General features: G+C 32.8%; 8 protein-coding genes across 10 annotated transcripts; 4 read left to right on the top strand and 4 right to left on the bottom strand.

The window, feature by feature from the left end:
- Nucleotides 1–3551: 3551 nt before the first annotated feature.
- On the bottom strand, nucleotides 3552–7132 carry LOC118041630 (bifunctional L-3-cyanoalanine synthase/cysteine synthase 1, mitochondrial). The gene is made up of 10 exons (XM_035049081.2): nucleotides 6823–7132; nucleotides 6188–6297; nucleotides 6050–6107; nucleotides 5684–5947; nucleotides 5394–5531; nucleotides 5227–5278; nucleotides 4673–4752; nucleotides 4499–4558; nucleotides 4159–4239; nucleotides 3552–3896 (listed from the first exon to the last, which is right to left on the bottom strand). The coding sequence occupies exons 1-10, from the start codon at nucleotides 7003–7005 to the stop codon at nucleotides 3798–3800; spliced, it is 1125 nt and encodes a 374-aa protein (XP_034904972.1). The 5' UTR covers nucleotides 7006–7132; the 3' UTR covers nucleotides 3552–3797.
- A 13714-nt stretch (nucleotides 7133–20846) lies between these two features.
- LOC118041632 (uncharacterized) lies at nucleotides 20847–22377 on the top strand. The gene is made up of 3 exons (XM_035049083.2): nucleotides 20847–21320; nucleotides 21409–21537; nucleotides 21806–22377. The coding sequence occupies exons 1-3, from the start codon at nucleotides 20997–20999 to the stop codon at nucleotides 21989–21991; spliced, it is 639 nt and encodes a 212-aa protein (XP_034904974.1). The 5' UTR covers nucleotides 20847–20996; the 3' UTR covers nucleotides 21992–22377.
- A 266-nt stretch (nucleotides 22378–22643) lies between these two features.
- On the bottom strand, nucleotides 22644–25530 carry LOC118041631 (uncharacterized). Its single transcript, XM_035049082.2, has 9 exons — nucleotides 25371–25530; nucleotides 25146–25226; nucleotides 24655–24744; nucleotides 24328–24494; nucleotides 23793–23862; nucleotides 23518–23597; nucleotides 23321–23383; nucleotides 23105–23181; nucleotides 22644–22988 (listed from the first exon to the last, which is right to left on the bottom strand). The coding sequence occupies exons 1-9, from the start codon at nucleotides 25446–25448 to the stop codon at nucleotides 22888–22890; spliced, it is 807 nt and encodes a 268-aa protein (XP_034904973.1). The 5' UTR covers nucleotides 25449–25530; the 3' UTR covers nucleotides 22644–22887.
- A 6645-nt stretch (nucleotides 25531–32175) lies between these two features.
- Nucleotides 32176–35410, top strand: LOC118041633 (ATG8-interacting protein 2). The gene is made up of 3 exons (XM_035049084.2): nucleotides 32176–32360; nucleotides 32985–33820; nucleotides 35000–35410. The coding sequence occupies exons 2-3, from the start codon at nucleotides 33005–33007 to the stop codon at nucleotides 35102–35104; spliced, it is 921 nt and encodes a 306-aa protein (XP_034904975.1). The 5' UTR covers nucleotides 32176–32360; nucleotides 32985–33004; the 3' UTR covers nucleotides 35105–35410.
- Nucleotides 35411–38650: 3240 nt separating this feature from the next.
- LOC118041635 (origin of replication complex subunit 5) lies at nucleotides 38651–41975 on the top strand. 2 transcript variants are annotated; one of them, XM_035049085.2, is made up of 5 exons: nucleotides 38651–38809; nucleotides 39167–40028; nucleotides 40126–40545; nucleotides 41217–41526; nucleotides 41653–41975. In XM_035049085.2, exons 2-5 carry the CDS (start codon nucleotides 39199–39201, stop codon nucleotides 41701–41703), a joined length of 1611 nt encoding a protein of 536 aa, XP_034904976.1. In that variant the 5' UTR covers nucleotides 38651–38809; nucleotides 39167–39198; the 3' UTR covers nucleotides 41704–41975. The 2 variants fall into 2 exon arrangements, with proteins under 2 accessions (XP_034904976.1, XP_073260478.1); XM_073404377.1 differs by having other exon boundaries at nucleotides 38674–38809; nucleotides 39077–40028.
- Nucleotides 41976–47643: 5668 nt separating this feature from the next.
- Nucleotides 47644–50682, top strand: LOC118041636 (cytochrome P450 86A8). The gene has a single exon (XM_035049086.2). The coding sequence runs from the start codon at nucleotides 48527–48529 to the stop codon at nucleotides 50219–50221; it is 1695 nt and encodes a 564-aa protein (XP_034904977.1). The 5' UTR covers nucleotides 47644–48526; the 3' UTR covers nucleotides 50222–50682.
- Nucleotides 50683–52064: 1382 nt separating this feature from the next.
- LOC118041637 (ascorbate transporter, chloroplastic) lies at nucleotides 52065–58379 on the bottom strand. Of its 2 annotated transcripts, none has more exons than XM_035049087.2 (11): nucleotides 58134–58379; nucleotides 56871–57379; nucleotides 56462–56569; nucleotides 56106–56261; nucleotides 55536–55751; nucleotides 54874–55083; nucleotides 54504–54641; nucleotides 53842–53943; nucleotides 52937–53002; nucleotides 52609–52693; nucleotides 52065–52492 (listed from the first exon to the last, which is right to left on the bottom strand). In XM_035049087.2, the coding sequence occupies exons 1-11, from the start codon at nucleotides 58186–58188 to the stop codon at nucleotides 52395–52397; spliced, it is 1743 nt and encodes a 580-aa protein (XP_034904978.1). In that variant the 5' UTR covers nucleotides 58189–58379; the 3' UTR covers nucleotides 52065–52394. The 2 variants fall into 2 exon arrangements, with proteins under 2 accessions (XP_034904978.1, XP_034904980.1); XM_035049089.2 differs by having other exon boundaries at nucleotides 56871–57361.
- Nucleotides 58380–60970: 2591 nt separating this feature from the next.
- Nucleotides 60971–64542, bottom strand: LOC118041638 (probable glycerol-3-phosphate acyltransferase 8). Its single transcript, XM_035049090.2, has 3 exons — nucleotides 64108–64542; nucleotides 63439–63751; nucleotides 60971–62095 (listed from the first exon to the last, which is right to left on the bottom strand). The coding sequence occupies exons 1-3, from the start codon at nucleotides 64416–64418 to the stop codon at nucleotides 61217–61219; spliced, it is 1503 nt and encodes a 500-aa protein (XP_034904981.1). The 5' UTR covers nucleotides 64419–64542; the 3' UTR covers nucleotides 60971–61216.
- Nucleotides 64543–70448: the final 5906 nt, after the last annotated feature.

The raw sequence follows: 70448 nt of genomic DNA, 5'->3' as shown, positions 1-70448 counted from the left end.
TGTAAATTCGAAGGTATAGCTTAATTTAAATTTACTCTTTAAAATTTACTAATTCAAATTCTACAAAAACGTAGAAAACTTAAATAATTATTATCTCCAACATTTTATTTATTTATTTCAGTCTACAGTTTGCATTTACTGGCTTTAAATTTATCTCAAACAAGTACTACAGGTGGCAATGCAAGAAGTGAAATGGGACAAAGGAGGCCACGTGTAGAATTTATCTTCTTCTGTAGGAATATATCTTACAAGTTAGGCCCGAGAACAAAAACAAAAGTAATCGAAAGTTTTAAAGAGCATCCCATCCCGAATGCGGGGGTAAGATTGTCCAATCCGGGCATCAATAAGAGGATCAGATTTCAAAGAGTCCCTTCATGGCCCACTATAGAATCACTTCCTGGTATAATATTGACCTTTTTTTTTCCTTTCTTTCCGAAGGAGCACCGGTAAATTAAAAAAAAAAAAAAAAAAAAAAACTAACACAATTCAAAATTTATTTTTTAAAAAAAACATAGCTTGGCAAGTCGCATACAATATATACGATTCCAGTCGATTAAAACCCAGCCCCCTTTTTTCTTTTCTTGTTTTTGCTAGACTCGCCCCCCCCCTCTCTCTCTCCAAACCATGAAATAGCCATCTCACCAACACGTGATATTATTTTGCAGTGATGAATTGTTTTTCAATGCATGTCTTTTATGTCTTGATAGATTAAATGAATACTTTACATCGAGTACTATTAGCAACTTTACCAATATGTCGAGAGGGAAATGATTTATAACTAGAATGAGTTACCATGCATTATTTTAATATTGCTGAGATATATTTCCCAAATGTAATGAAATTATGAATTTGGTTTAAATTAAATTAAAATGTTAAATGAATTATAATTATGTTTGATTGTGAATTGTAAAATTATTAAATATTGACTTGATTGCTTTTATGGCATGAAGTTAAAAAACATCCCAGTTCGAATAATATTTTGGACTAGAATTATAAATATCTCACATGAATAGTTAAACTAAATTATGTTATTTTTCTAAATAAATCTTACAATGTTATTCTCTTTATTTTTATTACCGTGCTATTTTTTAAAAAAAAGTTTGACCATTAACTAAAAAGGTAGAGTATAAAATATACTAGCGGCATGTTTTAGCAAAAGACCTAACTGATCATTAATATATATGATCATTACTTTTCAAAATTTTATAGGATTAGTTGGGATACATGTAACTTGATTCGGATATCTACATTAATAATAAAATAAAATAAAAAAAAAACCTAACTAATATGAAAGAGGTTCCTTAAAATAACATGTTTACCATGCTGCCTCTAAAGATAATTTAAGTTGGGGTAAATGACATGGTTCAAAGAGTTCCAAACGCATATTATGGCCTTTGACTTTGCCTAGAGTAAGATTGTTTTTTCATTTCAAAAATAGAAAATAATTTTTTTTATTTTACTTTTATTTAAAATTATTTTTAGATCTTGATATTAAAAAATAAAAAATATTATTTTAATATATTTATATAAAAAAAAAACATTTTTTACTATGATTTTCAGCGTTTATTAATATAACAATCGTCTATCCACAAAATGTCCTCGCGTAGCTTTACTGCCAGCCACCTAAAATCTAACCAAGATGGTCAACTGTCTACTTCTTATCCACATACGTTCTGCAGACGAGCATAATCCACTACTGAAAGAACCATTTGGCAACTGGAAGTACTAGTACCTACACACCATGACCGTAGAGTGAAAACGACGACTCCAAGATCATTAAAGTGCTCGAACAGGGCTGTGCATGCACCGCAATTTTAATAAATTTTGATTTTTCGATTTTAAATTATTTTGTCTGCCAAACTATTCAAACGGACGAGTAAAACCCAGAACGGTAATTTTAACTTAAGGTTCCCCTCAATATGGTTAAAATCACGTTTTCACTCGTAAAATCATACACTCGTAAAATTGTACGATTTTATGAGTCAAAACATGCATTATATGTTGAATCGCTTGAAAAAATCGAAAATGGATAAAATCGGGTAAAATTGCAAAAATCGGATGAAATCACGTAAAATCGCGAGTTCATGACCAATTTTGTGATTTTGGCCAAAATGAGGTGCTGAAAACAAAACCCCCCTCATGTCCAGCTGTCAGACACCTATTGGATTTTTCTTGCACAGTCACGGACTCACGTGACTGTCTTCACTTCAGGCGAAAAATACGCACAATTCAATTTCACAAATCAATCTTCACAAATCACAACGCACAAAATACTGTTTCCAACCGAACAAATCCCTAATCAGCAACCACAAAAGCGGCGACAACAATCTCCATCTTCCACAAAAGCGGCCAGCGACAGTGTTCACGGTCCGGTGACTCCAGTCTCCACTTCTTCTCTTTCCTCAGTGCTCATGGTCGCGGCTTCCTTTTCTGTTTATCGTGATTTTAACCACGACGAGCCGACAACGATCTCTTCAACAGCTCACGACTTCGAGCTTCCTCTACAATCTTCATTAACAGCGGCATGCCGACAATGATCTCCTTTCTTTTCCATCTTCAACAACAGCAAGTGACATCGGGCGGTCGGGCCTCTTCACCAGTAGCCGTTCAGCTCATCATCATCATCTTCAACAGTAGCCGTTCAGCTCATCATCATCATCTTCAACAGCAGCAGGTGACACCGTAAGTTCATTTTGCCTTCATCATCATCGCTGCAATAGTTTATTTTACCCCTGTAATAGATTTGTATTTTGCCTAGTTAATTGTTAGTTAGTCTGTTACCCTGTAAATCATTTTGCCGGTCTTGTAATTTGTATATGTATAATGTTGAATTGAATGGAATTGATCGGGTGAGAAAATTATTGAATTAAATGCCACAGTATATATTATATATCTTGACTGAATTAGACTAAATATTACTCGGTGAAAATTGGACTGAAAACTGTTGAATTGGACTAAATTGAATGCCATTTCAGTATTATAGGACTGAATTAATTGAACTGAATTGAATTGAATTAATGGGGTGAAAATTGGACTGAAAAATATTAAATTGGACTGAATTTAATGCCATTTCAGTATTAATGAATTTTTATTTGGAGCATGATTTTTTTTTTAATGTATTTTAAAATTTCCATTACAATTTTAAGATCCGTTTTTACAATGAGTTTATTTAGTACTTTTCATATCCGTGTTAAAATTTAAAAACTTGGTTCCAGTACAGTTTTCCTCTCTACCACCTAAGCAAAGGCCGGTTTTAAGAGGGGGGTCAATTAATATCAACGTGGAGAAAGGTTGCGCTAGGCAAGATTTTGAAAATGTTGCATCCATAACGCAGAAATTAGCGTGGAAATTCTAAATTCCTATATCCCATTCCTGCTCTACGGTCTTCGGCAGTTTAGAGGTAGCGATGCTTCATCCTAGCCATGAAAGTATTAAAATCTTAGAGAACCATAGAAAAAAACTTATGGCTTCTCACTGGAAAATTCATTGATCAGCAAATATTAATTCAACTGACGCTGGTTAAAATCAACTGCAAGATGTTCAAGCGGGCATCAAGGAAAGATAATTTCCATTGCTCAACTAAATTCTGCAATACAGAGGATACTTTTCAAGTGAAATTGGAAACTAAAGCCAGACTTTAAGAGACAACCAAGCTCTAACACCACAAATGTTACGGAGACAAGCCGCCTGCACGGACACAGAGTACATATTTTGCTGCACATCGTTCAACAACCACATTGAGAGACATGGTTGCGCAAGAGGCCTTTGACATTCATCGAGTAAGATGTTTGAATGAATTAGTCCACAGGAACTGGCTGCATGTTCTCGGCTTCTTTCCTCAGATCTTGAAAGAGAACAGATGACAAGTATCGCTCCCCAAAACTTGCATGAATTGTCTGAAAGTCAACCAGCAACAACTCTTACTGAGCATTCATACTTGAATTAATTTACTCGGGTGAAAAAAGAATTCCCAACTAAATGATGAGGAAGTTTGCTTAAATTGATGAAATCCCCATAACAATCAAACATGTAGGCTAACAACTTCAGGAATAGAAAAGTCATTATTAACAGCGTGCCCCCATCCCGCAAACAGTGTAAATTGTCAGTAGAAAATTTAAATTCTGTGTTTTTGAGAATTGAAATATAAGCTGTTCTTACCACTATAAGTTTGCCTTTATTCTCTGGCATTCTCGCAAGTCTGAGTGCAGCAACTGTGTTGGCTCCGGATGATATTCCCACCTTCACAAACCAAAAATAATTGAATAAAATTTAAACAACAAACAGTACTCTGCCACTGCTCATTTCTTGAAAGCAGATGCGTGTCTTGAAAACTACAAATCCAAGAACCCAAAAATTGCAGCCAAAGCTCAATGAAAACCGATTCATATACAAAAATTAAAGCATTGCGCTTTGCATTAGCATATGTGTGCAAGAGGCTGTCAAAGATAGAAAATCAACCAAATTGTCAACGATAACAGACTTTGTTAAGAGTAAATACCATAAGACCTTCTTCCAGTGCCAACCTCCTAGCCATATTCACAGAATCTTCGCTACTAACCTGCCATTTAATTTTTTCGCTGTCAGTTTGGCATTTCAGAATCTGAAATTGAAAATGCCTCATCTTTTAGTTACATTTATTCTCTACCCTTTCCTTCAATTCAGCGGTACTTACCTCAAGGACCTTTTCCATTACATCCATGTCCAATATATCTGGTTTGAATCCAACCCCATTGCCGGTAATGTCATGAGGACCTATTTCAATTGACATAATAATAGAGATTCAACTTCTTTGTCCATAGCAAGGGATTTAGCATGGTAATCAAACTCGTCCCAGCCCCGCAGGTCAACCTGATGACCTACAAACCCCGAGCCTTACTTGAGCCGGGTTTGCTTTTGAGCCACTTGAGAGGTTGACCCAGTCAAACCCCAATGACCTGTCTTGGGCTGGGTCATGGGCTGGGATGGGTCTTATAAGTATGGAATTTAGTACAGACTTGACATCAGTTTTCAAAATTACAAAGACCAAAATCATAACCTCCATCATGTTATATTCCTCCATTCCACCTCTATAGGTTATTATACCTTAAGCTTAAAAATATTGGAAACAACATTCTACTTCTAAGAAGCAGAGAAGATTCTAGCTTTACTCTTTATAATTCCTTTCTTCCTATTAACAAGAGGAGAAAAGTAAAAACGAAAAGAACTAGAGCAGAGCGAGGCTCTTACCTGGTTTACCACCATTAAGTACATTACTCTCCGCAGGCTCTACTCCATAAATCTACAATCATATAAAAATGAAGACAAAACATTATGGGAGAAATAAAAGCTAACATTTATGACAGCACGTGGCACTGAGGCTGTGAAAGCACCAGCAAGAATTTAAAATTAGATACCTTAACGTTAGGATTTTGGGATTTGAGATACTTCCCGACGCCAGAGACAGTCCCTCCACTGCCTATTCCCATTACAAAGATGTCAACTTTTCCAAGTGAATCCTCCCATATTTCCGGGCCTGTAGTTTCGAAATGGATCTGTTTTTCCATTTGATTTCAGAAATCAATCCAATAGTTACAAAATAAGAGAGTTAAAATCCCAAATCATCAAAATAATAACAACTCGAGCACATTGCTCTCGATAAGCCCTTTAAGCTATGCAATGTCACTGCTATTGTGAGATTAAGTACCTGAGTATTGGCAGGATTTGAGAACTGTTGAAGCATGAAAGCACCTGGAGTGGATTCCAAAAGTTCATAAGCCTTCTTAACTGTTCCTCCCATTCCCTTAGCGGGGTCGGTCAGAATTAACTCAGCTCCAAAAGCTCTCATGGTCACCCTTCTCTCCAAACTAGTATAAGAAGGCATGGTTAGAATCATCTTATACCCTTTCATGGCTGCCATAAATGCCATGCTGATCCCCATATTACCAGATGTGGGCTCTATCAAAGTCGTCTAGTATAACATGAATAAACAAGTTAGAGAAATTCAAAAAATTCAAGCATCTGATTGAAACTATAATATCTAAAAGTTTTAGAGCTATGACTATGAGCAAACCTTCCCAGGAGCAATCAAGTTCTTCCTTTCTGCATCTTCTATCATTGCCAATGCCGGTCTGTAGCATAAACATTATGGTTTTTATTTGACCTTAAGGTTTATGATAACATAGGAAAATAGTTTTGAGTTCTGTGATACCTGTCTTTGATGCTAGAAGTGGGCTGAAACATCTCTTGCTTGGCGGCTATATAAGCTCCACATCCTTCAGTCACTTTGCTCAGATACACAATTGGAGTTTTCCCAATGAGCTAAATATTTTGAATTATAAAAAAAGAGTGAGTTAGTTTGGAAACAAAATTTGGTCCAAGATTAGAAAATCCACGACACTGAAAATCCACTCTCTTTTTCGTATGAACAACTTGGTTGAACTAGCTGAAACCTATGTCGACGATTAGTCTTCCCAAACATGAAGACGACTTGTCGTTTCAGAGCTGAATAGGCAACGGTACAGTTAGTTCGTGGCTCGACATTACTGTCGGAAAGAAGAAAAAAGGGACAGCGCAGTGATCACTCCGGTGGGCACAGAAAGATGTTTCTATTCATTCTTTATATGAGGATTCTTATTGGACCGAATTATATATATATATAACCGGATTGAGGAGAAAAACATTGAAATCATAAATAAAAACCCAATGAAAAGAGTACCACTGTACTTGAAGAAAATGGTTAATAGCAAAGCAGAAAACTATCGTCATTAATGCGACAGGAATTAAGCAAAGAGATTTTTTTGGTTAAAATTAATGATCAATAGATATGGAGGGAGATGGACATACTTGGGAAACTTGCGTCTTGATTTTAGTGCCAGGAAGATCTTTAGGCAAATCTCTGAGTCTTTGAGCAAAAGAAGAGGAAGCAGCAGCACCTTCCGAAGAGAAGAATCTTCTAATCATCACCAGCTCGTTACATGTTGGGATTGATGAGGAGTTTTTCTTCAATAAGCTCCTTAAGGCAGCCATTTATGGAGGTTTTAACACGGTAGACACTAGCTAGTAACAACACACCCAGAAGGTTACTGGAGCGAAAGCCACTTGCTGAAGAAGATAACAGAGTCGAGTGTGAATGGTGGGCGTGTTAGGAGTCATGGGAGACACCTTTTTATAATGTTTCTGAGAATTCTACTCTCTGGCTTCTACAATAAAAGACGGTCACATTGACTGTGTGGCACAGTCCTATCATATAAATTTTTAATAATTTTAAAATAACTTAAATTTATAATTATTAATTAATTAACAATTATATAAGTTCTAAAAAACCTTAAAATTATAATTAAAAATCAAACTCAGAACTGACCAAATTTATTTTAATTTCTTAAAAAATAAAATTTGACTACAAAAACAAATTCTAGATGATCTCCATTTTTTTAAATCACCGTAAACAATGACATCAAAACAGTGCATATTCCCCGGTGGATATTTTGGATTTAATTAGCATGTGATGTAAAATGTTTTTTTTTAAATGATTTTTAATTTCATAAAAATATTTTTTTATATTATTTAACATCAAGAAGAAAAAAAAAAGCATGGCATAGAAGAAGCCAATAATTGCCGCCGCGATTAATAGAAGAAAAATCCACGTAATATATAAAATGAAAATATTTATAGATGATTAATAATAATAATAAAAAAAACATTTATAAGAAGCATGCATATCTCTAAATGCATGAAGTGCATGGACTTATCCAATAATATTTGCAAAGAGAGACCGATCGTGTTGAAAATAATTATTCCACGTGGCGGGCTTGAATCTCGAGTTAATTCATTTAAAATGTGGAACTGCGGACCTCTGGGGCCTGGTCGATGCTCATGCACTGGATGTGGCCAGGCGGCATCGTCATGGCTGGTTCAAAGATGCTGACTTTTTGTTCTTACATGAGCTAAAAAGAAAGCAGAAACGTGAGTGGATTACCAAACCTTCTGCACTTTCGGAAACCTACATTTCCTTTTATAATATGAAGAATTAAATTTACCGTAACATAGGGATTTAATATGTAATATTTAAATTGACCACAGCGCAGTTTAATAAGTAAAATTTACTATCTAAAAGGTGGCATAGTATTAAAAAGTTTAGAATCAAGAAATTATTTTTTTTTTATAATTTTAAATTCGAGTTATGTAACTGTTAATATTAATAGTAACTGAAAATTTATATAATCATTAATTTTAAAGTTTGTAAGAGGATTAGTCGAGGTACGTATAAACTAGTCCGGACACCCCAAGTGAATAAAAAAAAAGTAAAATTTAAATTAACTTTAAAAGGATGTAATTTAATTAGTCAGGTTATAAATTTACTCTCTAAAAATTATCAGTTCGAGTCTCATAAATCTTAAAATTACTAAAAATTTACTTGGTTATTAATTTTATAACCTATAAATTACTCAAGGAAGTGGTTGCAAATGATTCTCTATAACTTATACAAGTTAGCTTAAATACTTATATTAATAATAATAAAAATATAAAATTTAAATTGGCTGCAACGATGATTCTCTATGTAAAAACATTTGAATGTGATATAAATGACCATAATGAGAACTTTTCCACGTGTCCCCTGCAAACATAACACATGAGAATTGAGAGGTGCTCGTGCCCTTGCCTTTTCAGCTTCAGCGAAAGCACCAATCCAGCGTTCCGTTCATGGCTTTTCAGCAAACAAAGGATCTCTTTGGGTGTGTCTTTTGAATTGTAACTTGGTTATTTTTTAAAGTAATTTTTATATTAAAATAATTATTTTTATTTTAAAAAAATTATTTTAAGAATAATAAGTATTCAAAACAATTTAAAATATAAAAAAAATAGTTTTTTTAAAATAAAATTAAATTTTTAAAAAAATATAAATTGACCCGCAATTCTAAAAACTACATTAGAAAACCATTGGCGATACTTTAACAGTGCTCAATTACTTTTATATTTTTTTACATTGGATGGATACATGTGAGTGTGGATAGGAAATATGTCTTATCTGTAGGTCCTACCGGAAAGAAACGTAGTCAATTCATCCTCAATGTTGGTAGGTGGGCCTTCAGCATTTAGCGGGGGAAGGCCTCATTCTGTTTTTCGCATCGACCAAACACATCTGTTGCCTGTCGGAAAGGGCAGCGAAATTAAGGCTGCCTTAGAATTTATTTTAGTTTTGAAATCCAACCTGATCATTAAATTGATCTGGTTATTGAGTTATAAATTAAATGAGTTGACTTGAGTTAACCCAGATCAACTAAAACAAAAAAATTACTATATAAAACCATCTAATTTAGTTATGAACCTTGCACAACCTCGATTATATATACTGGTAAAGCAACAGCAAGGCAGAAAGTCGCAACAGTACCCCTCTCTACCATGTATGCTGCCCTTGGACTCCAAGGCTTGGAGGCTATCTACTCTGAAAGATTTTACATACATGTCTTCTTTCAAATTTGAGGATTTCTAGCTAGCATCTTCAATTGAATGTTTCAAATTACTATATATATTACTATATATAAATATATATACAGGGCTAGTACCAAGTTGTGTATCTTAAAGGGATAACTAGATCAGAGAAATAAAGAATTCAAGAGAGAGAGGAACTTTCAAAGATTCCATAATAGACTAAAAATAAGTGAATTAGCTAAATTATGATTACTAACTGACTAACTGACTTGCATCAGCAATGGTGACCGGGCAATTGCAGCAATTCTACATCAATGCATCAGTGCATCGTTCATCTCGTTTTGATCTTTTAGCCAAAATAACGTCGTGTGACCTTTATATATATAAATATATATAAAAGGATGAAACTTGATAGTTTAACGATCTATCTATTTTTATTTTTTAATTTAGATATAAGGGTTTAAAATATTTTTTAATATTAATACATCAAAATAATATGAATTATATAAAAAAAAATCATTTTAAATATAAAAAAATCTAAAATTTAAGAGAACACAATTTTATACTGTGTTCTCAATCACAATCTTGATCATGTCCTTATTCAAAGAATGAGCCAAAACAAGGGTAAAGCTATAAAAAAAAATCCGACTTGAACCCTGCAGTGGTGGTAGTGCTGTTAAACCACACTTCTAAATAATTTTGATTTTTTTAAGTATTATTTTTAAATATTTAAAATAGTTTTTAATATGATGATATAAAAATAAATCTTAAAAAATAAAAAAATATATTTTAAATAAAATTACTTTAAAATATAATTTCTACCTCATCAACTTATAAGCAGCCACGACGAACCAAAACAAAACAACGTTCCTGGGCAACGCATCTCCCCTCGAGGTGGTTTCAGCTCATGTTTTTGTTTTTGACAACGTATAAATTTCAACCTACTTACTGGTAATTTCATCATAACACGATAAAAAAAATGTTAAGATCATACTAGATTCGTTTCCACTAGAAGCAATGACCATGATCCAGGGGACACGTGGAAAAGTTATATAGTAAATGTACGGGTCATTCTCGGGGCTCTGTTTTTCTTCTTCTTCTTCTTCTAGTTTTTCTAATATATTCATGACAGAGTAGACTTGCCCTATCTATAGACGAATCAACTGTCTAGATTCATCTTGCAAGTTTTGTGTTATCAAGGATTCCAATCCAAATTTCAAGCTGATGCGTTGCGTGTAAGGACAGATAAATCCCAGTAGTTGATTCGTCCAAGATAGAGCTGAAAGCAATCTTATTAGTTTCTTTTTTTTCTTTCTTTTTTTTCCCATTAATTGAGGCATTGATCAAAATGCTACCAGGGCTTTGCGCACGACATACACTAGTTACGTGACCCGCACGTGTTGTGCAGGTTATTTTTTCGTAAAAAAATAAAAATTTAAAAAAATTTTAGATTTTTTCTGCAAAGCTATACCCAAGAATTTTGGATTTGGCTGTAACGCTTAACTTGAAAGTAATATTTATAATATTAATAATAACATTAAACTTGCATGAACCAAGTTTAAGTGAGTCTAACTGCAACACCGGACCCAAAAATATTGGATTTGGCTGCAACGCATGACCTGAAAGTAATATTTATAATATTAATAATAACATTAAACTTGCATGAACCAAGTTTAAGTGAGTCTAACTGCAACACCGGACCCATGAATATTGGATGTGGATCTGGCTATAAGGTCGTGTCATAAAAGTGTGATAATTAAATAGATTAATTAAAAAAAAAATAAAGAAAAAAAAATCAACATGAAGAAAAAACCTAATGAAGAAAAAGAAAAAAAAATTGAATTAATTGGTTAACCCTTTAAACCAGGTTAATCCTGTAAAACTGGATTCGCGTCATGAAAGTTTGATAATTAAATAGAAAAAAAAAATAACGGTTTACCCAGAATTAACTGGGTTAACCCATCAAACCAAGTTAATCCATCAAACCAGGGATACGTGTCATAAAAGTCTGATAATTAAATAGAAAGAAAAATAACTTTAACAAGCTAAACTAAATGAAAAAAATAATTAAAAAAAATCCGGGTTAACTCGTCAAATTAGGTTAGCCCATCAAATCCGGGATCCATATCATGAAAATCTAATAATTAAAAAAAAAATAACATTAACAAACTAAATCAAACAAAAAAATTCATTAAAAAAAACAAAAAAAAATAGTTATATAATATAATAATTATAATTATAAATTATAATAATATAATATATTAATTAGTAAATATATTAATAAAAGGCGTGCGAAATCTACAATAGTTTCCCACACCTTTTAAAGTATTATTTAATATATAGATTTCTATCCATTTCCCAAATGATGTATGCTTAATTAGTCATCATCATGTTCCGAAGCTACGGCAGATACTCTTGCTTTCCAGTCTCAGGTCTTATTTTAGACTATGTTTGTTTTATGAAAAGTAGTTTCTGAAAATTATTTTTCAAATTTTTCTGTATTATTTGCCACTAGAAAAGTTGGTCAACGAAAAAACACTTTTAAGTGAAATAAAAATTTAACTTAAATCCAGGAAAGTGTTTTTCTATAAAAATTGAGGTGAAAAAAACTTTATGGAAATTGTGAAAATTTTTAAAATGTCATATTATTTGTTGATTATATCAAATTTGGTCCTCAAATTTTTAATTGCTATATATTTTTGTTTTGAATATTTATTTTTTTCAATTTCATCTCTTAAAATTTATTTTTTTATATTAACTCTGGTCTTATTTTTATAATTGTTATTTGCTTTTCCCTTATTATTTTTTTTATTGAAAATTTTTTATCTATCAAATTTTGATCCTTATTTTTTTTATTGCTACTTATTTTATTTGAAATAATTTATGAAATGTTAATTATTATTATTTTAATTTCTTCATCTTTTATTTATTTTATTTTTTAGATTTGATTTTCTATTATTTTACTTATTATTTATCTTATTTGAGATAATTTATGAAATTATATTTTTTTTTCAATTTCATTCTCATTCAAATTTTTAATTTATAAGATTTGTTTTCTTTTTTGTTTTAATAAAACTTAAAAAAAATAAAACATTAATAAATTATTTTACAACTCATTTTTCCATAACATAACTAAACACTGAAATATTTTTTCAATTTATTTTTTATTATAATATTAAATATCATAAAATAATTTATTTTTTAAAAAATAATTAATTTTCAGTAAATAAACGGAGCTTAGAATCTGGGAATGGCATCTGTAAGAGCAAAATGCTGAGCATAAAACTGCTAGTACAGTTCTGTGACAAGTCAACGGAACAGGCCATGAAAGAATATGGTCGGGCAGCTTTTAATGGAGTTCTTTGAGATTTGAATGTGAGTAAAATAATGTTTGGAAGTGCATGCTCGCCTGATCTGCAGCACATATTTTTTAAATTATACACCGTATGACCCTGTACGGTCTTGCTGCACAATAATGCAAACAGGTCTGATAGAATGGATTCAAACATGAAACCTTGAGGTGACATTTTGACCAGTTTTCAACTATACTAGTTACATGGCCCGCGCTACGCTGCGGGTCAATTTTTTATATAAAAAATATTAAAAAAAGTTAAAATTCAGAGTATTATGTTTTTCTACAAAGTTATACCTAAGAGTATTAGGTTTGTCTGTCACTCCTGACCCCAAAAGTTATATTTATAATATTAATAATAATATTAAACTTGCATGATCCAAGTTTAAGTGAGTTTGATTGCAACATCAAACTCGAAGCTTTTAATATGAGTCTGGTTGCAAGGTTTTGTTATAAAAGTATGATAATTAAAAAGAAAAAATATTTAATATTACAGAAAAAACTTAAAAAAAAATTAATTGAAATAAAAAAACAATAAAGCAACCATTATTCCGATGAATAGTGCTTTGAAAGGAAGGGTATAGTAAAATCCCCTCATGAGATCACAATAATTTAATGACCAGTAAACAAAACAAATCATAAAGTTGAATTCTTAAATCAATCGATATTAAAAGATGAAATTGAAAGAAAAAAATTACTTAAGAAAAAGAAAAAAAATCTTAATCAACTGGTTTAACCGTCAAACCTGGGATTCATGTCATAAAATTGAAAGAAAAAAAAATTGATGTCTTTAGTTATAGTTAATTATAAATATTTAAAGATGAAATTGGAAGAAAAAAGTAATAAAGAAAAGAAAAAAAAAAATATGAATCAACTGGGTTAACCCACCAAATCAGGTTAACCCGTCAAACCTGAGATTCGTGTCATGAGAGTGAGATAACTAAAATAGAAAAAAAATTAACATTAATAAACTAAAAATGAACAAAAAAAAGATTAATTAAAAAGAACAAAAATAAAGGAAAAACCTACATGAAGGAAAAAAAAACTAACGAAAAAAAAAAAACTGAATTAACTGGGTTAACCCGTCAAACCAGGTTAATCCGTCAAACCTGGTATTCGTGTCATGAAAGTTTGATAACTAAACATAAAAAAAAACTTAATATTAACAAACTAAATTTAAAAATAATAATTATAAATAGCAAAAAAAAAAAGCAAAAAGAAACAAAACAACTAAACAAAAAAATATTATTAAAAAAAAAGCCTACATGAAGAAAAAAACGCAATGAAGAAAAAGAAAAAACAACCTGAATTAACTGGGTTAATCCTTCAAACCAGGTTAACCCATCAAATTGGGTTTCTGTCATGAAAAGTTTGATAACTGAATAAAAAAAAAAATTTACGGGTTAACGCGGAATTAGCTGGGTTAATCCATCAAACCCGGAATCCATGTTATGAAAAATTTTATAACTAAATATAAAAATTTTGACATTAACAAACTAAATTAAATGAAAAATTAATTAAAAAGAAAAATCAGAAAAAAATTCGAGTTAATGCGTCAAACCCGTAACCCATGTAATGAAAGTTTGATAACTAAACAGAAAAAAATTTAGCATTAACAAAAAAATTTAAACAAAAAAAATATTAATTAAAAAAAACAAAGAAAACAAAACAGGTTAAAAAAACAGAAAAAAGAAAAAAAAAAAGCTCAAAAAAACAAAGCAAAAAAAAAAAAGGCAGCTAAGCGTTTCAATATGGACTGCAACCGAAAAAACTAATTAAAAAGAAAAATCAGTAAAAAAAAATCCGAGTTAACCATCAAAGCCCAAAACTTGTATCATAAAAATTTGATAAATTAAATAGAAAAAAATTTAACATTAACAAAAAAAACATTCATTAAAAAAAACATCTTATAAAAAAAAAAAGAAAAAAAACAGCCTTAAAAAAAAACAAAAAACAGAAAAAGTAAACAGCTCAGGGTTTCACTATGGACTTGCACAGTGAAAACACTGAGCTGTTTTAGCTATTGTTATAATAATACGTGGCCCGCGCGTACGCTGCGGGTCAATTTTTTTTATATAAAAAATATTTTAAAAAATTAAAATTTAAGAGTGTTAGGTTTTTCTACAAAAGTTATACCTAAAAGCATTGGGTCTATTTGTTACTCATGATCCAAAAATTTTATGTATAAATATTAATAATAATATTAAACTTGCATGACCCAAGTTTAAGTGTGTTTCTGTGCAACATCAAACCCGGAGCCTTTGTATATGAGTCTGGTTGCAAGGTTTTGTTATAAAAAGTGTGATAATTAAAAAGAAAAAAAAATAATATTACAGAATGAAATAAAAAGAAAAAAGATTAATTGGAATGAAAAAAAACCACAAAACAAAACATTATTCCGATGAATAATGCTTTGCAAGGAGGGGTACAATAAAATCTCCTCATGAGATCACATAATTTAATGACCAGTATACAAAACAAATCTTAAAGTTTAATTCTTAATCAAATCGATATTAAAAAGATCAATTTCAAAGAAAAAAGCTATTTAAGAAAAAGAAAAAAAATCTTAATCAACTGGTTTAACCCGTCAAACTTGGGATTCATGTCAATAAAAATTGAAAGAAAAAAAAATTGATGTCTTTAGTTATAGTTAATTATAATATTTAAAGATGAAATTGGAAGAAAAAACTAATAAAGAAAAAAAAAATATATGAATCAACTGGGTTAACCCATCAAATCAGTGTTAACTCGTCAAACCTGAGATTCGTGTCATGAGAGTGGGATAACTAAATAGAAAAAAATTAATATTAATAAATAAAATGAACAAAAAAAAAGATTAAATTAAAAAGAAAAAAAAATAAAGGGAAAAAAAACTACATGAAGAAAAAAAAACTAACGAAAAAAAAATTTGAATTAACTGGGTTAACCCGTCAAACCAGGTTAATCCGTCAAACCGGTATTCGTGTCATGAAAGTTTGATAACTAAACATAAAAAAACTTAGTATTAACAAACTAAATTTTAAAAAAATAATTAAAAAGCAAAAAAAAAACAAAAATACTAAACAAAAAAACATATTAATTAAAAAAAAAAAAAGCCTTCACGAAAAAAAAAACTAATGAAAAAAAAGAAAAAAAAATCTGAATTAACTGGGTTAACCCTTCAAACCAGGTCAACCCGTCAAATCTGGGATTTCGTGTCATGAAAGTTTGATAACTGAATAGGAAAAAAAAAATTTACGGGTTAACCCAGAAATAGCTGGGTTAACCCATCAAACCCGGAATCCGTGTCATGAAAGTTTGATAACTAAATAGAAAAAAAATTGAACGAAAAAATTAATTAAAAAGAAAAAAAAAAACTAACGAAAAAAAAAATTGAATTAACTGGGTTAACCCGTCAAACCAGGTTATTAAAAAAATAAAGAAAATAAAACAGCTTAAAAAAACAAAAAAAAAAACAGCTTAAAAAAAAACAAAGATAGCTAAGCGTTTCACTGTGGATTGCATTCGAAAAAAATTAATTAAAAAGAAAAAAAATCCGCGTTAACCCATCAAACCCAAAATCTGTATCATGAAAATTTAATAAATAAATTGAAAAAAATTTAATATTAACAATTTTTTTTTAAAAAAAACATTAATTAAAAAAAAAAAGCTTAAAAAAGACAAAGAAGAAGAAAAAAAGCCTGGAAAAAAAAGTCAAAATGTAAAAAAAAAAAAAAAAAAAAAAAAAAAAAAAAAAAAAAAAACGGAAAAAAAAAAAAAAAAAAACGGAAAAAGAAGACAGCTCAGCGTTTCACTGTGGATTGCTACAGTGAAACACTGAGCAGTTTTAGCTATTGTTATAATGTTAACCTAATATATGGATGTGTTCAGCATATAACCGGCGAAGAACATTGTTAGCGCTGAAGCTACAGTAAAAATAAATGGGACCCACTATGAAATTAAAATAAGATATAAGGATGGATATAGAATTAAACTAAGAGCATGTTTGTTTGCAGTTCCTGCTTTTTTCATGTTTGGTAACATTTGGAAAAGGAGTCAACGGAATTTAAATTCCGGTCAAAGTTAAAAAAACAACACTGTGGAAGGAAAGTGTTTTCCTTCTGTTAAAGAAAGGAAAACACTTTCCTCTTTTTTTTCTCCGTTCATTTGCTCAAATACTACTGTCTCTCTTTCTCTTTTATTTCATCAAAATCAATTGGAATTGGAAGCTGAGCAGGAGAGCATTTTTCTGGAGCAAATGAGATTACTGTGACATAGAGGCAGAAAAGAAAATTAATCAAGCAACCCACATATTTTTTCTTCATCAATCACGGAGAGACAAAACCGGTGGGGGGGGGGAGATTACTGTGACATAGAGGCAAAACAAAAAATTAATCAAGCAACCCACATATTTTTTCTTCATCAATCACAGAGAGACAAAACCGATGGGGGGGGGAGATTACTGTGACAGAGATGCAAAACAGAAAATTAATCAAGCAACCCATAAACAACACATTTTTTCTTCATCAATCACAGAGAGACAAAACCGGTGGGGGGGAGATTACTGTGACAGAGAGGCAAAACAGGGGGGCGCCATTTTTGTGAACAGAGGGGGGGGCGCCATTTCTGTGAGCAGAGATATGCCAAAACGGGGGGGGGGGGAGGATTTCTGTGAACTTTACTGTGAAGCAGCCCCTCCCTGTCCCCGATATCCTTAGCAACGATACCATAGCAAGTAGCCTGGGGAGAGATGGAGGTGAAACCAGGAGTGGGAGGGAACAAGGGAATGAGAGACCGAGAGGGTGAGGGAACATGGGAATTGGGGAAAACGAGAGGGTGAGGGAACAAGGGAATTGGGGAACCCGAGAGGGTGAGGGAACAAGGGAATTGGGGAACCCGAGAGGGTGAGGGAAATGATAACAGAGGAATTGGGGGAACCGAGAGAGGGGAATGAGAACTGACCCGAGAGGGAGAGGGGAATGGGGAGAGGGGAACTGAACCGAGAGAGGGAGGAGAGGGGAATGGGAACATTGCATTTCGGTAATGTTACTGGGGAATAATAAAGAGGGGAAATGGGGAATGGAAATGGGGAATTAATTATATAAGAGTGGAAATGGGATGTGAATTATAACAGAACCCTCTAATAAACATAAATTTGTGTTTTATTTTTCTTTGATTAATTTATGATTAGTGTTTGATTATATTTGTTATATATGGATAAATTTGTGGGACTATACCGGTAATTATATGGATTTCATTGCGTAATGTCTATTGATCGTTGTGAACCAACACTGCTACAGGCCTGCTTGCTAAGATAGTTTGACTATGTTTAAAAATTTAGGTTCAGACTATGTTTGTTATTTAACGAGTATGTTTACTTGTTTAATTCGGTCTAGCATGTTTATGTTTGTAATTTGAACTAATATGTATGTATATGACATCGAAACTTAATATTTATGCATGCCTATGTTTGATGTTAGATATTTATATTTATATTTTGATGTTTATTTGATATATATTAAAGGGATATTAAAGAGATAATTGCCTTTACCCGTACAAAAAAAAATATTTATCCAAAAAACCCATAAATATATTTTTGCATGTATTTATCTTTTAAAAAATTCTTTTATACAAAAAAAAAACCCAAATAATAAAACAATTCATCATTATACTTTTTTAGATTTCATTTTTTTTTATTGTAAGTGATTAAATATTTTATATATATTAGATAAACTTGAAAAAAAAAATTAATCCATTAATACATTATTTTCCAGTTCATTTTCCATAACACAACCAAACACTGGAAAATGTTTTCCAGTTCATTTTCCATAACACTACCAAACATCGGAAAATACTTTCTTGGAATTCACTTTCCCCGAAATTCACTTTCTAAAGGAAACACTTTCCTGCAAACAAACGGAGCCTAAAAAAAAAATGGTATCATAAATAAAATAAGCGAATTTTTAGAAGGGATAATTGAAAGAACCTTAAATATATAAGGTCTAAAATGAACTTTTAAAGAATTAGGAGAGCTTCAGCCGCTCATCCCAAGTTTAGAAGGTATTTGAAAATATTGTAATGGTTAGTATCAATATATCAAAATAATTTAAAATTTTTAAAAAACATAATAATTAAATTTTTATTCTTTTGTAATGCAATATGAAACTGCGCTGTAGTGACAACACTGAACGTTACCCTTGCATATCCTACACCAAGTCATTGTTCTCTTTAACAAAATTAATGAGTTTTCCTTCCATAAATCCTCAGCCTTTGGTTAACTTATTTCCCTTTCTTTTGTGTCCTTTTATTTCAGCAAACTACACTTCTTAATTATAATGCAGCCATTTTGTCACCATCGTGTAATTCTAGCCATGAATCGCAGATTTTATTTTTATTATTTACGTGGATGTCCGGGTCAGCTTGTGCGTACCATGACTAATTCCACGGCTCACTGAATATCCTACAATCCAGTAAGCATGTAAGCACCGTGAAGGTGACAAGGCGTGCACGGTGAGGTTTGAACCCAAGATGCAGAGGAAGGGAACAAGTCCCTTCAACCGATGGGCCAAGACCTCAAGTACATGAATCGCAAATTTTTGAACTGCCTCGTAGCTACTGATCGTTACATGTCGATATCGGATGGCAGGCAAGCTAGCAGCTATCTGACCATGACCGAAGCAATGAAATATTAAGCTTTGGCAATTTTAATTATGAAGGAAGATGCTCTGCCTGTCGCTTTGCCTTCCTTGACAGGGAAGAAGCTCCAGATTGGGATTTACCAAATCCAACATACAAGCCGATGCCAGGCCAAGTCAATATGCTTTTGGAAATGCTTTTCAAAAGTGCTACTAAAAAAAATTTAATTTAATTTTTTTTTAATTAATATGTTTTTGATATTTTCAAATCATTGTTGATCTCAGAAATAATTTTTAAAAATAAAAATTATTATTAACATATTTTTCTAAATAAAAAACATTTTAAAAAATAATAATAATTATACTCCCAAACATTGCTTGTGTATATAAATGTTCCACACAAAGAACACTTAGTATGTTTTGTTAATGGAGGCATGCAGCTGCTCTTTGTCATGGGGCTCAACGGGGAGGTTTATTTGAGCCCATCACAATTTTCCCTTCTTGTTTTCAATCTGTCCCTTGGGCTTGGCATAGGCGACGGGCTAATTCCAGGGCCTTTCTCTTTGTTGTTTTTAACAAAAAAGCAGAGAAATCCATTAACTCCAAACACTTCTCCAGACATTCATGTCAAACGAACCCTAGCTGTGTGAAGAAGATTGAAAGGGATTGATCAGTGAAAGGATAAGAGGATTTGAATGCTGTGAAAGCTTGCTCATGTAGTCGCTTGATGAATTAATCGGGGAGTTTAGAAATAGGCTGGAATTGCATCAACACTGAAATTAAGAAACAGTTCACCCTCAATTATAAAAATGATTTTTGACATTTTGCAGATATGGTTCCTTGTGTACAACTCCAGTGATATCTAGAGAGACTCTTCGACAAATGCAGCCCAGATTGCAATTCAACATTGTGGATGATGCATGGCATAAGATCGAATAGTTGAGTTTTTGCGTTGATAATCTTCAAATTTTCTGCATTTGGACCTGACCTGTGAGATGAAGGTTTTATTCGTCATGACTGTTGCGAAAACTTATTTAAATCATCGTTTATTTTCAAACTAAAGAAAAATTATGATCACATTTAATTATAAGTTACTCTTTAGAATCAAATAGAACTAATTTTTTATTAATTTATGTAATCCTCAACTAACTTTGATCAAACATTTCTAAGATCCTAAACGCATACAAATATAGTTTTTTAAAAAATAATTTTTCATCGTTAAAATAAGCTTAGATTAAAAAATCATTTAAAAAATAACATAAATCTTGACTAATCAAAATGCAATTTTAACTTCAAATTATTTTCATCATAATAAACATTTGTTTATGACATAATTTTGGAGCTATTGAAGTAAAATTAAAAGTTTTTATTCCTAAATCATGCCTAAACGCACTCAACAAATCAAACACCAAAGGAGAACTACAACTAATTGAAATCGACGAGCTAGCACTGAGAAGAATATGGCTGCACAAACTCAACTGATTAGCACCTAAACCCATATAATGATGCACACTAACCGTGCCCAAATCCAACGCACCCCCCTGTGCGCACGTTAACAGTTACCCTCCATTTTCAAAACCCATAAATAAACAAAAAAACCCAATTTTTCCGATATCACAAAAATGCCAAAGCCCAACATCCTTCTTATCCTAATTCTATTTCTATCCCTAATCTTCTCCCCAGATTACGATTTCATCCGCGTGGCCAATGCAGGGAAGCGAAGCATCCACATAACGGATGATCTTGACGACGTTATCGACGATGAGGAAGACGAGGCGTGGAAAAATTGGGGAAAGACCACAAAACGATCTGAAGACGAGTTCGATCCACCACCGTCTGATTTGAACAACATGAATGTGCAGGAGATCCAGGACATGATGATGAAACGAAATTTCGGGCCAGTTTTTGGGTTTGTTAAGCTCCGATTAGGCGCACGGCGGACTCCGGTAATTTGATTTAAGTTTTCATTTTCTGTGAATTGGGGCTTTTGGATTGTTAGTTAAGGATTGAATTTTTATGGTCTTGATTTTTCAGGACGTGGTTGCTGAGATTGCTATGAAATGGACAAAGATTATGAAAACGGGAGGAATTCGAGTGCAGTTTTCAGGGGTTGATTTGAGTACAATTATGTTTAGCATGGATCAAGGCAGAGACACAATGGAGGTAAGCGGTGAAGTTCATTGACTCCTGAGTTGTTTTGATCATGCCTAATTGAAGTGATTGCACATTGGTACTTTTGACTCTTGACTAGCCAAATCTACATGCGAAACTCGTCAGTGTGATAGCCATTTTGCTTAACGAGTCTTTTAAATGATGTTCGCATTTTATTGAAGATTACTGGTTCAGTGTTTTAAGTTTGAAGTAAATGCACTGTTGATCTCTGTTTTCGTGTTCTCCTTTTACCTCAATTTCGCCTTCTTTTGGTGCCCAGTTGAAGGAGTTCATTTTGAATGAACCGGAGGCTTATGAAATCAAGATTGGGGATCAAGTTTTCCGTAGACATGGAGATCCTCCTTTAGAAGCAGTCATTGAGAAGCTCCAGCGCGAGAAGGACAAAGCAGACGATACTCCCGCAGCTGCTACAAAGGACGATGGGCATCAGAAAGAAGAATTGTAGCCAAGTGGGAATCCTCCTTTTCACTTGTAATTAGTCAATGAATTAATCACATCATCATTTCACTGCAAGTTTAATTTCTGGGTCTGTAGTTGTAACTCTTGCAACTCGTCCCCACCCACCATCCTTCCTTTTTGTTCCTTTTCTTTTAACATGCTGCTGCTGCTACCATCTAGAATCTGGATCCGTTTTTACACACCAATCACAAATAGAAGTCTTATTTTGCCAGCAAATTTAGCATATAAACAATGTGTGATCATTTGTTTTCGTGTAATAACTGGTATGTGTATGATGTGTGATTGAGAGCGGATTTTGCAGAATTTACTGATTCATCTGGGTCATATTCATTTTGAATATCTTTTATTTTAATTATTTGATATACAAGCTCAGCCAGTGCAAGATTTGACTATGTACCCTGTCGGCAGTGGTTCTCTTCCCGAGTCTTGAGCAATATTGTGGCTGGTATTCGAATTTCGCTTCCACTTTTTTCTTTTCTTTGTTCTTTTTTTGTCAAGCAGGGCAATATTATGTTCCCTTTCCTGGATGATGAAATTAGAAAAGAAATACAGCCTGTGTTTTCCATTCAGTGTTGTTTGGAAGTGGTAGAATCTGTGAAGTACATTGGATAATTTTTTGTTTGGTCAACCCAGACAAGTTGCATGGAATGGAAGCGTTCAATTCCTTAATTTCTACCATTTTACAAGTGGCAACTTGATCATCGAAAACAACTCAGTTATGACCTGAATAATTGAATAAAGGCTTACAAATCACAAGTTTGATCGTGCTTTATTCATGAAGATTCAAACTGGTATGAAATGAGAGATTTCCTGGTTTTGTCGTGGTAATCAAACTCAAGCATGACAAAAACAAGTCTTACTGATTTGGCTAAGTCCATATGATTACTTGAGCTTTTTACTGAAGTCGGTGAGCTGAAGAAGGGTAATCCTGGGAATGCTTGCTGCTTCCCCTCTCTCTTTATGAGTGTTGTATCCCCAATCCCCTGTACAAGTTAATCAACATTATTGCCAAACGAATATTAATCATACGATAACAGTGTTGCATCAAAAACAAAAGGAGAGACGGCAAAGAACAAGAAAAGCTGAGGGAGATGATTACCCAAGTACAAGTTCCACCCATCCAATTCAGGATCTTTAATTACATTCTTCAGGGTTGCAAGTCGATCTTCCACAAAGCTGTCCATGATTTAGAAAAATCAAATCCGATTCAAATTAAGTTAACTGGAGAAGAAAATTAACGGGAGACCACAAAGTCTGCAGAGGTTTATAGATGTGGCGACTGGATGAAAAATCGGTGAAGAAAAATGGATCTTACTGTAGCTTCAACCCCTGGTGCTCCGGTTTCCTTTGAAGTTGCTTCAGCACTTCCACCTTGGGACTGAAAGCAGCAATTGAAATTAACGGTGGGACAAGGGGAAAAAAAATCATTATGGAAAGCAAACCGTGCAAAAGAATCAAGGAAACTATCAATGGTTTTGCTTTCCCCACAACACTCAATTAATATGTACTAACCCAGTTCCGAGACCATATATTCTCTCTGGTGGGATTTTCAGTCCCGCGAGCTCTTGTAGTAAAGCATCTGCAAACCGGCTCTGAATTGAAAAGCAAGAAAAAAAGGGGGCACAAATTTGAATATCAGTAAAAGAAAAGAAAAAACACTCAAGTCCTCTCCAAATTTCATCTCCTTTGATTTTCACTTCAAAACCTGATGGGGATTGAATTATAATGCCCTTACTCCAATGTCACAATCATTTGAGAGCAAAAGATAAAAGAATAACAGGCCACACCTGTTTTGTGGTGACTATATATATACTTGAGCTTGCAAATTTCAAAGCATCAGGAACACCGGGATAGAATCTGCAGGGGAGGATCAATAATAAGGTCCAAAGGCTTGTTCAGCAAAATCGAAGTTTTTTTTTTAAAAAAAAAAACAATATTCGATAGACATGCCTGGTGGAGGTCATTGAGATTCAAAGATAACAGCGATTAATCATTTTTCAGCGCAAAATGTAGCCGCAGAATTATGTAGAAATGGTCAGCCCAATTGTTATAGGCAGTGAGTGAAGGAGGAGGCAGATTATTGAACAAATACGTATCCCAAACTTCCAAGGATGGCAAGTACGTTTATTCTCTAGAGATATTCTCATTCTTGAGGGATATCCTCTGAATATAAATTTCAATTGGTTAAATTTAAGTTATTGACAAGAATCCTGATAATTCTGATCGAGTAATTTAACCATAACTTTGGGTTTACTTTCTTATCATGATTAATACTGAAGTTCTACATATTGGGGCACATCTCTAAAAACTTAATTGAAATACCTGTTCGCTCCAATCCATGTTGCCAAGTCGTTATCCATCCATTCATCCCTGACCTTTCCAAAGAGTTCTATCAGAGCATCTCTATTCTCAGCCCATTCTTCCATAATGACAGGCTTTATCTTTGACCAGTTCTCCAATATCCCATCAACCGTGAGTCCCTCTGCGACCTTGCAAGTTGAACCACGGTTATCAGATCCAGACCAGTATTTGAAAGTAAACAGGATAATTTCGCAATTCTTGAGGATAATAAACGTGACATAAAATGTTCTTAGTTTTTTCATATAATAGAGAAAGCTTTAAGTCAGGGTTGTGGCGCTGTATGCCCACCGAGGATTTCCGAATAGAAGGGATTCTCATCTCCAGCAGCAGCCTTACAAGCAACAGATTTTCATATCCAGTTTCCACCACAGGTCGCACCTGCCACAGTACAAGTCAGTAATTAGCCCCAAACATATACCATTCCCTTCGTTTTTCTGTTCATAGAAAAAGAAAACGACGATAATTATCAAGAAGAAGTGCGTTGGCATTTATATACGGCATCAATCCGAGGACTTTCCACATCAAGTCAGACTCTAGTCTTACAGATTAATCCAACCGATGTCTCCAAATGGACCCATAACAAGTCACCAATATTTCAATTGTAAGACCCCGACAGCAAATTCACAATGTTGAAATCATGGGTTCAAATTTTGAATTTTGCAGAATAAACATGATGAAATAGATATGAATCAATTATAACAGGTATATCCTTTCAAAAGGTGCAAGAAATTTAATACACTTATTCGTTATCTAGCTAAGACACAAAAGGACGGACTTACAATGTGCATCTGATCAACAATCCAGTCCTGCAAAGTTGAATCCACCGTATCGAATAAAACAGGCCATCTCACTTTAGCAGCCTATTCGATCACCAAAACAACCAGTAAAGAAACAGCATCATCATCCTATTACTCGCTATTTGAACAAAATTGACTTGAATTAGTGCTTCCAAAAGCTGTATTCCATTTCATGGCAGCTAAAAAGGAGGAGAGAGAGAAGAGAACCTTGACAGCGGAGAGAGAGCTTTCACCGCAGCTATCACAGAGAACTCCGTCGAAATCCAAGGCATATAGATCTCCCATTTCATCCAAAGATGATATCCTCTTTGCATCAATCTTCGCTTCCTGCCACTCGACCTCTTATATATTGCTACTACTGTCGTGACCTTGCTTGAGTTTTGTTTTGACTCTTAAATGTTTATTTATTTAAAAATATATTAAAATAATATTTTTTATATCAATGCAAAATTATAAAAAAAAATAAAAAATTCCAACAATATTTTTTAAATAAAAAAATACTCATGAAAAAAAATTAGAGGCAAGTTAGCGTATAGAATTATGATATAATTTGTTTAAAAGTAATTTTTATTTGAAAATATATTAAAATAATATTTTTAAATTTTTTTAATTATAAAAAAAATAATTTAAAATAAAAACAGAATAAACACAGTCTAATTCCGTCTCGTATTTATTGAATCCTGTCCGCTCCCATCTCGTCGTCATCACCTTATCAACCGCCCACTCACTTTATTTTCTACCCAATCAAAATATTGCCTGTTTGGTTTGATCTCTTTTCCCTGATTGGTTGTTTGGGCTCCTATAGCCCAACTCCTAATAGCCCAGTCAGGCTTATCTTCCATAACTTTTTTTTTTCCCTTCTTTGTAAGAATTAATTAAGAAAAAGTACAAACTACTTCAATTTTGAAAGATAAATTTTCAATTAATTTTCGTGATACTTTTTGAAGATTAATAGGCTCGATTTTATATTACTCTCTTATACATTTTAAGAATTATCATTTATGTGATTTTCTTTTCTTTTTTTTTCTTTTCTTTTCAATTTGCTTGAAAGCATTTCCGTTGTAATTTTGTATCTCTCTAATGTTTTTAACTTGTAAAATGTTTTATGACTGTAATACTTTTTTTCTTGTGTTATTCCATGATTAAAAATTTGATAAAGTACATTCAGATAAAATTATGGATATAAAAGTGAAAAATATAATTATTAATGCATGTAATCTTGAATTCAATATTTTTATAATAATTAGTATATATTATTTTTAATAATCATAGTTAAGAAGAATAATATTACATTATAAACACTTTTAATATGTTAAACAAGGATTTTTTTTTTTAAAAAAAAAACATTATTCTAAAAAAGACAGCAAAAAATGTATAAGTGAAAAAAAAAAGATCACATATTGAAACTTTCCTGTAAGGATTTTCTTTTTAACAAGCAGGATAAATAAATAAAAATCAAATATTTTGTTCTTTTAGATATAAAAAAAATCTAGAGAGTAAAGGGAATACAATGTGGCTATAAATTCATCATTTTGTTGTTTGTTGTAATAATAAAAATGGTATTTATAGCCTTTTAAAAATAATCATTTGCATTCCAATTAGAAGTATTTTTATCTTTTTATAAAATGCATTAATTATTATAAATTTTTTATGGTTTTTTTTATCTTTTTTATATTTTAATGAATATTAAAATGACCATAATACCTCGGGATAAAAAAAACTAACACTATTAGGCAAGTGCATGCAAGTCTTTTCCTTTTTTATGCACAATTAAGTTCCACTTATGCTTTTTTCAGGCCAAAAGATTTAATCCATTTAATCAAGGATATCAAGGCCTTTTTACCTATAGTTTTTAGTAATTATCGCTTGATCAAGGTAATATCATCATTTCATATTTAAATAATATTATTTTAACTGGAAAAACTGCACACACCTACACGTGTGATGCTCCTTGATGGTGAAAGATATGTTTATGCCGTGTAATTTGATTCTTATTGTGTCCTTTTTCTTTTTAAATGATAAGTGTCAATTTACGGTAATCAATTTATTACTAGTGAGTTTTTAAAATCATATTCTATCTTATGATCAATATTTTTTAAAAAAGTAACGTGCACACATCATTTCTAAATCTTACAATTAAGATTTTAAAATCATAACTCGACTTCTTATTTCAAACCCACAACAAATCCACCATTTATAAATCTTACAATTAAACTCGCATGTTCATATATAGTTCTTAATACATATTTTTTACAATTTCAATTTCAAACCTCGACTTCATCAATTTGTCACAATTCAAACAATACCGACAACATCAACCTTTCAATAAAATCACATGAAAAGATTTAAATAATACTAACAATTTTTAACTTATCTATCAAATTATCTTGCAAAGATCAGCCACATTTCATACTCGTTATATCATGTTCGCTTCTTTAATATTAATATTAAGAACAAAAACAAGTTTCACTTAAATCATAAACATGCAAATTAATCAAACATTTTCATCTAATTTACAGACTAAAATTTTTACTAACATCCCAAACACTCAATTTACTCAATCATAGCAATTCAACATCACCGATCACATTCACAAATCACAATTCAAACAATTATATCAACCAAAAAAAAAAAATCAACGAACTTAAGCAAAAATTTCCAATTAAAATACAAACTAAACATGAAAAATAGGGTTAGCTAGCATGCGAGGGTTTAGGACATTAAAAATCAACTTCCAATTGAGGAGTTTGAAGGTCGCTGGAGCTATTGGAATCTGACAAATAGTCATGACGCCGTGTCAATCTCATGCACAAGACAAGAACCACCACTGTTAGCGAATCACTGCACTCATTATCGAGGTTTAAAAGGAGCATGGATGGTCATGCATGGTGCACTCCTCCTTATCTTCCTCCCTACTCTGACGGTAGTGTTTATCACTGTTGGAGATGGGAAATCGACGCTATCAAAATTCAATTATTCTTTTCCTCCTTCTCCTTCTTTCTCTCAACCGTGAGTTGTTGCTGCTACCGTCAATCATGGAGGAACTCGGGGGTTGTGCGTGGTGTTTTGGGTGGTGGTCGGTCTCGAAGATTGGGTGTTTGATGAGAGACTGTCTAAGGTTTTGGTGTTTGAAGAGGAAGATGATGAATAATGACGGAGAGAGAGAGAGAGAGAGAGTGAGAGTGGGTTTTTCTTTTTGTATTTTTGTTAATTCGATTACATGTGTGTGTCCTGCTGAGTGCGGGAGTGTGGGGATTTTTTGGTTCTGTGTTTTAGTTTTAATGATTTTTTTAAGAGTGTTTGATGGAGTCAAGCTAAATGCGGGAGGCTTTTTCTGCGTGGGATTCTTTTTTTCGTGGGGGTGGTCTTGCGTGAATACAAGGTAACAACCAGTGGCGGAGCTAGAAGTTTTTAGACGAGGGACAAATTACTAACAAATATTATATTATAGATATATATTAGAAATTAATTCAAAATATATATAGTAATTCATATCAAATAAAATTAATTTAAAAATACTTTAAAATAACAAAAAATTATATTATAATTGTTCTTTTTTATTTTTATATTTTAAAACCATTTCATAAAACTTACATATCTATATATATATATATATATATAAAATAAGTATATAGATTAAATTATACTTAATCATTTATAGACATTTAATTGAGGAATAATGTTTAATATTTGTGTAAGAGAAATAATGATTGGAAAACATGTTTTCTACTTGATATTTTAATTATAAACAAATCATGTGAAGAGATGCCAAGAATAATGGTTTTGTATGAATATTAATTTATTTTTTTATAATAAAAAAATATTTAATTGATTAAATTAACATATTTAAATATTTATTTTAAATATATTCATATCAAAACTTTTCAATTATCATAAATTTTAATATTTTTAATAATTAATTAACAAAAAATTATAATTAGACAATAAAACAAATAAAAAGATGTTGAAAATTTATCTAAAATATAAAACAAAAGGTAAAATAAGTTAATTACTTAACTGTACTTGAAGAAAAATTTGTATATTAGAGAGAGTTAAGGAACGAGCAGGATATATATACAAGAGAGAGCAGGGAAATCAAAAGAGAAATTTGTATAATTAGGGTAAGAAAAGAAAGGAAGGAAATGAGCTGTAATAACAATTGTTTTATGAACCATTCACTATATTATATATTAATATTTTAATATAAAAATATTAAAAAATAATTAAGGGGGCAATTGCCCCCTTTTGTACCTATTGGCTCCGCCACTGGTAACAACCACCTATTTTTACTAACTGAAAAGATTACTTTCACGGTTTCCCCCCTAATTTCTACACCCATCTACTATTTTCTCGATTTCTAAAGCTTCCACCACCTTCTACAAGCCTCGAATCATTTTTCTAAAAATTCTTTTTTTTTTTTATAAACAACACTGTGTTCCTATTTCTTATTTTTTCAAAAAAAAAAATTCAAGAAAAGTTTTATAAATCCCTAACACGTGAAGTGGTCAGAAATTACAAACTAACCGAAAATTAGCCAAATTACATGAAAATTTTATTTATTTGTATTTTTAATTTATTTAATTATATATATGCACGCTTTTTTATTTATGATTATGATTTTTAGTTAAAAGACAAGTGAAATAACTGTTTTTTAAACTATTTTTGAACGAGCATTGTCCTTTCAGCAAAATATAAGTAAAGACTATCGAGTTCAATTGAAGCGTGTAATGATAATTATTGATAGATGAATGATGAACAAATTGGGGCATTTAGTATAAAAATTAAAAAGAAATTGTGAATTAACACAGCAATGGAAATTTTTTTATGAAATACTATATTTTTTAATATATGGTTCACAATAAGATATTTAAATAATATTATAATTAAAAAACACGACATATTATTTACATCACGTTTCTAACTGGAACATCAATTAAATTCCAGTGCATCTGTTGAATTTGGAGCTAATGTAAGTTTAACCCATTTTCATCCCACAGGAAACTGGACTTGGAGCTACTCTGGCCTGCTTGTCTATTTTTCTTTTGTGTATATTTGGTTTGGAGGTATAGTTAGTTTTTTTAAAAAAATATAATTTTTAAAAAATATAAATCACATCTTATAAAAATAAAAAATACCTATTTTTATATAAATTTTAAAAAAAACTACCAAGCCTCCGACCCAAACACCCCGCGCAAAAAATCAAAGGGGTGGATTGAAGTAGCTGATTCATAGAGCTACATGCCTACATCATGTAACCTCCACAATAGATAAGCTGCAACGTCATCCTGTTTGTTTTTATTTTTTAAAAATGTTTTAAAAAAGATTTGATTTTTTTTAAATTTTAAAATTAATATTTGTTTATATTTTTAGATTATTTTGATGTGCTGATGTCAAAAATAATTTTTTAAAAAATAAAAAAATATTATTTTAATATATTTTCAAATAAAAAATTTTTTTAAAAAATAACAATAATATAAATCACTATAATAAAAGATAACCTTTTTATGGAGGCATTCAAGAGTTTCTTCTACGAGAAGATTTTCTTGCTGCAGAAAGCAACAAGGTGGATCAACGTTCTTCGATCTGGAAAGAATCAGACACGACCAGTAGTGGTTGTGAAACAGATGATGACAATTTTGAAAATTCATTTTATGATAACGCTTCTGTCAAGAATTCGTTGGATGATCCCGTATCGCAATTTTTGGAAATATTCCCCAGATCTGCAACGGATCGGCGAGGGATCATGCAAAGATGTTTCTACCAGGCCCTCTGGGCAATATGGCACCCCAGCAAAGGTTGGACGTGTGTTTGAATCAAGAATTTTTGTCAATTGGAAAAACAAACTAAGAAGAACAATGCTAATTTCAACATTAAGGTAAAGACCAACGTTTTAATTGAGGTAAAGAATTACATTAAGGTGTTGTTTGGTTACTCTAGAAAATTTTATTTTATGTTAACTTGGATCAACACTGGTTGACTATTTCAACATGGTATTTAATCATTATCTCGAAATAAATTTTAAAACTATGATGATAATTAGTTTTATTCCTATGTTGACTCGGGTTAATGATCAACCCCAACCCGAGTTTTACCCAGGATCAACTCTTGAAATCATGTTTTAAAACTATAATAATTATTATTTTTATTATTATGTTGACTCAGGTCAGCCTGACTTATAACACGAACCTTGATTAATGATATGAGTTTTGTCTTAGGATCAACACTCGAGTTGAGTTATGATAATAATAGTTTTTATGATCACAAGTTATAATTTAAAAAATTTTGAAATCGAAAGTTTTTTATAGTGATATTTTAGAGATTTTTTTTGTATTTTCTTGTTTTTTAAGTATAAAAATTTACTCTAAAATTATTTAAGACATATTTATTTTTATGTATCTGTTTCTATCTCTTCAATTGAATATATTTTTATTTTCACTATTTTTTTTTTCTGTCTCAAAATAACAACTAAATAAAAGAGAAAATAAAGAAAAAGAAAAAAGAAGACAAATATCTCCTGAAAAAATAGAGTAGACTTTTTGTTTATTAAGTATTTTAGTATCAAGTTATTGTGTTTCTAAAATGTGACATGTTTAATTGTCATTTTATAAAATATAATAATGATTTAATTGTGTTTTAAAATAATAATATTTAATAAATATGATGTTTTTAAAATACCACAAAATAAAAATATATATTATTTCAAAAAAAATTAAATTATGTCATTCTTATAAAAAGTCTAGATGACCACATTATTTTTTTTAAAAAAGTCATTAACAACGTGGAGGTCGCAATAACGGCCGGGTAAAATCAGATTTTAAGGACGTGTAAAATACATGCCTCCCGCTACCTCCCACGCACGCAATAAGAGCTGGTTAGTTACCGGTTTGAAACCAAATTATAAGTCAAGTAATCGCGATTCCCTGACTGTACGGGAGTGAGAAGATAAGTATTAAAGAAGAATCCACCAACACGCTTCACCTATCACAGCCGGTCAAAACCATTCGCTCAAACCATCGAACACAACCGGCCACTGCAGGTTTACTTCTCCTCATCTTGAGAGTCATACTAGTACAAAACAATAAAATCCCATTTCTCCCTCTCCCTCTCTCTGCACTCCTGCAGGCAGTTTCCACTCTCGTCAACAAAACGTCATCTTTTCCTCTCATCTCTCTCTAGATCTCGTCCGATTATATCGACGTGAGTTCTCGATATATACTTTCCTTGTTTGTATGTTGAAAGCTCTCATCCGTTGTTTTTCTCTGATGGATGATGAAGATGTTGTTTTTTATTGATTTGATTATGCTGTTTGGATCTGTAATTGTTTATTTTGACTGACCAATTGATTGCCTTACCCACAGATATCCTTTTTCCGTTGGTTGAATTAGATTCTTGTTTCAAGTTTTTTTTATTAAATTGACTGATTTTAATCATTTTTATTAAGTTGATATTATTAATTGGAGTGGATGATTTTCTTAGGCTGCAAATCATTTATTCTTTGCAGAATTTCTGGTTATTCAACTTTCTTGATCATTAATGCTTTAAAAAAAGTTATCATTTGATTGAGAGTTACTCATTTATTTTTGTGTGGAACGGAATAATTAATTCACAATAGATTGATCGAGTTTATGTTTTTTGGAAACCGAATAGGAAATAATGGAGCTGTAATATTTTTTTTTGTTTGGACTGTTTTGTGCTCCTGGTTGATATTTTGATCGTCTGGCTTCTTTATGGTGGAATAGAGTTATTGATAAATTAATTTGGTCCATTATTTGATTCAAGAACACTTTATTTCTCAATGTTTTAACTTGTCTGTGAGTTTAGGAAGATAGTGTAGCTGGAAGATGGAAGGTAAAAATGAAGGAGAGGAGAATCCCCCTCGTGGGACTGATTGGGAGGTTGTATCTCTGACAGCATCTACATATGCAGCTGCTCCTGGTCCAAAAGAATTTGATCAGAAGGATGATGATAACAGCAAGGTTTATGAAGAAGATGAGGCTGAAAGTTCTCACGCTTTATTCATGTCTCGTCACTTTGTGTTTCCACCGAGTCAACATGAGAATTTACCATTAGAGCATGTTAACAGTGATATTCTTGATTCACTCGCGGGGAAGAATGTGGCCCTTGAACTTGGTCCAGAAGAAGGAGGTAGGTCCAGCGGTAAGAATGAAGAGATTTGGCCATTCAAGGGGTTGGAAGAATCTGAAGAGTACCCTGGGATACAGTTGTTTGATGAAAAGGGCAAAAAGGGTCAAGAATTTGAAGAGAGCACAACTCTGCAAGATTTCAGTGACAAGGAACAAAGTATATACAGTACAGCTGCACTTACTTCTTTCCACAATGAAACGGCACTCAGTGGATCAACCACATATGGTGAGAACCTGGGAATTCCCGAAGTAAATGAATCTTCTGAAAGGGGATTAGATTTTCCTGCTGCTGTTCCTTTCTCACCGAAAGCTGCCAAAGATTCTGACCTTCCTTCTAATGCCTGGTGGAAGAGGAGGGCAGCTTCCTTGTATGCTCATGCAAAAGAGGCGAATACATTTTGGTCTATTTTTGTTGCAGCAGCTGTGATGGGAATCGTAATCCTTGGGCAGCGCTGGCAGCAAGAAAGGTGGCAGGCTTTGCAACTTAAGTGGCAGGCCAGCATCAACAATGAGGTGCTTTTTCCTGAATCCTTTTTCTGTTTTTTTTTTTTTTTTTTTTTTCTGCGGATCAAGATTTTTCTTTGCTTATAAATTTTTTTTTGACAGCCTGTTTAGAATCAATTCTGTAATTGAATTCAGTTATAGTGTTAAATTTGAATTCAAATGATAAATAATTTGAATTCACATATTTAAAAGAGATAATTCAATTCATTTTGTTTATTATATTACTCTTTAACACTTCATCTTATTCCTTTAAATGGGTAGATTTAGATGGCTGGATGGGTATTTTAGGGAAGCAAGTTTTAACAAATTTTTTTTTGTGTAGTAAATTAGAGTGGTTGACCTTTTATTTATTTTTGTATTATTTTTAGAGATTGAATTGTTTTTGAAATTCAGTTCTTGACACCCAAAATGGTTCTAAACATGAGATTTCATTAAAACCTCATGATTCAATTCAATTAAGATGGTATGTGATTTTTATTACAGTAAAAAATATGCATGGGCTCTAGGAGCTCACATTCGTATGTATTATTTATTGGAGTTGAAGTGGAGAACCCTTCTGGTTGACATATGATCACTAAGATGTTTTGGAGACTTGAAAAAAGATATTATTTGAGGGAAAGGAGGGTGCAGGCGGGGAGGGGGAGGAGTGTGCAGGCAGAGAAGCGGAAAGAGATGCAATGCAATAGTCAACTCATACCAACAACTACAAAAGTTATTAATTGATAAGAGTCTCCTGTTAATACTTACATGTGTAATTCTTTTATTTTTATGTCAGTAACTTTGGCCGCCTGAGCTATGATATGCAAGAGCATGAAGTTGCACATTGCATTGATTAAAGCTCAATTTACACTTTAATGAGCAGCACGACAACCTAAGATCACCTGAGCTTCTATTTATGCTTGTTACCTTTGTGCAAGTGTTGTAAATGCTCTACTGGTACTAAAACTGTCGAGCACTTCTGCCTATTGTCTTTGAGCAGATTTTAGCACTTAGCATAAATTAATTCACTCATTCTTGTGCAGGCATTGCACATCAAGTCATGTCAGTTGCCTTTATAGTTCTTTTTCTTCCCTGTTTGCTGCCATATTCTGCTCCTTGGATACTTGTATTACAGCACTTTCCTGATGTTTATTCCTTTTTTGAACTCATCTTTGCCGCGAAGTGTGACATCTATTGTGCTTTTTGCAGAGAAGTGGGAGTGTACTGAGGCCAATAACTCGACTTAAAGATGTGATTGTGGGTGGCAATCGACGTGGTTCTTTTATCAGGGGAAGTTCCACAAGTGACAACTAAGATATTGACGAAAATGTGAGGAGGGTAATTACTGTATTTTTCTGTGTGGACCTAATTTTCATGTGACGGAGCTCCATGGCTACATGTTAAAAGTTTGATATTGCTGTGCTTCTGTAATTGTGGTGGTTTCAGTACCTGGCTCGGTGTGGGAATTCATATTTCATTGAAGATTGGTAGGTGGTAGAGAACTGTGCATCTGATCACCCATGAATTAAGATTCTAAAATAGAAAACTAATATTCGTGGTATATAAAAAACAGATGCATGCTCATGCAAATATTTAATCATAGTTGTCCTTTATATTTTACATAGTTTTATTTATTTTATTTTAGAGGTTAATTTTGATTGCTAAGAATAGATGGTTTTTATTTTTATAAATATATTATGTAAATATAATTTATTTATATATAATATAAAAGAGAAAAAAATTAAAGAGAAATTATAATATTCTTGTTGAAGCATTGTGAAATAAATAAAAAAAGACTAAGCGTGTGCGGGTTTAGAAGCCCAAGGGTGATTGTGTGGCTGATTATATTTTTAGTGTTTGTTTTTGGAATTGTGTTAGTGATTATAATTTAAAGTGTTTTTTATTTAGAAAAATATGTTAAAATAATTTTTTTATTTTTAAAAATTATTTTTAAAATCATAATCTAAAAATATATAAAAAAAAATTAAAAAATTAAAGAAATATGATTTCAACCGTAAACTTTTAAAGAGATGATTAGTTAATTGTTGTTATACTGTTTCTGGATAACCAACTAGGCTCCAAGTTTGTAGAGAGAAAAAAAACTGATTTTTCAATTTATTTTCACTTTAAAAAATTTATAAAAACACCTTCAAAACTTTAACAAGTTCATTTCCAACCTCATAAACAGTTTTTAATTTATTTAAAAAATAAAAATAAATTTAAAACCCTGATATATTGTTTTCTATGATGGTTAAAAGCCAATGTAGTTTTTATTGAACTCTTGTTGAAAAGATAAACTCAATATGATATCGTTATCAATTTTATTTTATTTTTCTGATTGAGATATGAAAATGCAAGCATTTTTTCTCTTCTCAATTATTTCTCAACAAGTTTTTTCTTATCTCTCATCTACAAGGATTTTGAATATAAAATAAAAAATTTTAAAATCAAAACATGAAATCTTAAAATAACAAGAATCAAATAATAGATAAAAAAAAAAAACTTCAGTGAGTAAATTGAAGTTTTTCATGTTAGTATTTAAAGGGGTATGATTTGTCCTCCTTTTTTTTTTTTTTTTGGCTCCTGTTTTTTTAACTATAAATAAGGTTCTATTTGAAAAAAATCAATCAATAAATATTTATAGACACTTTATATACGTAAATAAAAAAAAAACATAACATGTAGAATCATACTGGAATAATTTGAAATAATGAAATTGCAAGTAAAAAAACTAATGACAGAAATAAAAAAAAAATACGTTGTTCATATAAACAGTACAATAAATAATGCATTTCCAGAGTGATAACGCATATCTTATCATTTTTTTTCCTAAATATTTTAATAGTGCATCTAGGTGGGCAGAGAGCACAGACTAGTATTACTTGATATTACTTTTTCTACATGTTTTAGTATATTTTACTAGAGCATTGATAATATTTTTATAATAAAAAAATTAATCTTGTAGTTAAAATATGATATTTATTGAATAATATTTTTTTAGATATTGGTATGATAATATATTAGATAATATTTTAAAAAATATATTAAGATGACGGCATAGTAAATCAATCTAGATCATGATACCATGATAACATTTTCAAAAACAAATCAAGATAAATTATAAAGGTTAATTCCAAACCAGCCAAATATAAAATGATAGAATTGAAAAACAAAATATTAAATTAAAAAAGAACAAAAAAAAGTTAATCTGAGTTAGCTTGCTAAAACTATAACTAATGTTATGAGATCGGAATAACTCTATGAAAACTAAATCAAAAAAATATTATGAAGTTCAATTTCTAACCAACCAAACATTAAATGATGAAGTAAAAAAAAATCAATTAAAAAAAAAAGTTAATTTGGGCTAGTCTACTAAACCAATAACTCAAGTCATAAAATCAAGATAACTTCTCATGTATGCATAAAGCTTCATTTCTAACATGTCTAATATTGAAGGTTGAAATTGAATATAAAAAATAAAATAAATCCACGAGACTTTGATAACTCTATAAAAAACAAATTACAAAAATCAATTATTAAACAACATAACATTGAAAGAGGAAATTGAAAAAACTAAATTGAAAAAAAAAAAAATCGAATTCTTGGATGGTGAAATTAAAAAAAAAAATAGAAAATGAGAAAAAAAATATATTATAAAGCCTAGCTTTTCATAAAACCTAGGTGTTGAGTGGTGAAATAAAAAAAAAAAAAAAGTAGAAAAGGCAATCTAAATACACAACATGAGTTAATCCAGTTTAACTTGTTAAACATGCAATATAAATTCATGCAAGGTAAATAAAAAATAATTAGGAAGCCCCACTCCCAATATATTTAATATCAAAGTTTTTTTTTAAAGAAACTAAATCTACGAGGTTGGTATATAACAAAAAATAGAGGAAACTAAACTAAAATTTATGAAGCATGATTCATAAAATAACCTAATATTAAAAAATAAAGCTGAAAAAAAAAACTAAATAAAAAAATACTATTATAATAAACAGTGTTTTGTGGGTGTGACTACAATAATTTAGCAAATATCCTTTAGTATTTTGTTAACTAGATCATTTGCTTGTGTTTTGTTGCATGTCACATCATTTTTTAACAAAAAATATAAAAATATATTTGATGTGTTTTTTGAAAAAATTTCAATTACCAAGCCTGAAATTTGATGCAAATAAGACGACACACATTTAAAAAACATTAAAAGGGTGATATACTGGACAACAAATGTATTTATTGAAAAATAATATCAAGACAATGATATATTAAATTGGTCCAAGTTAAACCTGGTTAACTTGAAAACTTGTAATTTAGATTATGAAACCGAGATAAATTCGTATAAAACGAATCAAAACAAATTACAAAACATAACTTTAATAAACCAAGTGTTAAATGAATAAAATTACAAAATATATCTAAAAAAACAACTCAAGTAAATCTAAGTAAACATTATAAATTGATGATGTGAATCACGAGAACAAAATTATTCAACATAAAACAAATAAGAAAAATACTAAGACTATCTCCTAACCGAATATAATGTTGAAGGATATAATTATTATTTTTTAAATAAAACAAAGAAAAAATTATGAGTCAATTCATTGAGCTAACGACTCAAGTTATGAGATCGCAAATTAAAAAAAAAATATATTTTTTAAAGTTAAGATATAGAAAAATTCCTGGCATAATATAAATTTTTATTTTTGTGCGTGTATATATATATATTTTAAATAAAGGAATGGCTTTTTAAAAGGAGCCCAATAGTATGGGCCCCATGAACCAGCTCCTGGGTCCAAAATCAAGGGTAGGCGTCCCTGGGCCTACATGGGCATGCTCGTGTTTGCTTATCGTGCATTTAACCCCACAGGATACAAGCATTTTGGCGGGAACGCTTCTCATTTTCCATTTCTTAACTCTCTCTCTCTCCTCATCTCTCCGCTACGGTAGGGTTTCGAATCATAACGAAACGCGCCGTTTCTCCACCCCCCAGCAAATTCTCTCGTCAAATCTCTCAATCAGGTAACCTTCAACTTTCCATCTTCTCTTCTCGTTGATTTCTCATTTTTTATGTCTGGTTTCCAAGAAAATGGAGGAAACAGAAGGCTACTTTTCCAGCAAGCCTTTCTCTATCTGGTTCTAATTAAAAGTTCCTATATTAATTGATCTATTTTTTTTATATCTATTTTTTTTTCATTCACAACTTTATCTCAAACAGAAAAAGAATGCAACTACATCTGTAGTTTTCCTATTTAGCAATAAGCTATGTAATCTTATTTTGATTATCAGGTTTCATTTTCTTTAATGGTTGTTTTGCTGCTGCGTATTTCTGTGAGTTTTAGAACTGTTGCTAAATTTGAGAAGAATCTGTTGCCGCAGACAAAAAAATGATTCTTGCAAACTTGTAACAAATGGGTAAAGAGGAAAGTCCACAAATCACTAGAAGAGTGACACGATTGTCTTCTTCAACTGCCGTCACAAGCAATGAGGTTGAAACAGAAAAAATGACCAAACCTTATAAGCCCACACTCAATGACTTTGTATTTGGAGGGGAACAACTTAGCTTCAACGATTTGCTTTCTAGTTTTCCTGCTAGAGGCAATCAAATTCGTGAGCTTTTGCGTCTTTTGGGTCCGGTGAATTCCCCTATGCTTCCATTATTTGTTTATGGAGATCCTTCTACTGGGAAAACTAGTACCATTCTTCAAATTTTTAGGTACCTCAATCGCCCTTTTGTGTATGCTAGCTGTCGTACTTGTTATAGTCTGCAGATCTTGTTTGAATCGGTTTTAAATCAGTTGTTGCTTCATAAGAAGAACGCGGCTAATGGCTATTCGAGTACAAAACGCTGTGTTAAGCCATCTGATTTTGTCAACTTTCTTCGTGAAGACTTGACGAGTGTTATTGAAAAGCTCAGGAGTTTGAAGAAATTGGGTTCAAATAAATCGGCTGAAAAGCCTAACGGGAATATGCTCTACTTGATATTTGATAACTTGGAGCTTATTCGTGAGTGGGATAAAAGTTCGAGTGCATTACCCTTTATGTTTAATCTTTATGATGTTTTGAAGATGCATGAGGTGGGACTCATATTTATCAGTAATACTTCTCCGGATACATACTACTCAAACATGGGATATACAGAGCATGTTCCTGTTTATTTTCCTGAATACACAGAAGACGATCTTCGTCAAATTTTGATGAGAAACCAAGCTAATCGAAAGTTATATTCCTCCTTTCTTGAGTAAGAACATAAAACACTTTCTTTTTGTCTTTTACTTCAATCTTTCGCTACGTGTTATCTAATCAATAAATGTGCCTTTTCTGCTTCTTGTCAACAGTGTTGTCCTGAGACCTTTCTGTAGAACTACTAGACGAGTAGACGAATTATCAACTGCTTTTTCACCATTATTTAGAAAGTATTGTGAACCGTTGAGTGATTTGGCATCTGTACCCAATGAAGAGATGAAGAGAAGGTTGTTTAGTCATTTTAAGCCACATATTGCCCCTTCCTTAAATGAGATATTCTGGGTTCCATCTAAGTCTTCTACTGAAGCTGAAATCAACAAGGATACGAGGCAGAAAGGCAGCACTAGAAAGTCAGAAGTTAGTGACCATTTTGCTCAGATAGATTTCCACATGTCTACTTCTGCGAAATATCTTCTCATTTCAGCATTCCTTGCTTCAAGAAACCCAGCAACTCTCGATGCATCCTTGTTTGATTCAACTGGGGGATCTGATAGTCGCAAAAGAAAAAGGAAGTAAGTGGTTAAATTCTGATAGATTACTGGCTCTAACTTTTTCTTCTCAAATAATTCCTCATGAAGATTCTTTTTTAATATTTAGATTTGTTTACCGGGATAACTACTCTTTTATATTGTTTTGGTCAGTGTTTATTCTTCTAATTTATAATATATGGATGGAAATTTCCCTCGAAAACAGTAAACTCAACCTAAACTTCTTCAATATCATTGCTGAGAATAGAAATTACATCTTCCTAAGAATTACTCTTTTGCTCTCTTTTGATCACACGAAGAAAGTGCTTGGATTGTCATCTGCCATGTAGTAAATGGAAAGTAAAGGAGCCCAGTTCCTTCTAATGTACTTATCTCAGTGCTAGTTAACTCGGCAATAGTTTTTGAATGTGTACTTCTGGATTGTTAATTAGCCTAGTGTGAGCAGTCAATTAACCGCTAATGATAGGTATATGAACTGTTCCTCAGTTATTAATAAACATTTCCTGTTCATCGAATTGCTAATAAAGAAGCATTTGTTGACTACTACTTATCAAGATACACCAGTTGACTGGGTTCACCGTGAATGGAACATTTATTGGTTACTTTAGCCTCAAAACTAACGTCTCATTTTATTTTTTGTTTCATTTCTTTCTAGGGTCATAAAAGTTGCATTTTCTCATCTAATATCTTCTCAGGGCCTCTGAAAAATCAATGGAACAGAAGGAAGTTGCTGAACAAGAATTACTTATGAAAGGGCCCGGAACTTTCCCACTGGAGAGGTTATTAGCTATATTTCAGTGTATAACCTCTGCAGCAGATTCACTTGATGAAGAGGAACATGAAAATGATGTCTTAAGAGTTGGAGGGGATTGTGGACTCATGTCTGATGTTCTATTGCAACTTTCGAGCCTTTGTAATGCTAACTTTATTATTAAAGGAGGAAGCTGCCCTTTAGAGGGTTCAACTCGGTATAGATCTACAGTTTCTGAAGATTTGGCCTTGAAGGTATCCTTTCAATCTTTTCCCAAATTTCTTACAAAATTTTCTTGTAGGGGTAACTTTTTGAAAAATTCTCTCATGTTAAGCAATTGCATTATATATTATACACTTTCTGTATGGAATGGGTTGCAGGTAGCAAGGAGCCTGAAGTTCCCTCTGCCAAATTACTTGTACAGACGATAATCTGTGATCTTGTCAAAATAGAAGATATATCAAATAGAAGTATGATGGGAGGAGTGGTCTTACTGAGTGTAATTTCTGTTTCGATCAGCCTCAGCCTCAGCTGTGCTAGACTAATTTGTTTATATTCATTTCAGAAACGTAACATCAGTATTGTTAAATGCGTTAGCTGGTCATCCTAAGATGTGGGATCAATGCAGTTAACCAGTGGTAGAGGGTCAGAGACATTTGGAAAAATTATTTTCTTATCAAGTAGCGTATCAGTTTCTGGGAAATGAATGAATATTTTGCTCTTAGTTTTGCTCTGTTATTCATGCATTGTTAACCCATTGCTTCTTCCATCCTTTCTTATATGTATGCATGTACGAACCACGAGCATTTTGGTGGCTTCACATTCCAGAATCTTGACATTTTTGTTTTTCAAGGAATAAAACTTGCCTGGTAGACTACAATTGCCTGAAATATGTTGAAATATTCAAGATAGTAATTGCAGCAATTTGACTTTGTTTACTGGTGTGTATAAACATAAACAGGTGAAGGAACTGCCTTAAGTTCATTTTTAAGACTGTGGTCTAGCTGGCATTGCCGGTTTAAGCTTAAGGACACTTGGGTAATTATATAAATCTGTACTTAATAAAAAACTTCAAGAATAAATAAAATATATTTATTAATTATATTATCTTCACTTAATAAATAAAACATTCGAAGTGTAAAATAAAGATTGTTTAAATTATACATGCATAAAAAAATAAAAATAAAAATAAAAATGTTTTTTTAAATATTTTGAAAAGGTTTTTCTTTTTCTTTTTGAAGTTTTCTATTCATCGTAAGCGGCTCCGAGGGTGAGTTATTTTCTCCGCAGCCTAGCAGACCAGACTTTCTAGTTTGGACCAGGTCATCTGCTTTTTCATCATCAAGTAGATGCTGTCTTTATATTCCAAATAACGATTTGCTTTCAGATACAGCGAATCTTTAACAAATCTACTGATAGTCTGATAATATCAACCCCAAAATCTCTAGTATCTTGAACTAAAGTTTTCGCAAAAAATTACGTGCAACATTATTTAGAAAACAATGGGTTTCACTCACGGGAAATTTGGAACTTCACTGGCAATTTGGTTAAACTGTTACAAACATACAGCATCAAGTGCCATTATATCCAATATTTCTCACAATACTAATGAAGACGCCTACAAGACTTAAGATAGTGGATCAACAATAATTCTCATCAACCTTTTGTCAGATCATTCTACTTGGTAAGCTACTGCGTTGCCAGAATGGTTAAAGATTTTGGTTAATTGGAGTTAAGGGGCAGCTCTCATCGACCATTTAGAAACGCGTGGACTAACATTTATATGCATCTATATATATCTACTATCGAGCTTTTGTAATGTTTTCCCAGCAGGCGATTCACGGGGACAGCAGGGGATAGGTCAACGAATCTTGATAATATATTGATCTTGAAGACTTTAGCCACTTCATGACTTGGAATTTAGCGAAAATTAGAATCATAATTTTGAAATTTTAATTTTCCAATAATAAGCATAAGCAGGGTGGGGATTCATAGGTCAACGGTTCTTGATAGTATTTTGGTATTGATGTCTCTAGGTTCTTCTTCATGATGTAGAATTTGTCGTTTACATATATTAATTTGTTTTTTAAATCAATTTCATTGTTATATAATTAATATAAAAGAACTCCCTCTCAAATTTTTCACTACCTAAATATGGTTACCAAATTTGGAAAATAAAGAATGTAATGTGTCCTACATTCAATCTTATCAGCAAATACAAATTCAGGCCTATTTTGTATGGCTAATTAATGCCGATGTAGATCACCTAATTCTCCACTATATTCTTAATTCAACGCGGCATCGGTCTACAGCTCTGAAGACTTGACTCTTTCTGCCAAATTTACAAAATTTTGTTCTAGGTCTAAGACTTTCAAGGGTTTTCCTTTACGTTAAGCAATTTCATCTGTTCGTTCATATTTTCTTTGAAATGTGTTGCATGTAGCTTTTCATTTTCAGTTCAACAACTCGATTTATAATCTATCAAAAAAAAAAAAAAAACATAATTTATAAGCATATTGGCTAATCAATTTCGTAAGGTGTGGGTGAATGCAGCTAACAATTGAAAGGGACAAATGTAATGCTACTACATTTGTCTGAAATATGGGAAAACATTTGGATAGTAATTACAGTAATTTGACATAAGATGAATGATCATGCGCATACAACATCGATTAAGATCTGCTTCCAGCTGCTTCTAAGTATTCTCCCATGAATGTTCTGTAATCTCATTCAACTGATATTCAGAGATTTAAAAACGAACTAGGGCAGTTACTTCTTGGAGTTCTTTTACGAAGGTTATGGTCTAGCCAGCCAGGTGTTGATAGTGAGAGAATGGTTGCTAGACAAAGCCTGACCGCTTCCTTTGAAGAACCGAGTTATTTTCTGCGCAGCTAGCAGACGAAGAGACCTTCTAGTTTGGTTAATTGTGGACAGGGTAGGTCAGCAACTTAATTATCATCAACTATTTATGTCTTTTTCCTGTAAGAATACGGTACATATATGCATGCATGGTCTCTATTGTTGCGCAAATCATTAATGCGAGCGACTGAGCGGGGACGATTTCGAGCCTAGCGAAATGATATAAACCCTCGAAGGATGTCCAGAAGCGAAGTTCCGGCGGGGTCCGGGGAAAGGAAATGATCAGATAGCATTAACCCAAAATATCTATCAGAATTGAACTGAAGTTTAGTGATTTAGCTAGCACACTCACGCGAAAAGGGAGCACCAAGTTCCAATTTACACGTCCCAGAGTCAGTATCTTAGGCACAAGACATTCAATACCAATCAATGGTACTATATATGAATTAGCTTGAGAATCTATAAACTAGCCTGTTGACTGTTGCTGGCCATTGTCTTAGAAAAAAACCAATATACAGTGAGGGTTTAGAGAGGAGAAGAAAACAGTTGATGTTTTATAAGGAAATTAACAACGATCAACACGAGTCAGGAGACTAATTCATAGGCGTTTGAGCATGAATTGTAACTAAAAAATAATTTACGAATAAATTAAAGAATGGATATTAACTAACTTGCGTGTATACAGGAATCAAGAATGACCCCAGAATTCAACCTTCCACCTAAGTTAGCAACCTATATATCTATGCATCTCCCATGCAGTCTCTATCAAACAACAACGTTATCAAATCAGTATGCGTCTAAATGCTTTTATATTCTTGGTAAGCTACTGCATTTCCACGATGGACACTGGAACAAGAACATGCTTGTGTTTTGGTTAATTGGAGAATATCTAGGGAATGGCTTAAAACAGGTGGAGCATTTTATGACACGTGCACCTAACTCTCATATTTTAAGGTTCAGCAGATGCATCGTCTGCAGTGCAAAAAAAATGTCAACCCACCCGGATGATCCAATTCCAACATCAAGTCATATTTATTGATCAAAAGTCAACTTCCATTCGATCGATCACCTTATCCGTGGGCTCTGTGAGTTGTGTTCTTCCATAACAGTATAATCTCCCAGCTACAAGAAATCAATCACAAAATCTAACTAAGAAGAGTAAGGCTAAATATATATGCAAACGTGGCGTGTTTCAGCTGAATATTTAATTAGTGCTCGAAAACACTTGGGATTGAGGGGTGCTCCTGTATGCAATTCTTTAATATGGTAAGTATTATAATTATGTCTGGCTCTTGAATTCTTCTTCGAAATTAATTTACTTTTGGTGCTGAATCACAGGAGACATTAAATATTTTCATTAATATTCACAAGGGACAACTCCTATCAACCAGCAGTGAGGCGTGAACCAACATGTGGTACCCTTCCCACACATTCATGTCCATCTATCTATTCTCAAGCTTCTATATATAGTTTTTGTAACGGGTGAATTATCAGAACACCAGAGGATAGGTCAACTTTTTTCTTCTTTTTTATAGTATATTTATCTTGATGACTTCAGCCCCTTCTTCATGGTGTGTAATTAAGCAAAACTGGGACAATATTTCTTTTAAAACCTTCATTTAATTAATTTCCAATCAATAAAAAAGAAATTTTAAGGAATTGAACAGCTCAAGGCAATGGAAATTATTTCAATCATTTAAAGGAGATGACCAACTATTTTCTATAATTTGTTTTATTATATTTTCTTTTGTGTCTTGTAGTATGACTGTATAAACTCTACATGAGTTGAATGTAAAACATATATCAAATTATTGAATAATAATATAATTTTTTATTTTAACTTCTTATTGTTATAGTGAATGACATTAATCATATCTTGCTCTAATTATTAACTGTTATTTTTTTGATGGGAGGTTTTATGCCGTTCATTCGACTGCTTTAAAACACTTTGTTTTCAATTCTTTTTATTTTTTATCAAATATTTATCTACTATCCTTTTTTTAATGGTACATCAACTCATGATAATGAGAGATCTCAAAATCATGTGGAGTATGATAATGCCCACCAAGAAAATTAAAATCTTGCATAATGAGAAAGACATTAAAAATCAAGATAGACTTATTGCAAGTTAATAAGTTCTTGCACAAGAGAAAAGGATGGTACAAAAGAGACCACCCATTAAAAAGAAAAGAAAAAAAAGAGACAGTTCTCCGAGATGTAAAATGACCAAGGAGCCATGATAAAAAAAAATACATTAATTTGATTAAGAATGAGCTAAAATAAAATGACCATTTTAAAAATCAAATCTTTTTGGCCAGAGAAATGTGGTGGCAACCATGAGGAGAAAAATGACTAAAAATAGCTATGTTTAGAGAAAAATAATAATTATTGAATATAAGTATATGAGACTACAATGATAATAGAAGTAATGTATATCAAACTCATGAAAATTAAAATTATTATGAGTTTGGGGGGAAATGTTAAGATAATAATCAAGGTAAATATTCTTGATTATTTTCTAAAAGGATTAAGGGATTAAACAACTCAAGGTAATCAAGAAATAATTTTAATAATCTAATCAAATGAAATGATCAAATATATTTCATAATTTGTTTTCTTAGGTGTCTTTTATTGCATGTCAATATAGACTCTACATGAGCTGAATGTGAAATATATATTAAATTATTGAATAATAACATCATCATCTTCTATTCTAAGTTTCTTCTCACTTGACATGGAATTAGAATTTAAATATTTAAATATAACCATTCTTCATTATTTAATTTAAGACATGGGACTCAACCTCACATATCATCTAATAACAAAATTAACAACTCAATTTTTTATTTTTTTTTGCATTTCAATAAATTTTTAATTTTTTTATTTGCTTCAAAATATTTTTTTATATTTTTTCAGATCGTTTTGATGTACTGATATCATAAATAATTTTTTAAAAATAAAAATAAAGTATTTTGATATATTTTCTAAATAAAAAATATTTTTAAAATCAACCGCTACCACACTTGGTAATACTACTTAATAAAGTTATATCAAAATCCTTTATTTTTTTAGTTTTTTTTTTTAATTTTTTTCATTTCCAAAAACCATTTGCATTGAACTCATAGAAGAACAAAGCACAGCACACTGGTAATGCCACCTGCCTAGTTCAGGTGATCAGTAGATTTGACTTTTATCAATGCTACAAAGCACAGCACACTGGTAATGCCACAAAGGCAGGCACTACGGGGCACACCTTTTTTTATCATAAGAAGCATTAATATACCGGCAGTAGGGTCAAAACCGTGTGATGAATCACATAATTTTTTTATTTTTTTTTATCGGCTCATATACCGACAGAAAGAAAGAAAAAGAAACACTAGATGAGGATGAGGAAGGGAAAGAAAAGAAAATTCATCCAGAAAAGAAAAAAAAAGGTATCGAAGCTATAAATTAAGTACAATATTCAATATCACGTTATAAATTGTTGGCCGGGGTTGCTCACCGAACCCTAACCAGAAGCCCACATGACAAACCCATTTTCATTTAAGACTCCTTATAAAGATAGCTGGAATTATTATTGTAAAACCACCGAAGTAGTTTTCCGATGATCGTCTTATCAAAATACACAACAAGCCATGCATGCTTCTTTTAAGGGCCGAGACTGATATTTGCTACACATATTTCGTGTGATCCCCCTTTATTTTATACATGATTTCACTCATCACTGTTCTTGCGTCTCCTCTTTTAGTTCCTCAACCAATCTCAATAACTTCTCTTCATTCAATGCTTGAATTATTGACGACCCGGGCGCCCCTCCCCTTGCCTGCAAAATTAGGTGGCGTGTAGAGAGTTTATTCGACATAGATGGAGAAGTCATCTGAGGGGTTGCTAGAGTAGTTTCCTGTGGGAAATTAAGTGATCATCGTGCCTTAATTTCCTTTTTATCTTTCAAAACCTCAACGACCTCTCAGGGCATATTTATTGCTCTGCATATGCATTAGATTGTTCAAGAGAGAGATGGTGCAATATTCCAAGAAACCAGTCTGGCCTTAATAATTGCTTTCAATTCATTTCACCTATAAATCCCCTCTCTGTCTCTCTCCACTCTGTACTACACCCTCACTTCCCTATCTTGTTTATAACTCTAGCTCCCGGCCCCTCCTCCTTCTCTTCCTATTTATACAATCGCCTGTTTCTTTCACCGGCCCATGCTTAAGTTTGCTTTCATCATGCACGATATTGCTATGTAATCTTGGTTTTTCTCTGTTTCAAGATTTCTCACATTTCAACTCCAGTCTTGTTGTTCTTAAGATAAGTTTCTTGTTAGCAATACCCTAGCTTGAACTGTAGCAGGTTCTTGCCTGAGCTTGTCCTCTTATCTTTCAATATACAGTCATGGATATGTCTACAGCTCTACTTCTTTTTGCTGCCGTAATTACTTATCAACTGTGGTTAACATTCATCTCGCGGTCGCTAAAGGGCCCACGTGTGTATCCCTTACTGGGCAGTCTTCCTGGCTTGATCGAGAATTGTGACCGCTTGCATGACTGGATCTACGACAACCTCCGCGCGTGTGGCGGTACGTACCAGACCTGCATCTGTGCAATTCCCTTTTTAGCCAAGAAGCAAGGCCTCGTGACTGTCACGTGCGACCCGAGAAATATAGAGCACCTCTTGAAGACCCGGTTCGACAATTACCCAAAGGGACCCACATGGCAAGCTGTGTTCCATGACCTTCTTGGTGAAGGGATCTTCAACTCTGACGGTGACACGTGGCTGTTCCAGCGTAAGACTGCCGCACTGGAGTTCACCACCAGGACTCTGCGCCAAGCCATGGCTCGGTGGGTGAGTAGAGCCATCAAGTTGAGGTTCTGCCCAGTCCTTGAAACAGCTCAGCTCAAAGGCGAGCAGGTTGATCTCCAAGACTTGTTACTTCGGCTCACGTTCGACAACATTTGTGGTTTGGCTTTTGGCAAGGACCCGCAGACGTGCGCACCAGGGCTTCCTGAGAACAGCTTTGCTTCAGCTTTCGACCGAGCCACTGAAGCATCACTTCAGAGATTCATTTTGCCAGAAGTTTTGTGGAAGCTGAAAAAATGGCTTCGACTTGGCTTGGAAGTCAGCTTGAACAGAAGCTTAACGCAGCTTGACGATTACCTGACCAGCGTTATTGATGCACGTAAGAAAGAGTTAATGAATCAACAAAAGGATCGTAACATTCCACATGATGATTTGCTGTCAAGATTCATGAAGAAGGAATCCTACTCAGACACTTTCCTTCAACACGTAGCACTCAATTTTATCCTTGCTGGACGTGACACGTCATCAGTGGCGTTGTGCTGGTTCTTTTGGCTCCTCACCCAAAACCCATCGGTGGAGGAGAAAATCTTGCATGAAATTTGCACGGTCCTGATCAAGACACGTGGTGATGACGTGACAAAATGGGTTGACGAGCCGTTAGGGTTCGAAGAAGGAGACAGTTTGATATATCTAAAAGCGGCTTTATCAGAAACCCTAAGGCTTTACCCTTCGGTGCCTCAGGACTCAAAGCATGTAGTTGCCGACGATGTGTTGCCAGATGGTACATTTGTGCCGGCGGGATCTTCGGTCACCTATTCTATATATGCATCTGGGAGGATGAAGACCACATGGGGCGAAGATTGCTTGGAATTCAAGCCAGAGCGGTGGTTGTCCTCTGATGGGAAAAAATTCATCATGCATGATTCATACAAGTTCGTGGCATTCAATGCAGGCCCTAGAATATGTTTAGGGAAAGACCTGGCTTATCTTCAGATGAAATCGGTGGCGGCGGCGGTGCTGTTACGCCACCGTCTCTCAGTTGTTCAGGGTCACAAGGTGGAGCAAAAGATGTCATTAACATTGTTCATGAAACACGGGCTTAAAGTTAATGTGCATAAGAGGGATCTGGAGGGTACCGCGGCAAGAATAATACAGAAGAGTAAAGAAGGAGAGTCACGTCAGTTGCTGCATGGGAAGAATGAGGCAATTGCCGTTAGATATAACGGTGGTGGGTGTAACGGCGCTAGTGAAGGTGCTGCTGGGAAGGGAGCGGTGGTTGGGGTTGTTTAAAGGTTTTGGTGGATTTGGAGATGTGTATTTAAGAAGGTGAAGGTACTCCATGTGAAGCAAGAGAGACAAATTAAAGGGCATATATTTGCTTTCATTTTCATCAGGTGGGCCATTTCTGATTAATGTTTCTCACAGGACGCGCGCAAGAGGGTAGAGCTTCTCCCAGCTATCTATATACAATATTGTTGATGGCATAATCATCATCGACTTTATTATTTATTGCTTCAAATTAATTTAGCTTTCATAAAAGAGAGAGAAAGGGAGTGGGTGTTTTTAACCCGTCCGTACTTCAATTTTTACAATTAGAGCAAACCTTTGATTTGCAAATTTTTATAATTAAGAGATTCTTTGTGTTCTTGTTTGTAATTCAAGTGTAATTCTACTTCATTATATTTATTTATTTTAATGGTCTTTTTGTAAGTGCTAAAGGTTATGAAAATGATTACTTAGTTATGCTCATATATAGTGATGGAAATGCTTCATTATTAATTAGCTCAATTAATGAGCTTAATTCCTGCTTGTCCATTCTCTCATTCAATATTATTACGTGATCTATGTACACCAGCTGATGCGTGATAATTGATACTGATTCTGCGACTATTAGCTTTCACAAACTAAAAGGTGGTGCTCGTGCTTTGCATCCTTTCACTATTCTCAACTTATATTAAGACAGCACCTTCTGGCTTAGTGGCTGGATAATATATGTTCTGGCTACAGCCACCGGTGGGGGAAAAAGCTATGATAAAGAATAATTTTAATTTAAAATTTAAAATTATTAAATAAAATTTATATTATTCTTTAATACATCTTTTTAAATAAAAACCCTTTAAACTTGAAATTTATACAGACTCGCCTTATCTTATATTTAATTTTTATTAAATAAATAAGATTGATGATATTTGAATTTATAACCACTTGTTTTGATATCATATTAAATAATTAATTTAATCTAATAATTTAAATTATTAAATAAAATTTTAAAATATAATTTATATTATTTTATAATAATTTATATACTAAACTTTTATTCACCGATAATTTATGTGTCTATGTACACTGTACTTGCTTCGAAATCAGCACCCAAACACTAATTAATTATATATTTTGTTCACAAAGAAAATAGGGACCGGAATCAATCAAACCAGTCAGTGGAAGGTGCTCAGAAGCTGTAAATTGGAAAAGATTCTGCAAAACATGGAAGAGAATGTATGGGAGTATGATTCTCTAGCTAAAATTCCATGGATCATAATATATATATATAACAGGGAAACTTTCTATCTTCCCTTCTTTCTGAAAATCTTACGTTCTACTGCAGGAGTTTGTTAACGGTCCAAGCTGAGCCAATTCCCAAGGAATTGAAAGGTTCCTTCAACTGGGATCCTGTGTAACAAGAAGCACCCCTGACAATACCAAATAGCAAATACACATCATATGCGCTTTACTCTGCCAGTAGCGGTAAGCAACCCAGACATGGAAATTAGGCGCTTTGGAAGCAAATAGCACGGCGTACAGGCTACCGCTACACCATTAGCTCCATATTATTAGCTCGGCTTCGGCTCTACAAGTCTCCTTTTGGAGAAATTGCTGGTGGACCAAGTCTTCCATATAAGCCATACATAGGCCCAGCTACAATTAATAACAACGAAGAACCTCATCATGTTAGTTTTGGCAAATAATTACTCGAAATTATTTCACGGTTTGTATTGTCAATTTTATTCGGGACTTGGGAGTAGTTCTGCTCTCTGGTTCTCTTACAAAGTTGAGATTTATATTGAGTTTTCTTAAGCGGATGACAAGCGATTGGAGCATGGTATAGGTATATGAGCAAAAATTGCCCATCCTCTACATCAGAACCTTGTAAACATGTATTAATGCAAAGGAAAGGAGAGGAGAGGAGAGGAGAGGAGAGGACATTTTTCTTGACAAGGAAAGAAAAGGAAATCAACCTATGAAAAGGTTTTTAAACCAACCCCAAAACATGTCTGCAGCATATTAAGGGCCTCAGAGATGGTAGGAAAACTTCGATGCATTGGGTCATCGTAGCCTTTAATTATTCATCAGGACTTTTATCCTCGCACGTGTGCTAAATATGTCTTTTTTCGGTGCTCCTGTCGCTATATACTTTGGCCTCCTTAGTCATGTAGATGGCATCTTTCCCCATTCTTATATTATTCTAGTCAAGAATTTTCTCTCCAGTTGAAAAAAGGTTCCAGACTAATGTGCCTATGATATAAAGCGCGACGGCCACCTTAAACACATCATCCCAAGATCCTGCAGAGACAGAGAATGAGAAGTAAGCAGCAAAATTTGAAACAAAATTAAGGAATTGAAAATCCCCACAACAGATGAAGAGTTAAAGAGTTAACTTGCTTGTAGTAGTGTTTTACCTCTTTGGAGTATGTATCCAGTTGCAGCGGTACCAAAGACACCTGCGAGCACTCCTGCAGTATTTGATAGTCCTAACAGAACTCCCTGTAATTGAAATTTTATTAGCTTACTTTTGACTGCTTTATTCAAGTTTGTACACAACTTCTACATAGATGAAGACAGTGATTTTCTGGTTACTGAAGTGTGAAAAAAAAAATACAGAATAGGCCATCAGAAAACAAGTACAATCCTTTCGTCAATGAACAAATACCAATGGGGCCAAAGCATTTAGAAAATCACAATTAAAGGTATTAACATCTACTCATACAAAAGATTGCAATGACTCACAGCATAACGGGGGCCAATATCTTGGTGATTGGAATAGAGACCAGACTGTGAGAAAGCGTCAGACCCCTGTCATCAACAAAGTATACCAAGGTGAGTTTATCCAAGATTTCTACAAAATAAGAGATCATCCTAATTTTATATTTCCCACCTGCTTGCAGACACATATGGACCAATGAATTCTATTTTCTATTTTCTGCCCTTAATTCGTTTGTTTTCTGCATTTTCATCTCATTTCAAAAAAATAAAATGCAGGGGTGTTTGTCCTCCCTCATGGTGGTATTTCACGGCCTATGAAGTTCGTTTGTGCTCATGCATACAGATTAATTTCTCTCTCTTTTGATTTTCCCACTTAATTTGGTGTCTGTGGAGATGCTTATGGGTTTGCCTTTCAGAAATGAAAAAGAAAGAACAAATGGAAGAGGAAGAAGACCAGAAAGCGAGAAGAGAAGAGTGAAGATATCTATAATGGCAAGAAACCCATATCCAGCTTTAAAACACCGCATAAAAGGAGGTGAACTAGTCTTTCCTTTAGGTGTTTAGACTTCTTGTAACACATCCTCATTCTACATTAAACTTAATGCTCAATTAGAACCTATATGCTTCCATTAAATCAGAGCATGAAAAAACAGTTCAGGACGGTATCAGTCATGCGAGCAGGGTGAATCTTCAAATTCAATTAGTTGGAATTCGATTCAACTTAACATAGCACTTCAAATTCAAATACTTCGATAGCACATGATGGGATTCACAGACAATTCTTCATTAATTCTTTAAAAACAGTAAGTAGAGACCACCATTTTTACGCTATATTGGATTGGAAGGTCTTAATATCCATGTTATAGTCAGCAAAACAAATATTAGAAGATGAATGAAACTGGTGAAGGTGGCATTGCTCTAGAACAAACCTGACTGCATGCCATGCAGAGTACAGCCATAGCAGGAGTCCTGACGTGGCTGAGCTGCGTAAGGAAGAAGGCTGGGCCTAAAAACCCAATTGATTGCATGATCTGTAATGTTCACAAATTTTGGAGCAACCATAACTTGACTTAATGAAAACCTGGTAGCAGAAAGTATTGCAAAAAAAGAGGAGTGCAGCACTACTGCTCTGAGCTTATTAAATCTAATCAAATTATTTACTTCATCTGATGAGAAATACAGAAGAATCCCATATAGATACTTCTAGTTCGGTTGTGCGCCTAAAGATCCAATTCTAATTGCATGCTCTTATATTTAATCCATATAGCAAGTAAATTTATTTGTCAATGAGAACCATTCATATGGTTAAAGCCGTGGCATTAGTATGGCCTCTCCGTACTACCATTAAGGCAAAATGGCAAAAGCCACTTGGACAACACTAATGCAGTTTGGATGTATGTGACATATAAGTGCATAGACCTACTGCTCCTTTTCTCATCGGAAAACACACAGAACACCAATGTTCTTAGAAACTTAGAATCCTCCTCACCATAATAGGATTATTAGTCACTGCCAATAGCATATATCTAAGTGATTACAGCCTGATAGTACCTAAACACAATTAAGAATAAGAGCAATATTTAGTCCTTGCCTTCCGAACTGTTGTGATAGATAGACCTCTGCTCACAAGTGTGTCGGCAATCCATCCTCCTATATTTGCAAAAACAGCCATGGTCAACCATGGCAAGACACATAATAGGCCTGATTCAGTGAGATTAAACTTCAAAACCTGACAAAACAATCATAAATGGAAAGAAGATATAAATAAGTTTATTCATGATTCTAAATAATACATATCAACAGAAAGAAAAGGGTACTGATATCTAACTGTAGGAAACGGATTTTTTTCCTGTTGGGATGCACGTGACTTGGTTATTACAAATTTATACTGTTCAGATAGTGGATTAGCTGAAATCGCACATCTATAAATAAGTTCAGCAATCTTGCAGTGGATCAATTACCTGATTGTAGTATGTAGGCATCCACGTTAAGAGAATAAAGGTCCCCCAATTATGACAGAAGTGAGAAATGATGAGAGCCCAAACAGGCGCTTTTGATAATATTAACTTCCAAGGAATGACTGAAACAGGTTCCTTTGCTACATTGCCACCCAAGATAAGCTTCTTTTCCTGCGGACTAAGCTCTGGATCTTCCTTCGGTGAGCTATATGCCTGGAGAAAAATTAATAAAAGCAGCTTAAAGTTTTCAAAGTTCAGTTCCATGCAGTGCCACTGCTATAAGAAGTTCTACATACAACCATTGTTTTCATATTTCAATATGTGCTATCACCAGTCAAGCCCCCTCTCATAAAGTTTCAGGTTGCATACTATCACCAGTGAAATGATTATAAATATGGGGTAGAAGAAATAGATCGTTTCTTATTCCATTTCATAGAATCAACATCACATCATAAGGTGGTAATGGGTTATTTTGGCCTAATGTGAAAGACCATTCAATCAAGTCAGACAAAATTGTTCTACTGGATATTGCACCACCATAAAGTGTATGCATATAATTGTCAGTTAGTGTCGTTAATTCTTCATATTTTGTCTAGTGACTTCTATGAACCATACATAGAATTAGAATTTACTGAAAAAAACAGCTTAAAGAAGCATATACTTGCCTTTTTTATCCATAATGCAAACCAGATACTTCCAAGGGAGCCAAATGAGTAGAAGACAGATGCCCACCCAAACTTATGGATTAGCATGGGAGAGACAGCCAATCCTGTGACAGAACCAAGATACATCCCACTATATACTAGGGCAAGTGATCTGCTTCTCTCAGACACCGGAATCCACTTGGAAAGAATGTTATTCATGGCAGGCATAGCGACACCCTGTACAACAAAGCAAATCATAAGATGAAAATCCTCTATCTGCTTGCCAAAAAGCTAACTTCACCCTTTTGAATGCAAATGAGTTGATTCAAAGCAAATCAAATTAAGAGATAAAATTCCCATTTCTTTATCTTTTTTAAGAACCAAAAAACAATTAACAGATAAAGTATCACACGATACTAGCTTAAGACACTATAGCAATCACAGAGAAGGAAAGCAGTGAAAACATGATTTAAATTTCATAATGGATACCAAGATTAAAATCATTCATCTAATTGAGTTTTTCTTCTTTTGCAGTATCAAAATGCTTATAAATATTAGAATTATGTCGGCAAAAAATACAAACAAACCAACCTCTCCGATCCCCATGAAAGCACGTGTTATAAGCAAAAAAGGAAGCCCAATTCTTGCCGCAATAGGCGTCAGTATTGTAGCTATTGACCACCAAACCACTCCAAAACCCAAAACTAGCTTTCCACCAATTTTATCCGCCCATATGCCTCCAACAATCTATGTGCCACAAAAATGAAGTGTTAAGTTTAGATAATGAACTGGGAGAATTTTTTTCCAGTTACTGGTTCTTGAGATGGGAAAACATAAGTATACTTTGAAACAAGTGCAGATCAATTATAACCACGAGTACATGCTAATGCAATAAAAACGGTCATTTTTCATGTATCTTTCACATAGTCTTGTTCTCCAGAGCATACCTGAGTCAGTAGATAGCCCCAGAAAAATGAGGACTGAATTAAACCAACCGTGGCACTGTTCCAGTTGAACTCTTGTGACATGGGAAGTATGGCAATGCTCATGTTAACCTACAATTAGCATTTGAATAAAGTAGCACGTTCAGATGACAGGTTCAAAGTACAATAAATAACTTGTATAGCTCAACTAAGTGTCAATTCAAAAGTAGTTCAGTAATACTTTGAATTGCTCAGGGCAGCTTGAGGCACCTTGCGACTAAAATGAATGTTAAGCTACTTGAAAAATAAAGTACCTAACTTCCTGAACGTTTTATCTCTGACACACGGAATATGAAACATGTTTACTTGATCAAGAAACTTTAGACCTCTGTGACATGAAAAAAAGAAAGGAAAACCTAAAAGAAGTGCTCACTCGGTCCATGTTGCATAGGAGAAATGCCGTAAAACAGAGTAGTACAATCACCCATCTCTTTGGAACCTGTTCCCACCAAGAAGATGCTAAAACAACCTCACTTGACCCCTCTGCTGCCTTCATGGAGTCCACAGCTGCTGGTTCTGTTATGTCATACTCCTCGGATTTATAATAAGTACGGGTTCTAATCGCCTTGACATGATTGAAATGCTGGCATTTTCCCTTGTTTGGTCGAAGCCAACTGCCTAGTGAGGGATCCACAGAGAGACAACATTTGCATCTTCCTCTTCTTTGCTGGGGATAAGTGGCTAATGGTTTCAAATTTTTTTTATCTAAATGACCAGCAACTTGAAGAAATGAGGAACATGAGGATCCAGAAGTGAAACCATTAGCCATTTGGCAATGTAAGCTTTCGTAGAAGATGCTGCCCTGTGCATACTGTGCAGAAGCAATGCCTAATCGCTCTCCTCTATGACTTGAAATGGCTCTTCCTGTTGGGAAAACTTTGCCTGACAATATCAGAAACTCAATGAAACAGGTTCCCCTTGAAAACCATATCGATGCAGATAGAATTTAAAAGAATTTTGATCAAGCAGCATTTAACATAAAGTTTCAGCTATATGCACAATTTAACGTTGAAGAAAACAAAAGCAGCAGATGGTGCTATAAGGTAAAGGAAAAATGGGCAACTAACCAACTCAGCAAGCACTAAATAGTTTGAATCAATTGTTTATCTAAGCAAATGAGTTATAATTCAATTGGCATGCTATAGTCTCAATTCCTTGCTAGACTCAAGTTCTGAAAAAAGGAAATGTTGCATTGATAAGTATTCTAAAAACTTCACATAATTTAGCTGTAAATCCAACATATAGACAAAATTCATCAGTGATCAATAATAAATATGCAGAAAAAAATCAATAACTAATTGCATGCAACTTGATTTCAAGCTGATTACACACTCACACATGTAAATATATTACGTAGAGATTTCTTTCAATAATTTTACACAGCCTTCTCCGCTTCAAATTAGAATTCAAATCCCAAAAAAAAATTCAGTTACAAAATTCTAAATCAGTAAAATAAAGGCATCACATTTCATAGCAGGAAATTAAAGCTTGCAAAAATATACTAAAAAATGCAGTTCCAAACTCCTCACGCGACAAACACAAAAAAAATAAAATTGAACAGATAAAAGTGAAGATAAGTTCAAAAAATGAAAAATAAACTAACAGAGGTTTAAGTTAAGAAAGAAAGAAAGCCCACCTGAGCCTATAAAAGAACCGAAATTCCGGTTCGAAATGAAGCCACCGATAGCCATTGCTCAAAAACCTTTAACTAACTGACAGGAGCTAGCAGAGAACTATAGCATTCGAGAGCACAAAGATGGAAGGTTGAATTTCGAAATAAGACACCGTATTTTAGTTTCTTCTTGCCAAGCTCTGGTCTTTTAGTCCAGAGAGGATAACGAGATTGAAGATTTTCTCGACGGTTATTTATTTATTTATTTATTTTTCAAAAGCGGGAAAAATCTCAGTGGTGTATATACACGGAAATGAGGGTGGAGAGATTGACACGTGTCATGTCATCCTCGTGAAGGAGAGGTTCCCAATAGAAACTGCCAAAATTATTTAGATACCCCTCCACGCAAGTGGAAATGGATGTGGATTTTTCTGGCTAGAGTTTGTAAATAAGGGATGGTAGTATGGTGATTTTGGAATGTTAAATGGAAAAATATGAACTACTTTAAAATATATTAAATAATATTTTTTATTTTTTAAAATTTTATTTTTAATATTAACGTATTAAATCAATATAAAACATTTAAAAATAATTTCCAACTGAAAAAAAATCAAGAAAAGCTACCAAAAAATGGAGATGATGGTGTTTTTATTATTGGAAATTAGGGAATGGAAATGGTTGTCAAGGACGTGGAATTTCATAATTTTGACAAGTGGAAAATATTTAAATTATGGTGATGTGACGAGGGGAATCTTCGCTAAGGCATCAGATTTAACAAATTCTCAACCACATTATATTATAAAAGAACTATTTCTTCCAAATTATTTTCAAATTTTATAGGCTGTCTTTTTTTAACATCTTTTTCCTGCATTAGAAAATGAATTCCCAAGGCCCAGCTGTCCTCCGGCGCGATCATCTTTTTGGAACGGTGCTCGACTAGTTGTGGTTGACGGAGCTCCAGTGGACTCTGTTTGAATTGTGGTCCATATATCATTCAGGTTTCATTCTCTTTTGGGCTCCTTCAAAACTGACCTTGGGCCCTGTTTGATTGCCTGGAATTCACTTTCCTGCTTTTTTCTATGTTTGGCTACAATAAAGAAAAAAATAGTCAAAGGAAAATGAATTTCCAGTCAACCTAAAAATAATAACGTTGCCAAAGAAAAGTGTTTTCCTTCTGTTAAATAAAGGAAAACACTTTCCTTTTTTCTACACACCATCAGCTGTTCAACGAGAATACAGCTGGGTGATGAATTATTATTCACTTGCTACAATAGCAAGTGAATTATAATTCACTGCTACTATAGCAGTGAATTAAAATGCAAAGAGGAGATTACTTGTGGTCTGCTGCTCCTGAAGATGAAGACGAAGTCAGTTCTCTCAGGTAGTTCTTCTTTTTATTGTCACTGTTCGTCCTCCATTTTTTTGTGGTTCTTGGCCTGTTTCCCCTGCCCTTCTTCCTCTGTTTTGCTGGTTCAGGTGCTGTGGCGAAGACGATGATTGGCAGGCTTTTATGTTTCTGCTTTTCATTTACTCTTCTATGTTATTCTGGGTTTTTTCTCTGATTTTCGGCTCCTTTTAATTCCTCTCCTCTTTATTCATCACCTGTTGTTCTTCCTCCTCTTGCGTTTTCTCAGATATGGTCCATGACCAGATTTGTTGCAGCAGATTTCCCTGTTGAACAAGCTTCATCCGCGCAAGCGTAGGAGGCGATGAACAATGCTCCAAAAACGGGGCCGTTGTGTCCTTGGGCATGGCTGTTTTTCAATTTAGTCCTTAGACAGTGTAAACTTAACAATTGGGACCCTAATCAGAAATAATTGATTTCTAATTGTGCCCTTGGATTAAATTCAATTGAATCCTTGAGTTATAACGCCATTTACACAACAGTCCTGGGTTTTTGATTAAATCAAAATTTAATTAAGTCCTCAAACTTATTAATTCTTCAATTAAACTCTTGATTTTATTAATTAAAATAATCTAAATTTTAATTAAATCAATTCTCCAATTAAACCCTTGATTTAATTAATTAAACTAGTCAAGAGTTTAATTAAATCTTTAAACTTCCAATCATGTTGCCCTTAACCCAAATTTTAATTCATCCTTCATTTATTTTATTTTTATTTTTAATCATCTTTTTTTTAAAATAATAAAAATAAAAAAGGTCAAAAAATGGGTTATGATAATTGTAAGTGATTAAATATTTTATATATATATAGATAAACTTGAAATAAAAATTAATTTATTAATAAATTATTTTCCAGTTCATTTTCCATAACATAACCAAACACTGGAAAGTGTTTTGCAGTTTATTTTTCATAACACTACTAAATATCGAAAAATACTTTCCCAGAATTCACTTTCCAAAAAAAAAACCACTTTCTTGCAAACAAACGGAACCTTAGTATTTTTGTTCCGTGACAAAGTCATTATAGCTAATTATTATGAGTCAAGTAATGTAGATTTTTTATTAAAAAATCAAAAAATCTACATTACTTGACTCATAAAATTGATTACACTTTATCTAACTTAATTATCCATGTATTTTATTAAATCTCATTAATTGATATTTTGAAAAAATAATCTATTGATTTGAATAGTAACAATTTTTTAAGTGGCCATAAGTAATTTACCAATATATTTATATTATGTATTTTGTTTTTATTATTTTTTTCAAAACCATGTGTTGATTTATCAACGATATATTTGGAAAATAATTACTTGGTTAAATAACTAGGTGTTATATATGAGCAGAGATATGGGATTCATCGTTAATAAATATTTGAAGTATATTATTTTTTATATTATAATTGTCTGAAATGGAACACCGAAATGAGACGATGCATGTCTAAGATTTTCATGCCAGTAAAAAACCCGAAATAACATTCAAAACGATTATAATATTAATGTCAGTTTTGAACAATAAGCAATTCTTGAAAATTCTTCAATTTTAAACTTCGAAATAGATACACGTTCAGAACAACTTTATATCGCATGACACAACCTAAATTCTTCCTCAAACAATGACTTGAAAACAGCAGATCACTAAGAGCCCTCCAATCAACTCCTCCATTAACCAGAGTTCCCTTGTTAAATCACGAACCAGCCTTTTATTTTTTGGCATTGTACATTGACTCGACCTTACCATCATTCCCACCGAGCAACAGGTACTTGTCCTTCCTGGTCAACCCAGTGTTCTCGAATCCTAACACTTCACCCAACACTTTCTGCACATAGTTCGCCACCTCGATCGAAGATTTGCCACCAGCCTTGACCGTCATTTCTTCTGGCAAGCGATCAAGGAATGTCACTTCGTAAGTTGGCCTCGGGTTCATGAAGAAAAAATAAGGATCCCAGAACTTGACACCGCGCACGGTCGTGCCATAAAACATGTTTTGTTTACAATTGACAGCCACGGGCACAATCCTATCACTCAACTCTGCAAACAATGCACTAAATCGCAGCAAGAACTCCTCACGACAAGTGGTTCCCTCCGGACACACCACTAGATCACCCTTTTGAAGTATGGATGATATTCTTGCAGCATCAGCCGCGCGATCACGAGTCAAAGCGATGGCTGGGATTGGTGAAAGAAACCTCGAGAGACGGCTTACGCTGTATGTAACACACGAGACTTTGCGTCCAAGTGCTATGGCTATGACAATTGGATCCAGGGCTGTACGGTGATTGCAAACATAGAGATTTCCTGGGGTCCCAGGTGACGGGGCAGGAGGTGGGGTCCCACGAATGACCAGGTGAATGCCAAGCATTTCGTATGTGTACCGTACGATGCGTTCTGGGAGTGGGAGGTTGAAGTAGACGCGAATGATGGAGAGGATGAATCCAAACGGCAACCAAATGTACGTGATCAAGGCATTGAGTGGGTCTGGACGTTGAACAAGACGGCCATCATGGAAGATGATACGATTTTTTAGACGATCCAGCGGTAGTGGAGTCGCTGATTTGCTGCGATGCACCATGTAGCCCTCCTGTTTACACAAGTTAGGAAGCACCAGATGGAAACACTCATTTCCTGAATATATACATATCACTTGTGTGTGTTTCGTAAATATGTGTTAGAAACCAAATAGCAGCAATAACGATAATATATATATATATATATATATATATATATATATATAGAGAGAGAGAGAGAGAGAGAGAGATCATTACTATTAAAAACATATTTTAGTTATAGTTCGATGTAAAATATATATCGCTATATTTACATGAACGGATTGAAATTATAGCCGATAGCTTAAAATTTATCCATTTCCCAGGTAGTTTGTACTTAATTCATTGCTTCTGGCTACCCGGTTATCTCCCTGCACTCTCCTATGAGACAAGAAAGAGTGAGGCTTCAAATTTCAATTCTACTAGAAATTGAAATAGAGAAAAATTATCACCGATACCCTTTTTAAAAAATACCATATCGGATTTTATACGAACTTTAAGATTGGGCCAGCAGCAAAGAGCAAGAGCAAGAGCAAACTGCTCAGAAAACAGAACCAATTGTGGGGTCTAGAGGCGATTGAAAGATAGGCCCACTATAAATCAAGCCCAAATACTCTTCAACTATATCAGCGGCTGTCGGCCCGATTTTAATAAGAAAGCTATAAATGCTTGTAGTGGACTACCTAATCGCATAGCTGGCAGCCTTACGCCGGCAGGTAGGTGAATTGTTAAGATTGCGGGTCCCGTGAATTTAAAGACTTGGGCCAACCCTTGGCAAATCTTATCACTTGTTTTTATTTATTTTTAAGACTACCTTTACCTTTTTACTCCCGACAATTAGCTCCAGGGGACAATGGACTTTTCCATTTTTCCCTGATTTACTTAGCCATTTACCACTTACATCTTTATCAGAGAAACAAGATTCTAAAATGGCAGCAAAAGAAATTACAAATAACCCAAACATGTATGAATGATTTTAATACAGCAAAAATAGTAAGCTATGCTTTAATAAAAATGAAAAAGATTCTAACATCGTCTCATTAGAAACACCTACAGGCACCCCAATCTACTCTCTCATGCTTCGCACAAGTGCGATACCATCATGAGAGGGATGCTTAATGATAATTAGGCCTTACATGCATAGTTTGGTTACTTGCCAGATAAATACTAGGATGATTATGACAATTGACCTTCTTCTATAACATGTGATTAGTTTATTGGCAAAAAGGTCAACATGTTTTTTATACGACGAATGCAGAAGTGTTTTAGTGAGTACATATGAACAATTAAGCGGATAAAGTTCCCTGTGCAATATATTCGACTTGCAAAATTATGGTATCATTAAATTGGGAGAGGTAAAGATAATTAAAGCACAAACCTTGCAAATGGACATGAAATCATGATCAGTCTTGCGGTCACCAATACCAAGATCCGGTGCTTCCTCTCCGAACTCCTTTAAAACAGCCAATTTTTTCCACTTGCCCACCAGAACACCAGGCTTCTTAACAAATCCTGTAGCCCTCTTGGTCTTCGGGTTCACTTCAATATCCGTGCCCAAAACCTTATCTCCACCGAGAAAATCCTTCACAAAAGGCTCAACCATTATAGTTGGATTTGCTGTCACCACCACCTTTCTCTTGCACCTATCAAACACCTCATAACTCTCCGATCTAACATCTGCAGCATAAAACCTACCACGACAATAAACTCAGTTAGTTAGCATTAATGATAAAACTACTACCATAAACCAAATATTGTTAATCTAAACACAATTTCATTAAAAGCTGACTCGACCCGCAAGAAAATGCAGAGTCCATTGACTAGTTTGTTGACCTTTGTATTTTTCTTCACCAAAAAGGCTTCAAAATCCATGTCAAGCTCACTTGAATTTTTTTATTTTTTTTTATCAGTAAAATTGTTAAAAAAATTATGAATAAAGTATATATTGAGATTAAGTGACTCCAGAAGTAGTAAAAAGACTTAGTATTGAACAGCAATTAGCTAATTCAATTAAAGCCGGATATTAAGCGATTTAAATTCCAATTACCTAGGCAATACAGCACGTGAAACAAGTTCAATATCACGGATCTTGAGCCCAGACATAGAAATGAAGATCAATATCTGTATCCCCAAGGCTTCAGATATGAAGAGGTAAGACACGATGACGATAGGCAGTGAAAGAAGTAAAACAAGACCACGAAAGAGGCTTCCAGCTTCAACAGCAACAAGCATAAAGTATGGAAACGAGCTACTCGACACAAGGAGTGTGCCATCAAGATCCGCTGCTATAGATTGGTGCGTCGTGCCGTTACAGGCCGTTATCGGCGGAAATTTTTTTTCCGGTTTCGTTGGCGACATGGTAACTGTTCGCTCTAAACTCGAGTGTTTTTAAGCACCTCTCTCTCTCTCTCTCTGAGTAACTTCTCCTCTCCTTCCCTCTCTTTTTGCAGAGTCATGAAGCTGAAGTAGGAGAGGGAAGTCCCGTTTTAAATGAGAGCGTTGGCGTGTGAAGTTACAAAACTAGGCCTGGAGGACTTTTTCTTTTATTACGTGTTTGTCTGGTACAGCTGCATTTATTCGTTGTGCTTGTGAAAAATTAAAAAACTGGTGTGGTGATATGATAGTTCGCTACGTGTTTTTAAAATATCTCCATATTACATCACTAGCTTGTCTAAAATGTCTAAAATTTTCATTCCACATCCTTTAATTTCTAGCTTTTAAACTACGCTCGTTGATGCCACTTTTTTTTCCCCTCACAATGTAATGTTGAAGGACACATTTCAATAAAAAAAAAATAGATTATATTTTATTAATGTCTCAAAATATAAGAGATAAATTTATTTTTATAATACTCTCGAAATAAATTTTTACATTTTCAAAACATAATACATGGACAGATGTAGTTTAAGTCCCTACCATCTTTATTTTTTATCCATCAAAACAGTGACCAAGTGTTACGTCTAAATTTATGAAAAGGAGCGCTTTTAAGGATACGAAAAAAATAAATTGATTTATATTTTCGTATACAGCTCCCCAGATTCATTTTTAAAACCCCGGTTTGAATATTTTCGTTTATTGACAGGGCAGTTGTAGCTACCAGCGGCCGTGGAAAAAAGCTTCAAGTGGCAGAGAAGTTTCACCTTGACAGCTTGACTTTAAGGAAATGTGATTTACTTCCCCCATTGTTTCAGGAATAAATAAACAAATAGTAGTGCTATTTTTTTACTTTCCATTCTGCTCTTCTTTTCTTTTCTTTTTTTTAATCCAAGTCTGATAGAAGCGAGAAAGATGTTTTTTCAGCAAATGTTGGTGGCCTATTTTTCTCTTTCAAGGTTTTTTATAGTGAAGTTTATTAGATCATGAATATATTGAACCAATTATTAGAAGAAAGAAAAAGGTTGTGCAAACCCGCTAAATTATAATATGAGTAAAATAAATAAAGTATTGAATAAATTAAATAAAAAGATTTTAAGTATTGTAATTGGATACAATAGAATAAAATATAAGATGTTATGGTGTGAATTAAGTAAAAGAAGAGTTGAGTAACAAAAATAGAAATAAGAAGAAATGAGGGCCAATGTGTAAATTGGTAAAAATTAGACTATAAATACTTCATCTTTTCCTCATTTAGCCGTGAGTTTGAAACAAAGAGAGGGGGAAGAATTGTGTGATTTTCTACTTAAATGCTCATTGATTTCACTAATTAAAGTGAGTAATTAGAGTGATTAACTTAATTAAACATCAAGAGGGGGTTGATTTTAAGGTGGTGAGTGCATTGAATGAAAGATTTCAAGCTAGGGTTTGAAGAGAGAGAAGAAGAAAACTTGTTTTTTCTTGCATTCTTTCCTTAAATCCTTATCAAAGTGAGGTAAATAACATGTTCTAAATGATTAATTCCTTTAATTTTATGTTTGATGAAGGATTATGCAAAATGATGATTATGTGAAGTTGTGGATTTATGTTATAATTTATAGGAATAATGCAAATTATGTTTGAACCATGTTAGAAAGCATGAATTATGATTGGGTAAGTGTTTAATTTTAAATAAAAGAAACAAAAATTGATTTTCCCCATTTTAATTGAATATTTGGCCAAGAGAGGAATAATTTAGAGGATTTGAGGTTTAATACAATTGTTTGGAAAATATGGGAAGATGAAAGTTTATAAGTGTTGTTATATGAATGGAGTAGGAATTTTTCAAGGAGAAAAGAAAAATATTCACTTCCCTCCCTAGGTTGTTTTTGGCTAAATGGAGAAGAAAATTAGAGAATGGAGTTTAAATGATATTATTGAGGGGTTTTTTGGCTAAACGGAGAAGAAAAATTAGAGAATTGAGTTTAAATAATATTATTGAGGAATCTTACTAAATTTAAGACAATTGATGTTGATATGTTAAATTGAATAGAGACTTTTGTGGAAAATAATAATAATAATAATAATAATAATAATAATAATAATAAGAAAATGTTTCAAAAAGGGGGGTTTATTCCCCTTGAATTAAAAGTCAATTAAACTTAATTAATGGTATTGGATTTAATCAAAGAATATGTCATGGGTATTAGAATTTTACCGGTTCAAATGAATGAACAAATGACAAAGTAATTTTATTGGCGCAGAGGAGGCCGCAGGACCTGATCAGCAACAAGGGACCTCTTCACGCGCACATACACCAGGTAGGTGTTCAACACCTTTGAGTAATTAATCAGTTTATATTTTTTATTGTACAAGGAATTTTATAGATTATAAATATTAGTGCTGGTTACTAGAAATAATGCCCTGGTGAATGGGCAAGCCTTGAAAAATTATTTCCTGGTTTTTGGAAATAATGCCCTGGTGAATGGGCAAGCCTTGAAAAAAATTATTTCCTGGTTACTGGAAATAATGCCCTGGTGAATGGGCAGGCCTTGAAAAATTATTTCCTGGTTACTGGAAATAATACCTTGATGAATGGGTAGTTACTATAAATAATGTCCTGGTGAATGGGCAAGCCTTGAAAAAAATTATTTCCTGGTTACTGGAAATAATGCCCTGGTGAATGGGCGAGCCTTGAAGATCATTTTCTGATTATTAAAATTTATGCCTAGCAGAATGACCATGTTAAGAAAATTAATTTTTCAAATTAATGGGATAATCACTCGATGTAAAATAAATCATAAAACTTTGAAGTTAAATATGCTGGGTTGTGGGAGACACTCTTGATATTTTTATTTTAGTAGAGTTATCCTGTTTAGAAGAGAATTTATGAAATTAGAAATTTCAAAAAGAAAATAAGACAATTAATTCTATGATATGAAAATCACCTTAATGTATATAAATAATTAGTCCTTAATCAGTTACTTATTGAAATGTGCAATTGTTTTAATCATGTTTAATGCAATTATGTTTTTAGGTACATCGCACCCTCGATCTGGAAAGTAGATGTTCGGATAAATAATTTTGTTATGTGATTAATGTACTTGGAAGAACTAATATTTTGTTGTGATATGCTTCCATATCTAAAATTGTAATGTTTAACTTACTATCTTGTGTATGATGTAATTTGTAAGGTTATTATTATTAAGTTGAATTATGGTTGGTTGTGTGTGTGTGTGTGTGTGTGTGTGTGTGTATATAAAGAGACGATGCATGTTAATAATTTATTAGTTTTATTGTAGTGTTCTATAGAAAATAGAATCGAGATATTGGAATATGCTTGAATTTTTGATGTCCAAATGATGGGACAAATATTGTGATTGATGTTACAGGTTGAGAAATGATTGAGTCGATAACTTGGTACCTAAAAAATACAAAGGAAACTCTGCCAAAATTTCAAGAAAATATATATATATAAAAAAAAAAATTGGTAACTACAAATATATATAATATATTTTTGAGTTTACAAATTGAGACTGTTACAAAGGTATACAGGAAGAGTAACTTTCTTGTTTGATTTTGTTTTGCTCTGGTGTCTGACCTTTTATTTTATTTACTTGAGTTATTAATTTTTTATTTTATATCAGGGCATTCCATCATTCAAGACTGTTAAGTGAGTGTTTGGAAACGCGATTGTACCCGTGTTTTTAAAAAAATTAAATGAAAAAATAATTTTTTATTTTTTGATGGTTTTGATATACTAATTTGAAAAATAATTTTTTAAAAATAAAAAAAATATAATTTTTATTTATTTCAGTTTAAAAAATACTTTAAAATACGACTGCGACTATACTTTTAAAATACTTCTACATCATGAAAAAACGTGTATGTGTGTATATAAATAATGATGAAAATTTTAAAAAGAAAACAAAGCAAGAAAACAATGGAAACATTAAAATGTCAATGAATTCTCAAAAATTTCTCGTTTGGAAAACATTTTTCATCCCTCGTCTAATTTTATGATAAACAATTAAAAAATTATATTATTTCCTTAGCACGAGGTTTGGTGGCATTCTTGAACCACTTTGAGTTAACATACAATTCACCAACTTCTGATCCATTATTTTATACTCAGCCTCGAATGACCCGAGAACGCGCATGTGTTTTGTAATACTAGTTAATTTTAAGGATCGAATTGAAGATTATTTTTAAATGAGAAAAATAAATAAAACGCAAGCAATGTCACTTACTCGTTTTTAGCATGAAGAAAACTTTTAATTAATTTTATTTTAGCGGCCAGTTGTTATTGCTAATAATAAATTATATATATTTTATAAAAGATTCTTACAAATACAGTTAATTCATCTAGAATATTATAAGAGGATGAAAATTAAAGACAAGTCAAACTAGTATTTTTTTTTTTCAAACTATTATACAACTAAAAAGCAACGTAGAATGATCGAGTCACTATCTAAAAAATAAAACTGATTCAATTTTTAAAAAATAAATAAAAGAAATGATATGAATCAATGTTTGAACTGAAACACTTAAAAAAATGAATAGAAAAAAAAACAAAAATTAAAGAGGTCATGCCACACACTTGATTTTTTTTCCTTTATGTGTCTGTTTGTGGTTGCGGTTGTTTTTTTAAAGTATTTTTCACTTAGAAATGTATTAAAATAATATTTTTATTATTTTTTAAAAATTAATTTAGAAATGAATGCATAAAAATGATCTAAAAACACAAAAAAATATTAATTTAAAGCAAATAAAAAAAATTTAATTTTTTTTTTAAAAAATATTTTTTAAACGTTAAAATAAATAAGATACATGTCATTTGCTTCTATATTTTTTATTTTTTAAGATGGGTGAATGATCGCTGACTGATTTTTTTTATCATTTTTAGTAGCTGAAAAATAGAGATACATATTTTTTGGATTTTATAAAACTGAAGAAAACACTTAACAACCCTTACATTCTAAAATCACTCTAAAAAATGATAGATCAACTAAAAAAATGAAAAAAAAAAAAAAAAAAAACTTGTAAGTTGCGCTACTATTTATACGAAGCAGCTCTAGCTCGTTTAGTATATTAGTTAATATATATTCTCGACGATTTTAAACATGACAAAAAATTAACCATCAAGTAGGTTAAAAAAAAGTGAGACACTCTAATAAAATAAAAAATAAAAAGTTAAACACTACAATTACAGTATTTTTTTTTTTAAAATCAATTTTATCCTCGCAAACAAAACACTAGATTTTTTTTCAAAAAATTAACAAAGAAAATGTAAAACTTTAGCAGAATAATACTATTTCAAAATGATTTGGTTAAATAGTATGGTTTGATCATGTCGTGTTTTGAAAGCACGGCATTATCAAACTTTAAATTTTTATCTCAATTGGTTGGCCGTTTCGTATAAAAATTATAATTTTATGAAGTTTTTTTTTCAAATGTGTTTTATGAGTCAAAACATACTTATTTGTTCAACTTCTAGACTAACAAAAAAAAAAAAACTCTAATTAAAATTTAAAAAAGTGATTGTTCAGTAATGGTAGGTCTTTCTGGATAGTTAGATGTGAGTCTTTTATAACTAAATGAGAACATGCTCTAAACAAATTACATGAATATCCCAATAGATACATTTATGCATTAGTAAAACATGTTTAGGGCAAGAAGAGGTCTGGTCGCGTTAGATCAAAATAACAGCTCAAAACGACTACAATTTTTTATTTAACCGTTGGATTGAACTCAAATTCTCATAAGAGTTTTCCAATGTTGTTTTTCTAATAGAAGTGATTATGTTGCTATATAGACCATCGAATCTTTAGATATCAAAAAATCCCGTTAAGAAACCCTGATTTTAGCAATTTTTAGATTTTTATTTTTATTTTTATAATCGATTAACTAGTTTAACTGATCATTATAAACCGATTGACCAGTTAAGCTAAAAATAATACAGTTTGACTACATGACATATTTAAAATATGTCATGATCAAATTGTGCTATTTAGCCAAAACTTTTTTGTTCTCATT

This window comes from Populus alba, chromosome 14, assembly GCF_005239225.2.
Source record: "Populus alba chromosome 14, ASM523922v2, whole genome shotgun sequence".
NCBI lineage: Eukaryota > Viridiplantae > Streptophyta > Magnoliopsida > Malpighiales > Salicaceae > Populus > Populus alba.
This window is presented reverse-complemented; position numbering and strand designations above follow the sequence as displayed.

Excerpts from the sequence above, each read along its gene's own strand:
- LOC118041630 (XM_035049081.2), bottom strand. The coding sequence starts at position 7,005 with ATGGCTGCCTTAAGGAGCTTATTGAAGAAAAACTCCTCATCAATCCCA. Across the intron at positions 4,753-5,226 it reads ACTTAATGGTGGTAAACCAG|GTCCTCATGACATTACCGGC; the intron begins GTAAGAGCCTCG and ends CAATTGAAATAG. Across the intron at positions 3,897-4,158 it reads ATAAAGGCAAACTTATAGTG|ACAATTCATGCAAGTTTTGG; the intron begins GTAAGAACAGCT and ends GTTGACTTTCAG.
- LOC118041632 (XM_035049083.2), top strand. The coding sequence starts at position 20,997 with ATGCCAAAGCCCAACATCCTTCTTATCCTAATTCTATTTCTATCCCTA. Across the intron at positions 21,321-21,408 it reads TAGGCGCACGGCGGACTCCG|GACGTGGTTGCTGAGATTGC; the intron begins GTAATTTGATTT and ends TTGATTTTTCAG. Across the intron at positions 21,538-21,805 it reads AAGGCAGAGACACAATGGAG|TTGAAGGAGTTCATTTTGAA; the intron begins GTAAGCGGTGAA and ends TTTGGTGCCCAG.
- LOC118041631 (XM_035049082.2), bottom strand. The coding sequence starts at position 25,448 with ATGGGAGATCTATATGCCTTGGATTTCGACGGAGTTCTCTGTGATAGC. Across the intron at positions 25,227-25,370 it reads GCTCTCTCTCCGCTGTCAAG|GCTGCTAAAGTGAGATGGCC; the intron begins GTTCTCTTCTCT and ends GTGATCGAATAG. Across the intron at positions 24,745-25,145 it reads TTGTTGATCAGATGCACATT|GTGCGACCTGTGGTGGAAAC; the intron begins GTAAGTCCGTCC and ends GTACTGTGGCAG.
- LOC118041633 (XM_035049084.2), top strand. The coding sequence starts at position 33,005 with ATGGAAGGTAAAAATGAAGGAGAGGAGAATCCCCCTCGTGGGACTGAT. Across the intron at positions 33,821-34,999 it reads AGGCCAGCATCAACAATGAG|AGAAGTGGGAGTGTACTGAG; the intron begins GTGCTTTTTCCT and ends TGCTTTTTGCAG.
- LOC118041635 (XM_035049085.2), top strand. The coding sequence starts at position 39,199 with ATGGGTAAAGAGGAAAGTCCACAAATCACTAGAAGAGTGACACGATTG. Across the intron at positions 40,546-41,216 it reads AGTCGCAAAAGAAAAAGGAA|GGCCTCTGAAAAATCAATGG; the intron begins GTAAGTGGTTAA and ends ATATCTTCTCAG. Across the intron at positions 41,527-41,652 it reads CTGAAGATTTGGCCTTGAAG|GTAGCAAGGAGCCTGAAGTT; the intron begins GTATCCTTTCAA and ends AATGGGTTGCAG.
- LOC118041636 (XM_035049086.2), top strand. The coding sequence starts at position 48,527 with ATGGATATGTCTACAGCTCTACTTCTTTTTGCTGCCGTAATTACTTAT.
- LOC118041637 (XM_035049087.2), bottom strand. The coding sequence starts at position 58,188 with ATGGCTATCGGTGGCTTCATTTCGAACCGGAATTTCGGTTCTTTTATA. Across the intron at positions 57,380-58,133 it reads CGGTTCTTTTATAGGCTCAG|GCAAAGTTTTCCCAACAGGA; the intron begins GTGGGCTTTCTT and ends TGATATTGTCAG. Across the intron at positions 56,262-56,461 it reads GGGGCTATCTACTGACTCAG|ATTGTTGGAGGCATATGGGC; the intron begins GTATGCTCTGGA and ends TGTGGCACATAG.
- LOC118041638 (XM_035049090.2), bottom strand. The coding sequence starts at position 64,418 with ATGTCGCCAACGAAACCGGAAAAAAAATTTCCGCCGATAACGGCCTGT. Across the intron at positions 63,752-64,107 it reads TCACGTGCTGTATTGCCTAG|GTTTTATGCTGCAGATGTTA; the intron begins GTAATTGGAATT and ends TTGTCGTGGTAG. Across the intron at positions 62,096-63,438 it reads ATTTCATGTCCATTTGCAAG|GAGGGCTACATGGTGCATCG; the intron begins GTTTGTGCTTTA and ends TTGTGTAAACAG.